Source organism: Nicotiana tabacum, chromosome 17 (assembly GCF_000715075.1).
Source record: "Nicotiana tabacum cultivar K326 chromosome 17, ASM71507v2, whole genome shotgun sequence".
Classification (NCBI taxonomy): domain Eukaryota; kingdom Viridiplantae; phylum Streptophyta; class Magnoliopsida; order Solanales; family Solanaceae; genus Nicotiana; species Nicotiana tabacum.
The window spans coordinates 39,078,993-39,151,081 of NC_134096.1; the positions used below are offsets into that span (position 1 = coordinate 39,078,993).

The 72,089-nt window shown below is 37.6% G+C and overlaps 2 protein-coding genes and 1 long non-coding RNA gene across 10 annotated transcripts; 2 read left to right on the plus strand and 1 right to left on the minus strand.

Annotated features, from left to right (window-relative positions):
• Positions 1-19,154: 19,154 nt before the first annotated feature.
• LOC107808703 (meiosis-specific protein ASY1) lies at positions 19,155-30,364 on the plus strand. Of its 8 annotated transcripts, none has more exons than XM_075234210.1 (11): positions 19,194-19,521; positions 20,762-21,023; positions 21,132-21,215; positions 21,303-21,365; positions 27,117-27,256; positions 27,336-27,466; positions 27,741-27,850; positions 28,222-28,354; positions 28,822-28,912; positions 29,752-29,860; positions 29,964-30,364. In XM_075234210.1, exons 5-10 carry the CDS (start codon positions 27,220-27,222, stop codon positions 29,802-29,804), a joined length of 555 nt encoding a protein of 184 aa, XP_075090311.1. In that variant the 5' UTR covers positions 19,194-19,521; positions 20,762-21,023; positions 21,132-21,215; positions 21,303-21,365; positions 27,117-27,219; the 3' UTR covers positions 29,805-29,860; positions 29,964-30,364. The 8 variants fall into 8 exon arrangements, with proteins under 8 accessions (XP_075090307.1, XP_075090308.1, XP_075090311.1 ...); XM_075234208.1 differs by having other exon boundaries at positions 19,198-19,521; positions 29,953-30,364; XM_075234213.1 differs by having other exon boundaries at positions 19,198-19,521; positions 27,117-27,248; positions 27,335-27,466; positions 29,953-30,364.
• On the plus strand, positions 24,621-25,681 carry LOC142171789 (uncharacterized). The gene is made up of 2 exons (XM_075235493.1): positions 24,621-25,451; positions 25,544-25,681. Exons 1-2 carry the CDS (start codon positions 24,621-24,623, stop codon positions 25,679-25,681), a joined length of 969 nt encoding a protein of 322 aa, XP_075091594.1.
• A 12,690-nt stretch (positions 30,365-43,054) lies between the features above and the next one.
• Positions 43,055-45,015, minus strand: LOC107808693 (uncharacterized). Its single transcript, XR_012700956.1, has 2 exons — positions 44,887-45,015; positions 43,055-43,479 (listed from the first exon to the last, which is right to left on the minus strand). It is a non-coding gene; the product is annotated as an uncharacterized LOC107808693 (long non-coding RNA).
• Positions 45,016-72,089: the final 27,074 nt, after the last annotated feature.

The window sequence follows — 72,089 nt, forward strand, 5'->3', positions numbered from 1 at the left end:
TAATCACTTTGTTCGTTGATTCCACTTGACCATTTGCGCTCGGGTGATAGGTTGAAGATGTGATTCTCTTGATTTTCAAATCTTCAAGGAACTTTATGATCTTTGCGCCTATAAATTGTGGTCCGTTATCGCAGGCTATCTCTTTTGGTATTCCCGATCTATAAATTATGTTCTCCCACAAGAAATCCACCACTTCACGTTCGCCGATCTTCTGATAAGGACCTGCTTCAACCCACTTAGAAAAATAGTCAGTTAAAATTTACAAAAACCTTACCTTACCAGGGGCCGGCGGTAGTGGTCCGACGATATCCATTCCCCACTTCATGAACGGCCATGGAGATAGAAATAAATGTAATGGTTCTGCTGGTTGATGTACCAGTGGTGCGTAGCATTGGCACTTATCACATTTTTGCACGAAAGCTTTGGCATCTTGTTCCATTCGGGGCCAATAATATCCTACCCTTACTAGTTTTAGTACTAAGGAATCTGCGCCCGAATGATTTCCACATATCCCTTCGTGGACTTCTTGCATAACATAATTAGCTTCGAACGCTCCCAAGCATCGGTCCAGCAGGACTTGGAAAGATTTCCTATACAGTTGGCCTCCTTTGAAGCTATATCGTGCTGCTTTGGCGCTCAACACCCGTGACGCTTTGGGGTCTTCGGAAAACTTCCCATGTTTGAGATAATCGATGATCTCATTCCTCTAGTCCCTGACCATATTAGTCGTATTTATATTATAGTAGATATCTGCGTCCAGAACCGAGTGCATGAGTTGTACTACCATCCCGGAATCTGATCCCTTAATTTTCGTTAATGAACCAAGGTTATCTAATGCATCTGCTTCTGCAATTTCTTCCCTCGGGATGTGAGTAATCGACCACTCCCTAAATCGAGCTAGCAGGTCCTGGACCTTCACTACGTATTATTGCATGCGCTTCTCTTTGGTTTCGAAGATCCTGTAGACCTAATTTACCACCCGCTGGGAGTCGCATTTGATTTCTATGACCTCAGAATCTAGTCACCGGGCCAGTTCGAGTCTTACAATCAAAGCTTCATACTGTGCTTCGTTGTTAGTGAAAGGGACCGTTCTTATGGACTGCCTTAGGGTTTCTCCCGAAGGCGTAGTTAATATTATGCCAAGCCCGGACCCCTTTACATTGGAATCTCCGTCCGTAAATAAGGTCCAAACTCCTGATGTCGATTTTGACACCATCACTGCTTCTTTGGTTGCCAAAGGCAGCAATCCAGGACTGAAATCGGCCACAAAGTCGGTTAAAACTTTTGACTTAATCGCAGTCCCTTGTTTATACTATATATCGAATTCACTCATTTCGACAACCCATTTGGTTAATCTATTTGTGAGCTCGGGTCTGTGAAGGATGTTCCGCAGGGGAAAGGTGGTCACCACAACTATCGGGTGACATTGAAAGTAAGGCCTCAGCTTCCGAGCGGCGACTACGAGAGCTAAGGCTAGCTTCTCCAAATACGGGTAGCAAGTTTCTGCTCCCGTTAAAATTCTACTAACATAACAAATGGGAGATTGCGTACCTTCGTCCTCACGGACTAAAACGGCACTTACTGCTACCTCCGTGACTACGAGGTACGCTAACAGTTTTCCACTTTCCTTCGGTTTTGATAGTAACGGAGGGCTTGACAAGTACCTTTTCAAATCTCTCAAAGCCTGTTGGCATTCCGGGGTCCATTCGATGCGAAGAAACGGTGGCATTTCTGATGACCGGGAAATAAACCTGCTCAAAGCGGCCAATCTCCCTGTGAGCCTTTGAACTTCTTTCACGCTTGATAGCTGGTCCTGGATGTCTTCAATGGCTTTGATCTTATCGGGGTTTACCTCAATCCCCCATTATGATACTAGAAATCCTAGGAACTTGCCGGAGCTGACCCCGAACACGCACTTCTCAGGTTTAAGCTTCATGTTTTGCTTCCTTAAGATGTCAAATATTTCTTGCAAATGCTTAAGATAATCAATTGCGTTCAAAGACTTAACGAGCATATCGTCTATATAAACTTCCATAGTCTTCCCTATTTGTTTTTCAAATATCTTGTTTACGAGTCGTTGATAAGTGGTTCCGACATTCTTTAGCCTGAAGGGAATCACATTATAACAATATGTGCCGAAATTCGTTATGAACGAAGTCTTTTCCTGATCCTTCGGGTTCATCTTAATTTGGTTGTACCCGGAATAAGCATCGAGGAAACTTATTAACAACGAGTCTTTTAGGCACGCCTTATTCAAGTCCTTATAATCTACACAAATGCAAAATTTATTGTTCTTCTTAGGAACTACTACTACATTAGCTAGCCAGTCTGTATACTTTACCTCTCGGATCGAATCGATATCAAGTAGGTGAATTACCTCTTCTTTGACAAATTTATTCCTGGCCTCCGCAATAGGGTATTTCTTTTATCTTACCAGAGGGCTGTCGGGATCCAAGCTTAGCTTATGTACGACCACTTGCATTGGGATACCTGTCATATCTGCATGCGACCACGCAAAACAATCGGCATTATATTTAAGAAATCCAATAAATCTAGATCTGAGCTCGGGGTACAGTCTTGTCCCCAAGTGAAATTTCCTCTCCAAGAACTTTTCAAACATTGCAACTTGCTCGAGCTCTTCTGTTGTGGATTTTGTTGCGTCCGTCTCTTCTGGTACTTGGACATATCTCGGTACCTGATATGATTCCGACGCCTCTCCCCTGTCTAACTTCACTCGATTCGGGAGCAGGCGTCGGTTCCTATAATTGCTATGCCGCATGCTCCTTCCCTTTGCTACTGGAGACCGAAATCGCATTCATCTCCCTTGCCTCCGGTGGGTCGCCTTTTATCTATTTGATTCCTTCGGGTGTTCGTAATTTCATCAACTGATTATATGTTGATGGTACAACTCTCATCTCGTGCAACCATAGTCTTCCCAGAATAATGTTATAACCCATATCACCATCCACAACTTCGAAAAGAGTCGTCTTCATCACACCTTCGACGTTCGTGGGTAGTAGGATCTCTCCCTGGGTTGTCATGCTTGCGAGGTTGAATCCGGCGAGGAGTTTTGTAGCCATAATGATGCTTCCAGTGAGTTTGGCTTTCTCCAATACCCTCTATTATATGATATTAGTCGAACTTCCTAGATCCACGAGAATACGTTTGATTTTAAAATCTAGTATATTTAAACAAATTACCAAAGCGTCGTTTTGTGGTAGCAACAATCCGTCTGCCTCCTCCTCCGTGAAAGTGATGTCGTCTTCAACGACTCCCCGGAGTCTCTTGCTCTAGGTTATTGATACCTTCATCTTTTTTGCTTCCGAGAAAGTGACCCCGTTGATCTCGTTCCCCCCGAAGATCATGTTGATCGTCTGGCGCGGAGGGTCTTCTCCTATTTTCGAGTTCTTCACGTTATCACGGTTGCGACCGTAGTTGTTCTTGGCCCGGTAACTTAAGAATTCTCTGAGATGTCCATTTTTTAGCAGTGTCGCCACCTCTTCATGCAGATGTCGGCAGTCCCCAGTCCGGTGGCCATTCGTCCCGTGGAATTCGTGCCACAAATTGGGATCCCTCTGGCTGGAATCGGACCTCATCGGCTTCAAGAACCTTGCTTCTTTAATGTTCCTTATAGATGATACCAACTCTACTACACAGACATTGAAGTTGTATTCTGATAGCGAAGGGTAAGTAGGATCCCGTGTACCTGACGCTTCTTTGTCTTGTAATGATCTGTTATTCCATCCGCAATCAGTTTTTCTATCGGTAACGAACCTGTATGCCGATCAGAAACCTCTGCCGCGTCCTTCGGCCCGTTCGTAGGGCAAAAACCGGCCCCCTCGAAGACCGTATATCTATGTTGAAATCGTCTTTTGATTTTTCTTTATTCTTCTCCCGACCTTTTGCCGACGCCGGGAAGCCAATCTGATCATCTTCAATCCTTATCTTAGACTAGTACCAGTTGTAAACATCCATCCAAGTCGTCTCTTGGAACCCAAGCAAGCTTTTCTTCAATTTTCGGGAAGCATCAGAACTTCTCAGATTCAGACCCTTGGTGAATGCTTCAGCCACCTATTCATCTGGAACAGCCGGGAGCAACATCCTCTCCTTTTGGAACCGGATGATGAATTCCCGTAACAACTCAGACTCTCCTTGTGCAATTCTTAATATGTCGGCCTTTCGGGCATGTACCTTTCTAGCCCCGGCATGGGCCTTAATAAAAAAATCGTGGGGAGCAAAATCGTTCCCCTTCACCACCATTGTATAGGTGGTAATATGCTCCTGAGGGTTTGAAGTTCCATACTTCGGCACGTCGGGCATTTTAAACCGCTTCGGGATTAGTTCTGGTGCCGCGCTTGGTTTGTACGGCAACTAAGTATACTTCTTTGAGTTCGGCCTTTTCAGCACTGGTGGTGCACCCGAGATTTGGTCCATGCGGGCATTCACTTCCCATATAAACTGCATGAGCTCGCTTTTGAAGGGATCACTCTCGTTGTTGTGACCGGAACCACTTCCCCCAACCCCATCATAGCCAACCTCGCCCCTCGGGGTGTTGTTGTCGACCCTCTGCATTGTTTGATTCGCGGGAGCATCGGGAGGAACTGGACCTCGTCCATTCGCGTTATTGGAATCCCCCGACAACACCTTCTTTAACTCCGTCATAACCTTATCCTGCCGTGTGAGATGACCTAGAATAACCGCTTGTTTCTCTTGCAGGACCCTTACCGCTTCAATAACATGCGCCTCTTCAGCATCATCGAGAGTCACCTCTCGAATATTTCACAGGTATCGCCTGTCGTGGACCGATGTAGCATCGTTCCCCTCATTGCAGGTGTCACTGACTGAATCATCGTGATGAGGCTAGTCTCTTCGGGCCTCAAGATTGTGCGTGTTAACACAATTATCTGCCATTTTTGTGATCTCTTGCTAAGACAATTAATGAAAACACGTTAGTAAAAGAGGCAAGGATCAACATAATTACACGAATGTCTAGGCCTCATGGTGGGAGCCAAACTGTTTACCCGTAAAACAGTATAGTTGAATTTATGCGTGGTTTTCTAGACAAGTGAATTAATTCAATAATGAAATAATAAAAAAATTGAAGAAATATGTAATACTTAGCCTTGATATGAATATGAAATAGCATAAACAGTAATTCTGGGAGCGAGGCTTCCGGGCACAACAATAATGAAATCAAAAAGTAAGAAGATAAAATTGTATTGAGCTTTGAATAGGTTATAGCGTAAGTTTGCCAGAAAATTTGTGTCCTTTACAATGATAACAGAACTCACTATTTATAGCTGCTCCTAGGGAATAAGGTCTTAGGATCATGCCCTTCTTTAATGGCAATTATGAGGGCTATTAAAGAATGTATAACGGTGAGCATAAATAATAAATTCTTTGTAACAGGCAGTGTACTAAATGTTGTGGAATATTCTCTATTGAATGCTACCGGGTGGCAGGTATTTATTGCATCTTTGTCACGACCCCAAATTCCCTCCGTAGAATGTTGTGACGGCACATAGTCTCTATGACTAGGTAATCCTAACAATATGAGGAAACATTAAATAAAACTTAGAATCTCAAAACTCCAACAATTTCATAAATAGAATGTATAAACACAATGCGTACAACTCCCCAAGACCTGGTGAAATATAAGTCACAAGCTCTAGATATAGTGTTGGACAACCCTATACATCACTGTCTATAAAAGTATAAAGAAATAGAGAAGAACATGATAGAAGGGGACTCTGAGGAATGCGGATGCGGACATGTATACCTTGAAGTCTCCAATAGCAAGCTCAGCGTGCTAGTGCTGGGACTGATAAGATGTACATGGATCTGCACAAAAACATATGCAGAAGCGTAGTATGAGTATACCACAACGGTACCCAGTAAGTTCCAAGCCTAACCTCGGTAGAGTAGTGATGAGGTTAGGTCAAGGCCCTACTGGAGATAATAAGAAAACAATATAAGGAAGTGAAACAATAAAGAATCTACGGAAAGTTAACACCACAGAATCAAGACAGTTAATACAATACGAAAGGGAAACAAGGATTTTACATGTTAAGGAAATAACAACCAAAACAAATACAACAACTAGAGAAAGATCAACAAGGGCCCCTACTGAGGTACCGCCTCGTAGTCCCAAATCATAAAAGTAACTCACAGTCTTTCCTTATATCACCATGCGTTTTAGCCCACCTTATCACACCGTATGGCTTCTAGTAGTTCCCTTACTAGCCACGCATATCAAGCCCACCTTATCTCACCGCATGCGATTCAACACCCAGACCTTATACCACCGCATGCGTATCAATAGAAACAACGGCATGACAGAAACCATAGTAACAACAACACGACATAAACCTCGTGCAAACAACCAAACAATCATCTCAACAATAACACAAATGCCAGAACATAACAACTCAAAAAAATGATGTTTCACAACTTACACTTTGCCTCAATAGAAACCACAACCTTAGCAACTCAACACCAAACTCAACAGCAAGATATTTCAAGGATAGGAAATTTCAAGTAAAGAGTCCCACAGTTAAATAATGACTACGGAATTAAGAAAGCAAGTAACTCAACTAAACATGTAGTACAAGTTGCCAATAAGAGATAAGACAAGTAGACATGTGAAGTTAGACTAAACATAGTGACTATAACATGCTAAAGTAACTCAATTAAAGCATGAAAAGGAAACTACGAAGCTACAATCAGAATCTCAATATTTAGCCCGTGTACGCATTTGTCACCTCGCGTACACGACCTCCACATATCATAATTATCACAACCATACCAAATCCTAAGGGGAATTCCCCCCCCCCCTACAAAGTTAGATAAGTCACTTACCTCAAACCACGCTAAATCAATCAACTAAAAGGCCTTTTCCTCAATTTTCCAACTCCGAATGACTCGAATCAAGCCAAAATAATTTTATACTATAAATATAACTAAAGGAAACTAATTCAAATAATGAAATTATGATCTTAGCAAAGAAATGAAAAATCGCCCCAAAAAGTCTACCCGGGCCAGTGTCTCGGAACACGACCAAAATCATTAAATCCGAATACCCATTCAATATCGAGTCCAACTATGCAAGAATTATTCAAATCCGACCTCATTTCGCCTTTCAAAAGTCAAAAATTTAGCCTAAGAAGTTTTATCACTTTCCCCCAATTTTCCAACCCAAATCCCTAATTACATGATAAAATCAATGATAGATTAGTGAAATTTAATCAAAATCGAGTTAAGAACTCTTACCCCAAAAATCCCTCGAAATATCACCTCAAACCGATCTCTCTAAGTCCAAATTGTGAAATATGACATAAATCCTCGATTTCAAACTTAAGTTCTACTGCCTAGTTAATTACACATCGCGATCGCGGAATATCCTTCACGATCGTGAAGAAGAAAACAAGGCTGCCCCCAAAATGGCCTTCGCAAACGCGGTTGACTCCATGCGAATGCAGATAAATGATACACAAACCTACGCGATCGCGGACATTCTCACGCAATCGCGAAGCACAACTTCGCGTGACCCTGCTGCCTTACTTCCTTGTACGCGATCCGCTCTATGCATTCGTGAAGCACATGCTTCACCACTGCCACGATCACCACCCTCTCTCTGTAAACGCAAAGAGTAAAAACCAACAGTCCACAAAAATCCCTTCACGATCGCGGACGAAACCTCACGATCGAATTAAAGGAAACCAGACATGAGAAAACCAGCAACTTCAGCTATTAATGATTCGAAATGCGTCGAACATGGTCCAAATTACACTCGAGGCCCCCGGGACCTCAAACAAACATGCCAAAAATTTCTAAAACATCATACGAACATGCTCGAAGTGTCAAATCCATCAAACAATACTAGAATCACGAATCGCGCATCCATTCACGCCTAAGAACTTATGAACTTCTGAATTTCGAAACCAACGTCGATTCATACCAAAACAACTCTGATTGACACCACATTTTGAACACAAGTCATATATGACATTACAGACCTATTTCAACTTCCGGAATTGAAATCCGACCCCGATATCAAAAAGTCCACTCCTAGTCAAACTTTTCAAAATCTTCCAACTTTCCAACTTTCGCCAATTAATGCCGAAATGACCTACGGACCTCCAAATCAATATCTGGACACGCTCCTAAGACTAAAATCACCCTACGAAGCTATTGGAACTGTCAAAATTCCATTTTAGAGTTATATTCACACAAGTCAAACTACGGTCAACTCTTACGACTTAATCTTCCAACTTAGGAACTATGTATCCCATATCACTCTGAAACTCTCCCGAATCGGATACCAAGAACCCCGACAAGTCACTTAACCACAATATAACATAGACGGAGAATAAATTAGGGTATCGGGGCTAAAATACTCAAAACAACCAGCCGGGTCATTACATCCTCCCCCTCTTAAATCAAACGTTCATCCTCTAACGAGTGTAGAGACATACCTGAAGTGGTGAAAAGATGAGGATAATGGCTACGCATATCATTCTCGGTCTCCCAAGTCACCTCATCGACTGGCTGGACCCTCCACTAAACCTTCACTGAAGCAATGTTCTTCGACCTCAACTTTCAAACCTGCCTGTCCAAAATGGCCACTAGCTCCTCAACATAAGACAAATCCCTATCCAACTGGACTGAGCAGAAGTCTAATACATTAACGGATCGTCGTGATACTTCCAAAGCATAGAAATATGGAACAATGGATGAACTACAACTAGATTAGGTGGTAGTGCAAGTCTGTAGGCCACCTCTCTAATCCTCTAAGGAATATCAAAAGGTCCGATATACTTAGGGCTCAGCTTGCCCTTCTTCTCGAACCACATAACACCCTTCATGGGCGAAACCCGGAGCAAGACCCGCTCCCTGACCATGAATGAAACATCGCGAACCTTCCGATATGCCTAACTCTTCTGTTTGGATTGGGCTATACGAAGTCGATCCTGAATCAATTTAACCTTTTCCAAAGCATCCTGAACCAAGTCTGTACCCAATATCCTAGCCTCGCCCGGCTCAAACCAACCCACCGAAGACCAGCACCGCTGATGGTAGGATAGAAACTTGTGTTTTAGCCATAGTATTGTACTCTAATTACTGCATTTTATGTGTGTTTGATCTTAAACGATAGTGATTTTCACTTATTATCCATTTTATGCCTTGCAGAAAATGATGTTGAGTTAAAAAGATAATTTGGAGCTAAATCAAACAATTTAGAGCTTTAAAATCTTAGTAGAAGCCCAAAGAATTAAACCGGGATCGTGTTCGAATATGGAGGACCAGATACACATGTAAAAGATAGAGAAAAAATTCTTAAAGCCATTTAAATGGCCTATCATGGCATGGTAGCCAAAATGGGAGACAAGGGGACAATTTGTCACCATATTCTATTTAGAAATTTAATTCCCCCAAGACATGGTCTAATAGGACGTTTGACCAACGTGTCCAACAAAGTGATTTTCCTATTGAAGTTTGTTTATGCGGAAATGCAAGTCCTCTACTTTTTTCCATTGGCGCGCTGCATGGGGCATCGCGAGGCACGACACGGTATTGCAAAATGTGCCCGAAAATGATTTTTGGAAATGTTCTAGAATTCCCCACAAGTGCGCCACATGGGGCGGCGCGGGGTGAGGCGTGGTAGCACAAAAATGTTAGAGTGACTTCCCATTTTTGCTAAAAAAAAAGATAGTTTCGTCCGGGGTTTGTTTTGGGGCCGACTTAAATACACCAAAACACCATTTTAGATGGACTTTTGATACAATTTCGACCTAAGGAGGCCAAGGAGGATAAGGAGGAGTTGGAAGAACACAAGCACAAGGATTTCATCATTCCTTCCTCACTCAAGATCCGGGTTTGGATTGAATTTATATTTTCCTATACTTTAGTTACATTTGTGAAGTACTTCTCCATGTCTATGGAGTAGATCCTTTTGGGTTTTGATAGATTTTGTGTATTTATGATTGTTTGTGGATTATAACTCTATTTTTATGTATTTAAATCATTTTTGGAAGATTTAATTGTTACATCTATATTCATTTGTTCCTGTAATCGAAAGAGGCACAACTTGTGATATCATTGCATTATATTGTTGGTTTAATTCATAGATTCTTCTAAATAATCGAAAGAGGCTAGTTGAATTATTGATTAAACCTAGTTAGGAGGATAATCGAGAGAAGTTCTCCTAAAGACCATTCCATTACGCATTCTTGCATATCTTCACAGAGCTTAAATTGATTTCATATTGAGAGGTTGCGACTTAATCGAGAGAGGAGTTTTCTACTAAATAATTGTACTGATAATTAAGTGAATTCGAGAGACTCACTTGAACATTAGAAGTGAATTATCTAGAGTTAGATCCCGAACAATTATCTTGCACTTATTCCGTCAAAACCCTATCCTCTCCCACTGATAACCTCAATTGCTTATTCCTTGTCTCGATAGTCACTAGTCAATAGCTTTAGATTCTTAGTTAATTTCAATTCTTAGTCATATAAATCTCAAATGTTGATCCTCCTGGATAGCAATCAAGCTAGAAACTATGAGAATACTAATTAAATCCAATCGTTGTGGATACGATATTATAGTATACTATCTTTGACTAGCGAGCACAATTTAAGTGTATATTTTACGCTCGTCAAATTTTGGCGTCGTTGCCGAGGATTGGCAATCAATAGTATTTAAAATACTTTGTAGTGCTAATTCAGGAATTAACTTTTAATTTTTATTTTGTTTATTTTTAGTTTTGTTATGTTAACTTCTCTTCAAGATTTCTTCTGTTGAAGAAATCTTGAAGAGCATATTCTTGATACTGAACTCTAAATGTTGTAAAGATGGAGTACAACCAGCCTAAGAAAACGGTTGAAGAGTTAGCAGCTGAACATTGTCAGCGCTCTGCTATATGTTTTAAATGCGGTGGAAATCATCTATGTGTTGATTGTCAAGCAGGTAGATATTCTTCCTATGGTTCATATTTTAAAAACTCCCACTCTGTTTCTAGTCCATACAGGTATGAGGATTCATATGGGCACAATTCTGACTCTGGTTGGGATGAATACCCTTATTATGACTAGAATGATCCTTAGCTTCCCTAGGTCTAACGTATGTCAAAAATGGTATTTTGGGGTATTTAATCCGGCCCCAAAACAAATCTCGGAAAAAACTACCATTTTCTTAGAGAAATAGGACTTTTCCCGGATAGGACATGCACGGTCGTGCACCTGGAGACCTGCTTGCGCACTTGGTCGTGCATTTTGCACATTGTTCTGCCCCAAGCACGCACTTGGTCGCGCACCTGGGTGATAAGTTGTGAATTTGGAAACACGTAAAACATGAAAGTTGTAGCCCTTTTAAGTAGCTTTCCAATGATATATTGTGTAGCCCAAACGAAATTATGAGTACAAAGTTATGTGCATTTTACTCGACACTGTGCAATATGCCTTCTCGATTCTTCGTTTCATTCCACTATCTTCCGTTGATCCCCGAACTCGATCCCAACTTAATCCTTGGGATTTTACTCAGACTTCAAAGCTCCAGAATAACTTGAATTCATTCCATAACATCTACATAGATCGAAATCACTCCTACAAGGCATAAAACACACAATTAGTGCAAAACACTAGCGATTAAAGCTCCAACTCAATTAAAGTGCAGTAAATTAGAGTGCGATAAGTGACTAAAACATAAGATTATAGCCTTCCATAAGTATTGATGCATGATGGCAGGGTGATTGTATACGCGTCGCGACAATTGAAGGTTCATGAGAAGAATTACCCTAATCACGACTTAGAGTTGACAACCATTGTTCAAGCATTAAATATATAGAGGCATTACCTCTATAGCGTGTCGTGTGAGGTATTCATGGATCATCGGAGTCTACAGTATTTGTTCAAGCAAAATGATCTCAACTTGAGGCAGCGGAGGTGGTTGGAGCTATTGAAAGACTATGATATTACCATCTTGTATCATCCCGGGAAGGCCAATATGGTGGCTGATGCCTTGAGTAGAAAGACTATGAGTATGGATAGCCTTGCATATGTTCCAGTTGATGAGATACCGCTAGCATCATATGTTCAGGCCTTGGCCAATCAATTCGTGAGGTTAGATGTTTCGGAGCCTAGACGGATTCTAGCTTGCACGGTTGCTTGGTCTTCTTTGTATGAGTGCATCAGAGAGCGTCAGTGTGACGACCCCTATTTACTTGTCCTTAAGGACACAGTGCGGCATGGTGGTGCCAAGCAATTTACTGTTGGAAATGATGGGGTGTTATAGATGCAGGGTCAGATTTGTGTGCCCAATATGGATGGGCTTTGTGAGTTGATTCTTAAGGAGGCCCATAGTTCGCGGTATTCCATTCATCCGGGTGCCTCCAAGATGTATCAGGATTTGAGGCAGCTTTATTGGTAGAGAAGAATGAAGAAAGATATAGTTGCATATGTGGCTCGGTGTTTGAATTGTCAGTAGGTAAATGTATAAGCATTACAGGCCTAACAGTTTGCTTCAGAGACTTAATATTCCCGAGTGGAAGTGGGAGCGTATTACTATGGATTTCGTTGTTGGACTCCCACGGACTTTGAAGAAATTCGACGCAGTATGGGTCATTGTAGACAGGTTGACCAAGTTAGCACATTTTATTCCAGTAGTAGTTTCCTATTCTTCAGAGTGGTTGGTTGAGATCTATATCCGCGAGATTGTTCGTCTTCACGATGTGCCAATGTCCATCATTTCTGATCGGGGTACGCAGTTCACATCGCACTTTTGGAGGGCCGTACAATGTGAGTTAGTCACACAGGTTGAGTTGAGTACAACATTTCACCCTCATACGGACGGGTAGTCCGAGCGCACCATTCAGATATTGCAGGATATCCTTCACGCATGTGTTACGGATTTCGAGGATTCTTGGGATCAGTTCTTGTCGCTTGCGTAGTTTGCCTACAACAATAACTACCAATCATTTATTCAGATGACTCCCTATGAGGCATTATATAGGAGGCCGTGTCGTTCTCCAGTTGGTTGGTTTGAGCCGGGAGAGGCTCAGTTGTTGGGTACCGATTTGGTTCAGGATGCCTTGGAAAATGTCAAGATGATTCGGGATCAACTTCGCACAACTCAGTATAGGCAGAAAAGTTATGCCGATCGTAGAGTTTGTAATGTTGCATTCATGGTTGGATCGAGGGTTTTGCCCTGGGTTTCACCCATGAAGGGTGTGATGAGGTTCGGAAATAAGGTCAAATTGAGCCCTAGGTATATCGGACCCTTCGAAATTCTTAAGGGAGTTGGTGAGGTGGCCTACAAGCTTGCATTACCACCTAGCTTATCATCAGTACACCCGGTGTTCCATGTCTCCATGCTCCGAAAGTATCATGGTGATCTGTCCCATGTATTAGATTTCACCTCAGTTCAATTGGACAAGGATTTGACATACAAGGAGGAACAAGTGGCCATTCTAGCATGACATATCTGAAAGTTGAGGTCTAAGAGTTATCCTTCTGTTAGATTGTAGTGGAAAGGTCAGTCGATCGACGCAGCTATGTGGGAGATCGAGTCTGACATGCGAAGTAGATACCCACACTTTTTCACTAGTCCATGTACCTTTCTATTTCCATTTGAGGACGAACGTTTGTTTTAGAGGTGGAGATATGATGATCCGATAGGTCATTTTGAGTTTTAGCTTTTATTCCTGTGTTTTGAGACCTCGATTATATCCGTTTAGTATTTCTCTATTTACGTGCACAGTCCGTGTCTTATTCCGAAGAATTTTTATGTGAAAAACTGAAGAAAATATGAATGTTAGCGTTACAAATGATTTGGGTTGACTATGGTCAATATTTTGTGTAAACGGACCTAGATCGGTATTTTGACGGTCCTGATGGATCCGGACCATGATTTTGGACTTGGGCATATGCCTGAAATTGAATTCGGAAGTCCTTAACTTGTTTTGACGTGATTTGTTGAAAACTACTAAATTGAAGGTTTAAAGAATTCTGAAGTTTGACTGTAGATTGACTTTATAGCTATCTGGTTCAGATTTCTATTCTGAAACTTAGTATAGGTTCATTTCACTATTTAAGACTTGTCTGCAAATTTTGGTGCAAAACAGAGTTGATTTGATATGATTCGGACACTCGGTTGTGAATTTGAAAGTTCTTGAGTTTCTTTGAAAATTTCATGCATTTTGATGTCCGATTCGTAATTCTAGTTGTTAGTTTGGTGTTTTGATCGCACGAGTGAGTTCGTATGATATTATCCACTTGTGTGTATATTTGGTTTGGAGCCCGAGGGGCTCGGGTGAGTTTCGGATAAGCAACGGATTAATTTTGAACTTAGAGGATCTGCTGGTTCAGTTGTTGCTGATGTCTAATGTTTTGTGCTTCGCGACCACGAAGGGGAACTTGGGGCTGTGGTGGTTTTCTTCTACGCGAACGCGGATAAGCGGTCGCGAACTCAAAGTATCGGAGGGATTACCCTTCGCGAACGCGACTCTTCACTCGCGAACGCGATGGATTAAGTGAGATTATGGGGGAGGCAAGAGTTGTTATACGTGAATGCGAGCCCAGGCTCGCGAACGCGAAGGCCGGGGGGACAGGCCATCGCGAATGCATGCAACATCTCGCGAACACGAAGACCATTAGGGACGATGTTCTTCGCGAATGCGTCAGGCCCTTTTCGAACGCGAAAAAGGCCCGACGCCCGGTGATTAAAAGGTCCCAAAATCGGGAATCATCCCATTTTCCACCATTTTCAAGTTTGAGCTCGGCCTCGAGGCGATTTTCAAGAGGTTTTCCATCCCAACTTCATAGGTTAGTAGATTCTAACCCCTTTTCTTACATTTTCATAAACACCCATTGATTTTAACCTTTAATCTATGCTTTTTCATGGTAGAAACTAGGGATTTAGGTAGAAATTGGGAATTTAAAAAAATTGAGATTTAGACCTCAAATTAAAGTTGAATTTCGAAACTAATCACATAACCGGGATCGGGGGTGAATGGATAATCGGATTTTGGTCTGAATCTCAGGTTTTGACCAAGCAAGCCCGTGGTTGACTTTTTCCAAAAATATTAAAGACTGAATCTTTTCCACACGTGGGTAGTTTTAAAGCTTATTGCAAATTATTTAAATTATATTTGGTTAGATTTTATTGGTTTGGAGGCTAATTCTGGAGGAAAAGCCGCGGTTGAGCATTGATTTAGTTGCGGAGTAAGGTAAGTGTCGTGGTTAACATTGACTTGAGGGATTAAGACTTGTTAGTCTATTTGCTATGTATTTTATGTGTGGGAAAAATGTATATGTGAGGTAACGAGTACTTATGCGTTGTCATTGGGTTAAAGCATGCGGGTGAAACTTGTTTCTTTGTATTTTATTATTTTGTTAATTATGATATCCATGCTTAGGTTAAATTATTACTTCTTTGATTATTCGTGTCGTAATTATTACTTATTTTGAAGTTGTTGAATATTTTTGGAAGTCGAAGTTTGATATCATGGCACCATATTTGAAGTTAAATTTATTCTCAGCATTGTTTATTAGCCGAATTCATATTATCATTATTATATGGTGAGGAAGAGAGTAAAAGAACGAAGGGTGATGCCGTGCCATTATATTCATATTATTGCATGGTGAGGACGAGAGTAAAAGCACGAAGGGTGATGCCGTGCCATTTTTATATCTTTGGTTTGACTGATTTTCCCAATTTTGGTGATTTGTTTGGTTATTTCGCGATTTCATACCCGTGGTAGTTGTTATATCTTTCTCTTTTCGCATGTCCCCTCCAAATTTGTACGTTATCATTCTCTGTTATTATTGCTGCTTTATATACACTTGTACAGGTTTATTTACATAGGTGTATTGTCATAGCCTCGTCACTATCTTGTCGGGGTTAGGCTCGACACTTACGGAGTACATTGGGCCGGTTGTACTCATACTACACTTCTGCACTTCTTGTGCAGATACTGGTATTGGTCCTAGCGCGCTCAATAGCTTTTTGCTCAGATTCAGTCGGAGACTTGAGGTATAACTTTACAATGTTCGCAGCCTTGAAGTCCCCTTTCCAACTATCTTTATTGTTTTATTGAATTTCAAAACAGTTGTATTTTGATCAGACCTTATTTGTAGCGCTCTAGATGCTCATGTATTCGTGACTCTAGGTTCTGGGATATGTTTAGATTTCATAGTTCGGTATTATTTTACTCTACTTCAGACTTACATTGTTATCATAGTTAATATTTGGTTTTTAACTCTCAAAATCGGTTAATTTATCTGTTTCACGTCGGTTTGCCTAGCAAGTGGATGTTATGCGCCATCATGATCCCAACGTTGGATTTCTGGTTGTGACAGATCATTTTTAGTCGGAAAAGCTCAATTTTCCATTTTGACGGTTAGAATTTAGTCATTTTCTAGTAGTGACCCGCCATTCAACGTGGCGTCTACTTCGTTGATACAACCAAAGTAATTGATGTTTCAATGTAGTTTTGGTTTTTGACAGCAAATTTTGAGTTATATAGCATTGATATTGTTTTGTAGACCCCCAATAATTTAAAGGATGAGGACACTTCTTAGTTAACTTGAGATCAGAACTCCTCGCATACACTCAAAATATGCATTATGCGATTAATATAAATGCAGGCCAACTGCCCCTTTTTAACTATAACAATTCTTTCTACCCTTTGAATACGTAATTTTATTCTTATAATTACCAAAAATTTGGAGTTAAAGTAATAATATGTCACGATAAGCATAAACATAATGATACATACATAAATTAGAAAAGTGTAGTATTTTCTACTGCAGTTCAACATTATTTTCTTTTCCTAAACACAAAGTTTAGAATGAATTTTTTTTTCAGTTGGTTATTCTTTGAATGTGAGCAAAAGTGAAGAAGAATCCCTCTCTAGTTTTCGATCCCTTCTTCTCCCAACTAAGTATTCTTATAAAATCTCTCCAAATGACTAATCCTTGAGCGAATCTTCAGTAAAGACAACATGGTTTCATGTTGTACATACATTTTTTCATTTTTGTGTTTCTTTGACAAAAAGAGAAGTATTCTCTTTTTTATAGTAATTGCTTACACATACAAGTAGGTTCAACATCTCGATCACAATTCAAAACCAGTCAAAAGATATCCAAGAACATTATGGAGATATCATTATGTTTGGTGTTTGAATAAATTATTAAGATCCAAGAATTTAGCCTAGTTTATCTATGAAGGTTCTCTGTTGGAGTAATTGACCCTTCACTTTGAAAGCTTAGGGAAAAAGAAAGAAAAATTTAAGAATACTTCTCATTTCAAATCTTTGAACAAGTGGCTTTTTGCTTATTTGACCTACCTAAAATTATTGAAGGGAAGATACGATATACGCTGACAATCAAATTATAGTGTCACTAAGTTGGTCAAATACACCAACAACATTGTTGTGAAGTGATAAACACTTATTCATTCTTAACAAATATTTTGTGTTTGAGCCCTAAGTATGACATCGCCTTTGTTAGAGGGCACTATACCTTGTGAGACTTCTCACGCGAATCCCAGTTAAATCGAACCTCAATATGGGTACCAAACATAGGACGGAAAACCAAATAAAATTGGTCAAACACATTAATAACATTAGGTGCCTTGCCTTCTTCCTTTTTATTCATCTATTTTTTATTTTTTTATTCCTTGGTTTGGGGCGGGGGGAAATTATTTTATAGGGTGGGTAAAGGGACTTGATGATTATTTTTTACTCAATAAGTTCTTATAACTAGGCAAAGACTGATTAATGTTTTTTAAGATTCGAGACAGGTAAAAAGACCCATCCAATTTAAGATTGTCCAATCGAAACGTCTCAACTCCATCTAATTACATAGATAGCTTAAAAGCCTACAATGACCAAAAGTAAAATATGTGCGTATATATAATGTCATTTATTTATTCATGAATGACAAATCATCTGATAAACACCCAACTTAGACCAAGATTTAGGAAAGAGAAGAGAATCTTCCAAGTGAAATGATTCCAACAAGAATAAAATAAGGGATCAAATCACATCTCATATGAGAATAAAACATTTTCAATTAATTGCTCTATCCTGAGTTAAAAGTAATTATTTTTAAGTATTTGGTTGGTTAAAACGTCACATGCAATAAGCATCCAACCTTAGCTAATAGTGAGGTTGGCAATCTTCCACTTGAAGATCATGAAGTAATTAACATATATATAAAATGCAGACATAAAATATTACAATAGTTGTTATAAAATATTGCAAGTTCTAATTAGTGTGTTAGTACCTTTCATGACAACATATTTTGGCATATTATGCCAAGAACATTTTACTTATAAGGGCTTGCAATGTACTATCCGTTTATTTATTAGTATTCTGCCTTTCTTTCTACTAAAACAATTTCACATGCATCCCTTACAACTTATCCTAATTGTAAACAACTCCACTCAGAATTTTGATTTATAAAGAAACCCCATATTTTGAAGTTTCTAATCTTACTAAACTCCCCATTGACCAAGTTAAAAAATTTACATTGGCTTATTAGTTATATCATCTAAGAAAAATATAGAACAAACTTTCTTGTCAAACTTTCCATCAAAATTTAGCGTGTGAAATAAATATGCCAAGACTTCTAAGACAAAGGGCCAAAAAGAAAGAAAAGTACTATAAATAGGTCAATTTTGTTAGCAAGAAGTGTTTCTGTAATTGGAAACAATTGAGACAGATTCATACTGGACCATTTGTTCTTTTTGCCATTGTGGGGAAGCACTATAACTTCTTCTTTTTTTGGTGAAGAAAAAAGTCTTATTAATCACCAAGAACAAATAAATACAATTTGGTCTCCACTGTAGCTTCCCAATATCTTTTTATTAGTTCACTTACTTTTGGCTATTTTTCCTCACTTAATTATTGAAGATTACCCTACATGCTTAAGCAAAATAATTGAAAAAATCTTTTTAGGAATTCTTTTTCCAATTACAATTCAGGACTTCCTAGCTAGAAATGTGCAAGACAGATAATTATTGGAGCTTCTCCATTGAATTTTAAATGATGACTAAATCAAAATATATCAAATAGGGAGTAAAATAAGTTAAATATTAAGAAAAAGAAAAAGGGAGAACAAAAGAAAGGAAGGAAAGAATCTCTAAGATCATGCTTACAAAGAGAATATATCCTCTGAAATGAATTGTCTTTCCGTTCGTGTTCACTTATATTTCCCTATAACATCATTACTATTATATATAAGAGAGGATAAGCAGGCATGTCATGGTCTGTTGTCTGCTTCATCATAGGGGCATTTTTGACATTTCATGTGCTGCTGACAGTTCACCCTAATTTGCCACGTAGAAAGCACCGCTTGCAATTTTGTTACATCTCAATTTTATCTCCGCTGCTTTGCTTTGCTCTGCTTCTGTTTCTTCTTCTCCAGATTTAGTGGTTTCACTTTATGCACTACTTGTTCTTCTTCTGCAAAAAGATCAGATCTTTGGGGTTTTCGTTTGATATTCAATCTTTTAACTGAGGTAGGGTTCTAATTTGTTCTCTGTTTTTATTAATTCGTTTCATAGATTTTATTTCTCTGAGCCAGAGTAGCACAGATTTTTTAGAATATCCATAGGCAAAATAGGGGTATCTTATTTGAGAATTAGTAGTAAAGAGATGACCATTGAGGGATGATGAATGGAAAAGGCCGAAATCCGTTAAACAACATCGACATGCGCAGGATCGAAAAGAATAAAAGAGAAGTTAGCGAGGAAACAGATAAATTCCACATTAAAAAGTGAAAAAGAAATAGAACCACAAAAAAGTAGAGTAATTGACCAGAGAGATGAGAGTTCAAACTGTGAAGAAGAAAGGGAATTGCAAAGAGTTCAAACTTTGACAAAATTTATCACTTTTTAGATACACGTATTGTTATTTTTAACTATTCTTACTTTGAATTTATAAATTAGACGATTTTAGCATCCGAATGATAGGCTCTACCTAATTGCCTTTACCTCAGGTAAAACAAATTAACTTTGGGTTTAGCACTTTGCAAATGGCGATACATAGATGCAAAAGCTGACTCAAAAAGAAAAGTTGCAATTAATTATGCCAGGATGCAATGCATGTATTTATATTCTGTTTCAAATAATCTTAATCTTAGCAGAGTTACTTAGATATTTCCTGATTTAACATGTTATACGCATATGTGAGGAAAGATTTCCATTTTTTACATTCTGCATTTGTGACTGAGTTGTAACCAATCATCAGAGACTCCTATACTTCTAAATTGTGTTGTTGAATTGAATGGAAGTTGAAGTACATTGCAGCACATACTTGCATTTTTGCTTCTCTACGATATGCATATATTTTCTTGTTGTTTCATATCAAATTACTTTCTTCAGAAAAATGTTTCATGTGAAGTTGTTTTTACTCATCCTAGGAAGTTTTGTGAATCATAGAGTTAATACAATTTTGTCTATTATGTATTTCACTGGAAAATACCTGAAGCATATCATTTGGTTTCAGTCCTCTATTCAGAAGTAAGGAATACATATTTGTTTTGTGTTTTTGAGAAAACATTAGGTTAATACATATTTTAAGAACAAAAAGTTGTATTTTTGACCATCTGGTACAATTCTTCTTCTACGTATTACTTAGAAATGAAAAAAGGCAAAGGTATTTGAGCCTCGTTAGTTCTTTTATTAATCTGACATTATTCGCTCGTGCTGGCACCTTTGCAGCAAGGTATTTTTGCTTATTCCCTGTGTGCTTTTGTAGGACTAATGACTTCTGAACAAAAGAACAAACATGCTTGCTCGGCAAAATCGGAAGTTGAGATGAAACTTAGGCGACATGAAACATATAGACTAATATCTGCAGAAAAAAAGGAGGCATTGTTACTACAACGATGAACAAAAAGACGAGTAAAAAACGAGTAGTTTTTCTGGCAATGTTGCTTCTCATGCCGCTACTGAAGCTGCAACTGAGTTTCAGCAACAGAATGTTCCTGTGAGGAGCTCTTCTTCTGTTTCAACAACAGGTTAGAACACATCCTTTGTTGTTTTACTCTTTGTAGATGTGTCTCATCACGCTCTTTCCATGTGAGCATAATTAAATGATGCTATATGTGTGTTGTTTTGCCTATTAGCCAACGAGCCTCACGTTGATGCTTCGCCAATTACATTTGACAAGCAAAATAATAGAACTAATCCCTTCTACTCCTTTGAAGTAGGCAAATATCAAGGATCCAACATTGACTTTTATGTCTACGATACATAACATCTTTATTTATTGCTAATTTATTACTTTTTGGCGTTAGGCTCAACGTCACGTGCATCTAATGAAAACAATAGTATGAGCTCGAGAATGATTGGAAAAAAAGGTTTGCACCAATTTTTTATTATGATAGTGTTGTATATTACCTAATTGCAAATATTATACTAATAATACCTAAATATACAGGTTATAACTCACAAAAAAAGGGTTGTCCATACGTAGGTCAATTACAATCTGATTATGTTGCCTTGAAGACTGTTCCTAACTGTAAATTTTGTGGTGCAAAAAGAATTGAATATGAACCACCTGGATTCTGCTGTAACAATGGTTCGATCAAGTTAGTTTCACATGAAATGCCTGCTGAACTGCAACATTTATATTTAGGAACTACCGAAGAATGTAAACATTTTCGAACATATATTAGAACATACAATAATATGTTTGCATTTACATCACTTGGTGTAAATTATGACAGAGAATTAGCAAAAAGAAATCGTGGTATTTATACATTTAGAGTTCAAGGGAAGATGTACCATTTTATAAATGATTTAGTCCCCCCGAGTGGAATAGCAAGAAATCTACAACTATACTTCTACGACAACGATAACGAATTGGCTAACAGAATGGCTTGCTCAGAAAAAATTCATGAATCAATAGTAAAAAAACTAATGAATATTCTGAGAATTAATCCATACTCTATTTTCTTAAAATCCCTAATAGATGTTCCAAATCTATCGAACTACAATATTGCACTTAAATCTGATTCAGGCTTAGATCAACGTGTATACAATCTTCCTACTACATCAGAAGTTGCAGGAATATGGGTTGAAAAAGAAATCACTGAGCTCAGTTTTGCACCTCATATCCGAATCTACACTCATAGCAACAGATCTCAAGTAGTGAACTACTATTACGGATGTTATGACCTTTTACAATATCCATTATTATTTCCATATGGTCAAAGTGGATGGCATTGTGGCATTAAAAAAATTATACAACCAAAGGTTACTTCTAAACGTCGAGCCTATTGTGAACATGAAGAATTACCAAGTATTAGAAATATGTGTTCTGTTGATGGATACCTTCACATGGAAGCTCAAAATCTTGAAAAAGGAAAAAGAAAAAGAGATAATATTTCTATTCGTGAATATTACTGTTATAAGTTCCAAATGAGAGAAGATGAAACAAATGAACCTTTGTATTCTGGAAGATTATTTCAGCAATATTCAGTAGCTGAACACATAAAACTTGAAACACAAAGATTGGACTTCTTTTCATTCAACCCAGATCTCTTTAGAATCGAAATGCTACAAGGACTCATTGATGTTTTAAGACTTGGAGAAAGAGACGCTTCAAATATAGGAAAGCAAACATTCCTTCCTGTTAGCTTTATAGGAGGACCAAGGGACATGCGTCGGCGTTACATGGATGCTATTTCTTTAGTACAACAATTTGGAAAACCTGATCTGTTCATAACGATTACTTGTAATCCATCTTGGCCCGAGGTAAAAGAGCACTTGCTATTAACTGACGAAGCACAAAACAGGCCTGATTTAATTAGTCGAGTTTTTAGAGCAAAGATAGAAGAACTAAAAACAGATATATTAAAAAGAAATATCTTTGGAAAAGTTGCAGTTTTTATGTATACTATAGAATTCCAAAAGCGTGGTTTACCGCATGCTCATTTCCTTATTATACTTACTAATGAATACAAACTACTTACTCCAGAATCTTATGATAATATTGTTCGTGCTGAGCTACCTGATTCTAACACTGAAGAAACCCTATATAAACTTGTTCTCCAACATATGATACATGGACCTGTGGCAAGTTAAATCCTACAAATTCATGTATGCAAAAGAAAAAAGGTTGTTGCAAATTCAAATATCCAAGAAGCTTTGCTGATCAAACTTCAAAAGGAAAAAAATTCTTACCCAATTTATAAAAGGCGAAACACGGGACTTGTGAAAGTCAAAGATCACTATTTTGATAACTCATGGGTTGTTCCTTATAATCCATTCTTACTTGGGAAATTCAACTATCATATAAATGTTGAAATTTGTTCAGATATTAAAGATGTTAAATATATTTATAAATACATCTGCAAAGGACATGATAAAATCGCATTTCACATACATGACAATGATGCAAATGTTGAAGTAGATGAAATAAAAGAATACCAATCTGCTCGATGGGTATCACCACCTGAAGCTACATGGCGTTTATTTGATTTCCCTATTAATGAAATGACACCAGTTGTTTATCATCTTCAGTTACATCTTGAAGGACAACAATTTGTTTCTTTTAGGAGTGCGTCAAGTATAAACTCAATTATGAATAATCCTCTGATTAGAAAAACAATGTTAACAACATTTTTTACTATGAACAAAACAAATAAAGATGCAATAAAGCTCAATCTACTGTACAAAGAATTTCCACAATATTTTGTATGGTCAGTACAGTATAAAATGTGGACCCGTCGAATAAAGGGTAATGTCATTGGACGTGTTGTAACATGTCATCCGACGGAAGGTGAAAGATATTATCTGAGATTATTATTAATGAATATAAGAGGACCAAAATCCTATGAAGACCTACTAACTGTAAATGAAGTATGTTGCAATACATTTAGAGAATCTGCTCAAAAGAGAGAATTACTTCATTGTGACAATAATTTAGCTGAATGTATGGTAGAAGCCGAGGGTTATCAAATGCCATGCAGCTTGAGATGCTTGTTTGCTACATTATTAGTATATTATGATCCTGCTAATCCAAGAGAATTATGGGAGAAATTCGAGGACTCTATGTCTGAAAACTTCAAAACTTTACCAGACATTGAAACAAAAAGTATTCGATATAAAGTTTTAGACTGTCTCAATGACATTTTACATTCAATGGGACATAACATTAATGAGTATAAACTTATCCCTGAAAATTTCAACGCTTCAAAGGCTGCCAAAGAAGCCAAAGAAATATTCTTTGAAAGAAACATAACCGTTACTGAAGAAGAGCTATTATTGCAACAAAAGTTGAACCATGAACAACAAATATCATACAATGTGATTATAGACAGAATATCTTTGAACAGAGCAGGAGCTTTTTTTGTTGAGGTCCAGGAGGAACAGGTAAAACATTTTTATATCGTGCCTTATTAGCTACCGTACGATCTAAAGGATTTATTGCTCTAGCAACAGCAACCTCTGGAGTTGCGGCCTCGATTCTTCCAGGTGGCCGTACAGCTCATTCGCGTTTTAAAATTTCCATTGACATTGATGAAAACTTTAGTTGCAATATTAGCAAACAAAGTTCGCTTGCCTGTTTGATTCGAGATACAAAATTAATTGTATGGGATGAAGTATCGATGGCAAAAAAGAAAATGATTGAAACTTTTGATTTACTTTTGAAAGATCTTTTGAATACTAATGTGCTTTTTGGTGGTAAAGTTGTTGTCTTTGGTGGTGATTTTAGACAAACTCTACCAGTGGTTCGAAACGGAAAAAAGGAAGATTTTATTCATGAAAGTTTATTATATTCTGAGATTTGGCCCCGACTTGAAAAATTGCTACTATCAGAAAACATGCGTGCAAAAACTGATCCTGTCTATTGTGAATATTTGATGAGAATAGGAAACGGAAAAGAACCTCTTACTTCTGAAAACAAAATTAAAATTTCAAATTCATTTATTGTTCCTTGTACTACTGAAGAGGAATCTTTGAATGTGTTATTTGAAACAACATTTCCTAATATGCATGATTTCTTCTGTGATGCATCTTCTGTGACTTCTCGTGTTATTTTGACGACGAAAAATGATTTTGTGAATGAAATAAATGATATGCTTATAGGCAAATTTCCAAAAGAAGCTAAAACATTTGTTGCAATTGATGAAACATGTGAATCGAATGATCAAAGTCAGTATGAAGATTTTTTGCATTCTTTAAATCCTGCCGGTTTACCTCCTTACAGATTGACTTTGAAAGAAAATTGTCCAATTATATTACTACGAAATTTGAATCCTTGCGAAGGTTTATGCAATGGCACAAGATTGACATGTTGTGATTTTAAAACTCATGTTATAAGTGCAAAAATTGCAAGCGGTGACTTTAAAAGTACACATGTGTTCATTCCGAGAATACCATTGATGTCATCACAAGATGAAAAATTACCTGTACAATTTAAAAGAACACAGTTTCCAGTAAGACTCTGTTTTGCTATGACTATAAATAAAGCACACGGTCAAATATTAGATTTTGTTGGAATATATTTACGATGTTTTCACATGGTCAGCTTTATGTTGCATTGTCGAGAGCAAAAGCTTCCAATTGTGTCAAGTTATTAATTCGACCCCCAAACCCAGATAGTGATGACGATCATTCTACATACAACATAGTTTATGATGAAATCATTCAAAAGGCTTTCTTGTGAATCCTTAACATGTTATTTTGTAGCGTTTGCTGAACTAAACAGAGTTGAACATACATTTTTAGCACAGGAACATCCACCTTGTTTATGGCACATGCACTTCGAAATTCCCAGAATAAATTTGATGCACACAGTTAAAGTGTATTTTGTCAACTTCTACATCTGATGATAAAAGATAATTTGTTGCTATACATAAATTTGTCAAATAGGCTGTACAACAATGTTTTTTCCCTCATATATTCACTGCTTTCGAATTGCTTCTAATCAGGTTGCTTGGATCAATGAGCTTGCTTGCCAAGATTTATTTATGCTGTTTTGTTTGGTTTTTGAATGTAACTATAAGTTATTACCTTAAATATATAGTGCATAATATAAATTTATTCTCCCAAATACTCGCGTGATGTGCATCATTTATCGAAGTCGCAAAATCAAGTCTTAACACTCAAACCGATCAGATGCAAATGGCTCAGCTTGAAGAAGCAAGAGTTTCATTTTTCTTTGTATAGAAAGGTGATTCTTATTTTGCTGTATAATTATTTTGAATTGTCATTTTGCATATAGAAACTATATTTAAAGGTGACATGTTTGTTGAAGAAGCAAGTTCGTTTTACTGTTCTCTGTTGACCAGTATTATAAAGTGCATCATGTTCTATTCTCTTTGGATTGTAACCTATGTTAATCAATTTAATAACATCTCAAATGGAGCAGTATCATCATTACAACAAATAAATTACCTGTCTCTGTTCATAGATTAGTGTTTAATTTTTATCTTTTTCAGAAGTTATTATATATACACACGTTAATCAGTTTTTGTGTAGAAAAAAGACATATTTCCTTTTGTCATTTATATAGCAGTTTTCTTGACAAAAGTAGTGATAAAGATAACCAACTTTCCGAATATACATAAACCCAAAGAGAAGAAAAAAGAAGAGGGGGATGGAAATGATTAATTATCAGCTTGGAATAAGTTCTTACCAAGATTCTTTAAAAGTTCTTGAGACTAATATTCAGCATACCAATGCTCTATAAATTTCGCTTTTCATCTTTGCTTTCTAAAGACTTAAATTTTTTCGCTTTCTGGGCATCAACTTACCATTACTGCCTTATATTGATATGCTTCCTATTTTCGATAGCTGCTTTGATAATAAAGACCACGATTCTGCTTTTACGTAATTGGAAGGAGATAACAGTTAGTTAATTTGTTAGGACTTTGTATTATCCTTTTTTAGCTATTGATGCTTTAACGTGGCTCTACCACTGCCAAACCAATAATTTGCTGACTTTGGTGTTGGAGGCAAGAGAGCCTATTTTTAGCTTCAGAAATGGTTTAATTTTTTGTTATTTCTTTAGAAAAAGGTACAGCCCAATTGCTTATTTTTATGGTTCTGTTGAAAAGATAAGATTGTTTTCACTTTGCTTTTTGCGTCGTATCTTGCAGCTGTAACGTCTGATGAAAATTGGGATTTAGAGGCTTTTTCTCCACCATATTCGTGCTTGAACCTTTTGGCATTTGAAAAATCGTCATCAGTATCAAATCTTTTATGCTGTTTTTCTTTCATGTCTTGGACATTGGACATGGTAAGGATTTTGCGGCTGATAGATTTTAATTCTTGTTTGTGTCAAATGAAGGTTGGTAACAGAATGGTTGGTTCTGCAGCCTCTGTTGATTATGAGCCTGCTTTCTTTAGAAACTGCACTGAAGAGGAGGCTGTTAATCCATGGAGTAAAAGTCCTTTGAAAATGGAGGCTGACAATATTAGTAGCAGGTATTTTGTATTAGCTCTGAAGGTATGCGGCAGTTATTTCAGGAAGGACGATATTGTAGAACGACAGAGAGGAGTTTGCGAATTTGTTGTATTTCTGTAGTTGGGAATATGACTCCACTATGTTATTTTCTTGAGTATGGAATAAATGTACACTGATTAATTATTACTCTCTGATTTATTTTATATGACTTCTTTTTCTCTTTTTACTTTATTAAAAAATAACATTTATAAATTGAAGAAATCTACAACTATACTTCTAATTGCTCATGAATTCACATTATTTGGTTTCTGCACAGCTTAAGAGCGTGCTTGATCCCTGTAAGGATAGGAATGACAACAATCAAGATAATAGTTTGGGCTTGGGAGCTGATTTCTTCCAGGTGATGACAGTGATTCTGATAGTGAGGTAGAAACATTATATCTTCAAATCTCAATCATATATAAAACTTGACTGCATTTAGTATGTTCTTAAATTTGTTTGCGCAGACTTAAGTCTGTGAAATGATGATATATTTTAGTTCAGTCGCTATGATGATGACCAAGGCATAGTTGCGCTAATCGGTAATACATGTCTACACTTGACTAATTTATTTATACATTTCCTTACCTAAATACTTCTGAATCACATAAGTTTAAATACCAAATAATCTCTTCACAGAGAAGCAAGATTCTCAGGTTAATGGTAATATGGATGATGAAGGTACTGTTTACTTTCATAAAAAATACTGCCAACGTCCTACTGCACCACGTACCGAATACCTCTAATGTGCTATGTAGTTTTTCAGATGATATTCAGGATCCAGCTGAAGATGAGCAACAATTTGGTAGGCTAAAGGACTGGATCAACTCATACCACCTTCACAAAATTGAAGTGACTGATGTTCTCTCTCATTTCCCTGACATCTCAGTGGTAAAACTCTAAAGTGCCTGTTTGTCTCACAACTTAATGGTCAGTTTACCTAATATGCTATCATTGTTGAAAGTCTTGGCTGAAGGTAATGGAAGGACCTCTTTAACCAAATAAAAAGCATGCTAAACATATGCTTCATAGAGGAGACCATTGATCAAATAATCCAGTTCCTAAAGTTTTGGCCCAAAAACGCCATTAAAACAAAACGAAGATGAATAAAGCCTATTTTGTTAGTGTCAATCTTGAGTGGCTCCCTCTTTCTTTCATTTTGATTTCAGAAATTATGGAACGGCTTCTTAGGGGAGCCATACTTTCAAGTGCTGACACAGACTATTACATCGTTAACAAACAAATGATTTGTTAATATTTCCTTTACTGGTTAATAGTTTCCATATATATATTTTTTCCATTTGATCATAACATATACTTTCTAGAATACCGTTATTTCAACTAATACTCAATTGTAGAAATTCAACTATGAGTTCGACACTGTGAAAGAAGAAAATGACGGCCAACAATACCCAAAGGGTAACCAATCTCCGCATCGCAAGGGTGAAGGTAAGATTTTTCATGGTCGGCATTGGCCTGATGATATCTAAGTGGTTGTACTGTATCCTTTCAGAAATGTGCTCTCATGTTACATCAAGCTGCTTTAATTAATAGTATTTGAGTTTTGAAAGTTTCCACCTACTTTTTGCGCTTCGATTCTTCTTTCTGGAACTGGTCATTCAAATAAAATTGGCAAGTAACAAGCAGATCATTTTTGTACAAAGTCCTGTTTATAGAGTTTATATTTCCCTCTGTTTCTACATGTTGTGTATCTACCTTGTCAAGGTAATGCCATCCCCATCATAACCAAAGTGATGATGAATGCTTCTATTGCTTTTACAAATGGTCACTTTCTAATATTATCATATTAAATGGAAAAAATGCAAGTGATTCCGGGGTGATAAAATGTAAAATGAAGCTTACATTGATGTTCTTAGAAGCTACATGTACAGAAATGTAGTTCAGAGTAGTAGGTAGAAATACTTGGAACTTCACTTTAATGGAGATCAAAGAGCTCAAGAGTGCTTCACCTGATCATTTATCAAGTGCAATTATTGATAATAAAGTTCTGTTGCACTTGAGGTGATGCTGACTTAGTATATATTTATATACGTTAGTTTTTTTTCCGTATACAGTGTACATTTTACATAGAAATTATAAAAGTTTAACAGCTTCAAAACAACAAGTTACCGATATTTTACAGGTATTTCATCACAACCTGTTTGGATGATTGTTATCTATTGTATTTTATCCTATTGCTACTTTAAATATATTATTTATTTTGATTGTTACTTATTATTGTTTTGTATTACTAAATTTGAAATATTTTATGTTATGTAATCAATTAGGTGCGCCCTCTTCCAACCATCTGGATGCCTGCCTGTCAATGACTCAATGCTGATTTACCCATGCATATTGGTCACAACCTCAATCTTGCTCTGTACAACAACCTCAAAGGTGATTGCAGACAAATAAATCTTTAATACAATTATTCAACAAAGTGAAAAATTAATCGAGTTTACACACCAGTAACTCTGATTATGATATAGGTGTTGTATAGGTGTCCAAAGTTGCTACAATCTTCTCCAAAATCTATATAGTAGCTGGGACAACAAGTGACCTTAGAAGATGACACGGAGGACAAAAACAACATAGCAAAATGCCCTGCTTTGTGTGAAATGTTGTCGAGGCATCATGTCTTGACCAAGATAATTGGCAGAGGAGAGGACTTTCTATTTGTACCACCTGTTACCTGTGTGAAAGCTGACAAAGAATCCATAAGCCATTTAAACCTTTTTGATGTTGAATGCGTTATGCCACACAAAGAATTGAAAAATCATTCTTCTATTGTAAAATAAAAATGTATACAAAAGTTACGTTTGTAAAACAGGCAAACCTACCAAAAGCTATATGCTTTATTAAATAACCACATATATCAATTGGTACATGACATTATATGTACATTTCCAATGTGAGCTTGCTTGAAAACATTTATTGTACTTCGTAAATGTAGTCTATCTACTATAAAAGTAGTGATCTGCGTATTGTTAGGTTTGTCCTTCTTGCAATGGAAGAAACACCTCTAAGAATAATTAAGTCCTATTATTATCTCACTCTGTTGATTGGTATAAGATACCAAGCTAGACAAAGGAACATATCATTTTCCCTGGACCATTTAGGCTCCTACAAATTTGATGCAGTAGGAGAAAAAATAATTTTCATAACTATTTATTGGAAATTTCCCACTAGTGTTTGGTATAAAGCATCTTTCGGTATGATGATGATCCAAAATTCTACTAGGACTTTGATATCCCCGAACCGAATCCGCTCGGTACGTCAACAATCTTAAAGAACTAAAACATAGTTAAATATTGGATAAATCACTATTATGATATAGATAAAGTATAATAAAGCCTCACAATAACATCAAAAAAGGAAAAAACGCCACAATAACTTCCAAAACCCGGTAGTACGAAGTTATGAGATACTAAGATAAAAATACAACTGAGTCATAATACAGAAGTGCAAAATACTATCTGAAACATGAAATAACAATATGATAATAGAAGAAGGTGACTTCAAGGGTCTGCAGACGATCAAGCAGCACTATCTCGAGTCTCATATGTCAGCTACTAGGCACCATCCTGAGGTTCGAGTGGTCCACTCGAACCAATGCCAGAATCTATATAAAAGATACATAAGTATAGTAGAGTACAAAAATATCGTGTACCGAACAAGTATCAAGACTTTACCTCGGTGAAGTAGTGACTAGGTTCAAGTCATATGATAATACTAACAAATATACATGTTCATTTCATGCTTATACATAGCAAAGCAATGAAAAGAGATATAGTATCATAGAAAATGCATCATGATATAGCAGTTTAACATGAATCGTTCTATCTCGACTATCAAGTCCTAAGCATGTCACATAGGCATCAAGTATCATGTCAAAAGATAAGTACCAAAGGCTTATAATATGCATAAAGGATTCACCTGAATGGTCAAAGCTTCTACCTTCAGGTCTAACTCATCAACTAATACCATCATAACCTGACACTCATCAGTGTCTCACAAACACCGCGTGTACATCATCAAGAGAGAAACATGGTAGGGCGACCCTAGGGGGATGAATCCGTATTCACACGCTGCACAATAAAAACTTCGTGCCATAACGTTATCAATATCATCATAACCGCACGATAGAAACCTCGTGCCACATCAATATCAATCCACTCAAAATGTCCAAATGTGCCATAATCATAACAATCTGAAGTAAGTTCTTCACCACCGAGCATGAATCTATATGCTCATATAATAACTAATAAAGTGTACATGGACAAAATAAATAAGATGTGCATGTGTGCTCATATCATCAAATATTACTATGATTGAATCAAGTATACCAATATCTCAAGAATATGTCATCATTCCAAATAAGGAGGTTATAAAATGATATCTAGCATGAATAAATAGGCTCACGTAGTCATACAAATAAACAAAGAATAAGTTTAGAAGAACATACAACCAAACAAGGCATAAAGAAAGCTAAAATCTACTCTGAACATGAATAAACCATGGCACTCGCATACACGCTCGTCCCGTCGCATATATGTTTTCCCAACACATAACAATTAGCAAGAAAGGTCGTATCCTAAGGTGGTTTCCCTCAAATTAAGATTAGAAAAGATACTTACCTCTTTCAGAACAAGCTTTAGCCTTCATTCACGCCTTTAACTCTATTCGTGGCCTCTAAATGCTCCGAATCTAGCCAAATAATACTTAATAAGGTTAAATAAAGTCATAGAAACTAACTCCAACTAATAAAGCTTCAATCTTTATTCAAATCTCAAAAAGCCAACAAAAGTCAGTCCGGGTTCACATGGCCAAAACCCGAGTCTAGGACTAGATCCTGTTGACCCATAACCTCATGAGTTTAAATATGTGATTAGTATTCAAATTCGAGTCCAAAACCTCAAAATAACTCACTTAAGTTATAGACAAAACCCCCAAATTTTACTTTATAATTTCTTAATTTGGTGTAGAAATCCATGAAAAATCAAGATAAATGATCAAAATTAAGTAGTAATTATTTACTCTCAAGATTAAGTTAAAGTTTCTCTTCAAAATCTTCTCCTCCCGTTCTCCAAAACTCAAAAATGGTGAAAATAAGCTAAATCTCAGAATTAAGACTTAAAATACCCCTACTAGTGAAACGCCCTTCATATTTGCGATTAAGACTTAAAATACTCCTTCTAGTGAAATGCTCTTCGTATTTGCGACACTTTCCCTGCGATCGCGAAGCACACCCAGAAGACTCCATGCGATCACGACCAAACACCACGCGATCACGATTCAACACTTGCAGAACTTCGCGATCGCGAACTTCCCCTCGCGTTTGCGAAGAACAAACTCCTTTGCCCAAATTTCCTTCTCACTACTAGAAATACAGACTTTTTTCTCGGAAGAATCGGTGGAAAATCTGTGTGAAAATTCAATATTCCCACGACATTCCTAGGAGAGACGCTCAGTGGGAAAATGGCTGGTGGGAAAATAATTTCCCAGGACATTCGTGGGTAATTCCCAGGGAGATCTCCACTAAAGGTTTGACGAGAACTTGGTGGGGTCACTAGTGTAATTTTCCACGAACGTCGTGGGAAAAGTAAGAAAATATAATAATTTAATTTTCCTAAGTTTTCCACCTAATCCGTGGGAATTATTAAAAATAATTTAGATATATTTTTTTTACTCACCAAAGTAGTGGAAAATATTCATAACCTGGAAATAAACACATGAACATTCTTACGAATATCAATGGGAAATGCTGAAATTCTAGAAAAAAATATGCACAAAATTCCCACGGAGTCGGTGGGAAATCCGTGGGAAATCTGGAAAATATTTTCATGGCCAAATTTGTTTTTAGAACTACACCACCTGCCAAGCAGAAAGTACAACAAACAATACAAGACTAAATACAATTAAGCATTCAAATACCTAATTCAATATGCAATCCAATTCATTTCATAAATAACAACTAATCAATCCATATCATAATCAATATCCAACTAATCAGAAAGTAGAACAAAAACTAAAAAAATCCAACATTCAACATCCAGGTACAATCCAAGACAAGCTAATAAAAGAAACTACTCCTTAGTTATCATCAGATGCTGGAGAACGGTGCACAGGAAATGCACCAGATGCTAAGAGGGAGTTTATCTGAGACTTGAGGCTTTCAACATCACTAGTGACAAGTCTTAATATCTCGTCCTTTCGCCTCATTTCTTCCTCCCTTCGTCTTTCCTCTTCCTCTCTTCGCCTATCTTCTTCCTCCCTCCGCCTCGCCTCTTCCTCCTTTGCAGCCCTTTCTTGCATATACAACTCAGTAATGTTCACCACTGTAACACCCCGAAAAATTTCGAAGTACTTAAGCGCTATTAAGAAAGTCGATGTGCGCTAATTATATTATTTTATGTGTAGACAATGACTATAATATGAATAATATCAATTGATCATGATAATATATATATGATGTGCATTAAGAATGGTTTACGGTCTAAGAAGAAACCCATGGCTGAGTCAAGTTGAAATATTTATGATGGAATAAAGTTTAAAGTGAGTTTGCACAAGACCTAACTTCGAATAATCATACCTCTCTTGATAGAAAGGGGTATATGATGTATTACCTATAGAATTAAATCCCTTTGAGTTTAGTTTCCAACGCTTCAAACTGTTCATCATTTGGACATTCCTACAAGAAGTTATGACCAAATTACCAAAGGCTGCGAGAATGCAATTCTGCGACCATTATGCGATCGCAAAGTGGTTATGCGACCGCAAACTGGTTGCAGAATGGACCATAACAGCCCAAATCTGGGCACCAAATTTTGCGAACATTGTGCGACCCGCACACCAATTGTACGGTCCATTGTGAGACTGCATAGTTGAATTCAGAGGGTTAATTTTTCTCTTTTCATAACCCGACCCCATTTTGATAAATAGGCTTTGGGGCTTATTTTGGGGTGTTTTTCTGAGAGTTTTAGAGAGAGGTAAGAGAATTTTAGAGAGAGAAGGGGGGAACCTAACATTATAATCATCCAATCTTGCACTAATCTTCAAGCATCAAGGAAGCTAATCACAAGATCTTCATCTGAGAGGTAAGGTTCCATACAGTTTCCAATTTTGAATTTGGGTAAACGACGATTGATTTGGAGTATGATTCTTGGGTATAAGAGCATTGTTTATACATGCTTGTACTAATAAGGTTTGTGGGAAGATTGTTGAGCAAAAATAAGTAAATATTGGGTTGTGAAGTCAAGGAAATCTTGTAGAAGAACCTTGTAGTTAGATTTACACACCTAGTGTTTGATAAAATGCTCAAATGAGCTGAGATCATGAATATCTTCCTAATAATGGTTCAATTTTGTTATGTCTCAAAATAAATTGGGATTGCTAGAATTTTCGGAACATTATAGTAATTTAAGGAAAGCTCAAAGCAAGGTATGTTGGCTAAACTTTCTCTCTTGGAATTGAATTCCATAATATTTCCGTAAGTTTCAAAGTATGGGCTGCGTATTAAAAGGTTATGGCTTTGAGTCGTATTTCAATAAAAGATAGTATGCCAAATTATGTGAGAAAATCTCAATATTCTTAAGACTCTTAATTGCTCATATGTGTACCTAAAGTCTTGATTTGGAAATGTCTTATTGTTGATAATCTATAAAGATGGTTGGAAGTGAAATAAGTTAATTGGGGATATAGAGTGTGGCCAAAGTGCCAAGAATTTAAGTTATGATTATGGCTAGTAGTGCAAATAATTTGAGAAGATGTGATAAAGAATATGAAATGAGCCTCGACTCAATTATTTAAACAAATGACTTCGAAGATAGAATTGCCTAAAAGCAAAGTACTCAATTCATACCCATTAGTGATTGCTTTAACTAATGCTTTGCTTTATAAATATATCTAGTGTGATTCGAGTTCTATATACTCATGTGTTGAAATTGTACATTGTCAATTCTGGGGAAGAGTGTTGTAAGAGTAAATGGTGTATTGACTGTTTATGATTTTTCATGTGTGTTTCTATTGTTGTTTGGTATGCCTCATTCTTTGGGAATAAACCATTTGTGTTTGAAGTTCCCATTTCAAATGGATTGGAAGTATATGATTTCTGAAATTTTCTATATGTTGATATTTGATGGTGATCTTTGAAATTGAAAGAGGTGAAAGTGTGGAATATGAAATACGGCCATCGTGCCAGGAATAAAGAATCTTGTGAATGGCCTAATGAGCCAAGGAAATATTGTCGTTGTGAATGACTGGAAATACTAATGAGAATTTATACAATGTGAAAGATGTTGAGGTGAGTACAATTGTCTTTATGATATTTTCGTTTGCAAATCAAATCAAAAATATTTTTGGGAGCATCATTAGCAATAACCGAGTAAGGGTGGGTCATAAGGCCTACACCTGAAACTACACGTGCCGGTGTAGGGGTGGGTTGGGATTATTCTCCTTATTTGGTATGAAATTGGAACCTCTAGGAAATTGTGATATTATTCCCCTTAATTGGGATGAAACTGAAACTTTTGTGGATTGAAAAAGTCAACCCGCACGGCATATGTGGGAAGGCGGCCTAGCTGATCGGGTGGAGATCAGACGCTATGTTGCGCACATGATGGTACTACTCTTGGTAACAACTTTCTTACGCATCACCTGTCAAACCACATTGTCCGTGGGGAGATGGCCTAGCCGATCGAGCGTGATCGGACTCCGTGCTAACAAAGACGGTGGTATATCGGTGCTAATGATCTCCCAACCAAAATTATATATGAAGTTCGTATTTTGAAAATTATTATGTTTTAACTGAACATTTGGATATTGTTGATTGTGACTTGCTGTTTCTATGTGTTGCCTTTTCTTATATGGGCATTCTATTTTGAAAGAGGACTTTTAGCTATACATACTAGTGCCATTCGACAGTATTAACGTCCCTTTTGCGGGGGGCGCTGCATCTTTAATGGATACAGGTGGTTTCTCATGTACTGTGTTTTGAGGTATAGCCGGGGGCTTGTTGCCGACATTTCCATATTACTCTTCTATTGTATTTAGAGGCTCCGTAGACAGGTTGTGGGTTGTGGTTGATGTTGGGAAATTGAACTAGAAATGTTGGTATTTGGAAATCATGTTTTTCATTAATTCTATAAACTCGTAATATTTTGGAAATTATGAATGAAGCTGCTAATGGGAATAAAAAGGAAGTTGTTAATAAAATCTTTTCAGTATTTTATTAGTGGCGTACATCTCCTCTTTATTCATGAATGAGTTTGGGTAGAAGGAAATCAAACAGGTTTGCTCAGCCGGGTTCTCTCGGTTGAGCGCCGGTCGCGCTCCTCGAGTTTGGGGCGTGACAAACTTGGTATCAGAGCCTAAAGTTTTAAAGTGTCCTAGGATGTCTCGGAGCCGTGTCTAGTAGAGTCCTTCTTATCGGTGTGTTGTCGACCATATCTATAATGAGGAGGCTACTTGGACATTTAGGAATTTCACACTTCTTTGATACTCCAGTTCGTGCGATAGAGCTCAAGGTAGGAAGCTAAATTCCTCGTCATGTCTTATTTTTCATATGAGTAACCCACGGGTTCGAGGCAGCGAGGAGGTATTGAAAGAACCAGTTGCTAAGGGAAGTGTCCTTGTCCCTATTAATGTTATCGTGCCACCGGATCATGTGGTAAGAGCACCTAAGAAACGAAAGAGGGTTGTTTGTACCAATAAGCCGGAATTTTTGATTTCTAAGAAACGTCATTTGGGGATGTTTTGAAAGACTCTTGAAATATTTTATGGTTGTGGAAAGAGGGGGCACAAGAAGAACAAATGCCCTAGGTTGGGTACACCTAGCCATGTCTGCCCGATATGCAGGTGGGAACATTTTTTCGTCATGTTGTGAGTATGCTCAGGAGTGTGTTAGGGGTGGTAGGATTGGGGAATTCCAAAGATCCATAGAGCAAATTGTTACAGAGATTATTACTCCCGCCGTGAATGTTTGGGGGAAAGATAAGAGGGATTCTTATGACTTATGCAAAAAGGGTAAATATTAGGTCGGTGGGGTGAGTCAGTTTAACGGGCCTAATCCTCGTTGTGTGAAGTGTATGAGATGTCATTTAGGTGTATGTCACTATGGTACTAATGTATATTTTGGATGTGGAGTAGAGGGACATTAATTAAGGTACTGCCCTGTTAATCTAAAGTCATCATGTAAGTCACTCCTTAGTACATCATTATGAATACCGCATTATTTTCCTTGTTGTATATGTACATCTATATTGAAGAGGCCTACATAAATATGGTCTTTACCAAAACGTTGAATCACAAAACATTGCATGTATCTACTCTTTGAACGAGACACATTATTCGTGAATCCACTCTATCACAAATTCTCTTATTTACGACCTCTTGTGGAACTGAGCTCTATAATTATGTCCTTGAATTGAGTAATAACTCTAGGATTAATACTTCCTACTTGCTTCCCTAAATTCTCAATAAGGGACTATACCTGATGAATTTCTTACAGAACGTTTTGATTCAAATGGATAACATCTGCTCACTTGTGCTTATGCATGCACAATCATAAAGTTCACCTATGTGGTATCAAATCCAATGTATAATGGCCTAGTGTTGAGATCCTTCTTGAGCCACTCTTTTTCTCTCCGGTGTATGTGACTCCTATGGTTTGAACAATCACTTTGTTCCTTTGTGAATAATATCATGAATCCTTTTCATTGTCTAGTATCATGAGGGCATATCTCAGCACCTATTATATGTGTACATGTCAATTGAAATGGTCACTTGTTTGTATAAAGTTTCTCGGGAATTTGAGCTTTTCGTGAATTTGTCACAGGAAGATCTTTTTGGTTCACCCATCTCAGTATGACTTTCATATCCACCTAGATCATGTCCCAGTGTGTAACTCACTTTGTTCCTAGAATTGTAGTTACCCATGAAGTGGCCTGGTATTGTAGCTGGAGAATTATTATGGCAGGAACATGTCTAGCTCATAGCAAAGTGTACATTCTCTCTAACCATTACATGATTTCATCCAACCATTAAGATGTCCTATCTACATGATTTCACTCGTGTGTGGTTGAAAGTTAAACAGCTTTATGATGAGCATATTGATTTGAAAGACAAGTTTGTTGTATCTCTAGTCCTCTCATATAGGATCAACTATTGCGAAGGGTTAAGCTGTTAGAATGATAATAATATCACAAGTGCTCAACTTATTTTTCATCCTCTTGGGCTTGGGGCATAGATTCCTTGTGCTAGTTAATGTTACGAGCATAATGCAACTTCATGTATTTTGAAACTCATATCACATTCAGTTGCTAGAATATTCTCATTCCGAGTTAAACAGATTTTTCCTACACTCCAGGAGACGACTGGTGTCATGTGGTTAACTATTTCTCTTTGAGGCCTACTATTGCCGAACAAGGCACATATGAAATGAAACAATTATTGTTGTTCTTTTCATGACTCATTTCTTTTAAATCTCAGAATCATGAACATTTTCCCTACATTATCAATGCCTACTAGGCAACTCTATGCCTCATTTGTCGAATCAATGATGTCATCACAATGATTAACCATGTCAGCGCTATGGGTAGTAACATTCATATCTCTTAGGATATAACCTCCTGAGATGCTTTGCTCAGCACATTGATGGAATCTTGAAAATAATTCTAGCCCAATCTCGAACCTCATTGTTCATATTTATAGTAACCTATGGGGGCTGAAGGGTCAAACATGTCAAAGAAGAAGTGTCATCCAGTGAACAAACATATTGGATAGGAAGTTTTATGGTAATATTAAAGTTAGCATATCTTAGAGTAATTGTTGGAGGTCGCCAAAGGTTTAGTTTGGAAATTCGGCGTAGTGATTTAGAGTTGAAGAAAGTGAACGGGTTATTCTCAAGATTTTCTCTATGAATATATTGGGTGAATTGTTAAGGAAGGTAAGGTATGTGTAGTCACATTAGGCCTTATGAAATTTTGAAAGGAAATAGGCCAAACTATGAGTATGATATTTCCCTATTATTGTTCTTCGTGTACCCGATGTTTCATGTGTCTATGTCTAATAAGGTGAAGTTAATAGATAATTGGATTATGAGGAGCAACTATTTGCTACCCTTGTTAGATAAGTCCGGAAGTTAAGATTGCCTCCGTCAAGTGCTATGGCTAATTCTGTGAGTTTAGGAGATCACCTCGTAGGCCGAAAGTGTTGAGGAAATGAAATATTCTCACTTGTTCGTAGAGCCAAATGGTTGTGGTTCAAAAACGTACCTTCTATGTATTATGGTTTAAATGTGTACATTTCATGTAAAGATACCACTTTTGTTAATGTAATGCCCTAATATTGAGATAGGTGGTGTTGATATATACTGTGATGCGTTGTTGAGTAATGGATATATTGTTAGGATTGATTTTTGAGATTCTCTGACAGGTGGATATGCCCAGTTACAGGAGAAACTGTGTCGAAATTTTTAAGAATTTATAAAGATAGCCAAATCTTAAGGTCCATAAGTAAGTTGAAATTTTGGAAAGGATGTATACGACCGATGTAGTTATAAGTGCCTATGTATAATGGTTGGAGGTAAAATGATGGTAAATCTATTCTTAGAAGGGACTTGTAAAACATTCGAGGACGAATATTCTTAAGTGGGGGAGAATGTAACACCCTGGAAAATTTTGAAGTACTTAAGCGCTATTAAGAAAGTCGATGTGCGCTAATTATATTATTTTATATGTAGACAATTATATGAATGATATCAATTGATCATGATAATATATGTATGAGGTGCATTAAGAATGGTTTATGGTCTAAGAAGAGCCCCATGGCTAAGTCAAGTTGAAATATTTATGATGGAATAAAGTTTCAAGTGAGTTCGCACAAGACCTAACTTCAAACGATCATAACTATTTTGATAGGAAGAGTTATATGGTGTATTACCTATCAAATTAAAGCACTTTGAGTCAAATTTTCCACTCTTTAAACCGTTTATCATTTGGACATTCCCATAAGACGTTATGACCAAATTATCAAAGGCTGCCAGAATGAAATTCTGCGACCATTATGCGATCGCAAAATGATTATGCGACCGCAAACTGGTCGCGGAATGGACCAGAACAGCCCAGTTCTGGGCACCGAATTGTGCGACCATTGTGAGACCCGCACACCAATTGTGCGGTCCATTGTGCGAAGGCATAGTTGAATTCGGAGGGTTAATTTTTCTCTTTTCATAACCCGACACCATTTTGATAAATAGGATTTGGGGCTTATTTTGGGGTGTTTTTCTGAGGGTTTTAGAGAGAGGTAAGAGCATTTTAGATAGATAAGGAGGGAACCTAACATTATAATCATCCAATCTTGCATTAATCTTGAAGCATCAAGGAAGCTAATCACAAGATCTTCATCTAAGAGGTAAGGTTCCATACCCTAATTTCCAATTTTGAATTTGGGTAAAAGATGGTTGATTTGGAGTATGATTCTTGGGTATAAGAGCATTATTTATACATGCTTGTACTAATAAGGTTTGTGGGAAGATTGTTGAGCTCAAATAAGTAAAGACTGGGTTGTGAAGTGAAAGAAATCTTATAGAAGAACCTTGTAGTTAGATTTACACACCTAGTGTTTGATAAAATGCTCAAATGAGCTGAGATCGTGAATATCTTCCTAATAATGGTTCAATTTTGTTATGTCTCAAAATAAATTGGGATTGCTAGAATTTTCGGAACATTATAGTAATTTAAGGAAAGCTCAAAGCAAGGTATGTTGGCTAAACTTTCTCTCTTGGAATTGAATTCCATAATATTTCTGTAAGTTTCAAAGTATGGGATGCGTATTAAAAAGTTATGGCTTTGAGTCGTGTTTCAATGAAAGTTAGTATGCCAAATTTTGTGAGAAAATCTCAATATTCTTAAGACTCTTAATTGCTCATATGTGTACCTAAAGTCTTGATTTGGAAATGTCTTATTGTTGATAATCTATAAAGATGGTTGGAAGTAAAATAAGTTAATTGGGGATATAGAGTGTGACCAATGTGCCAAGAATTTAAGTTATGATTGTGGCTAGTAGTGCAAATGATTTGAGAAGATGCGATAAAGAATATGAAATGAGCCTCGACTCAATTGTTTAAACAAATGACTTCGAAGATAGAATTGCCTAAAAGCAAAGTACTCAATTCATGCCCATTAGTGGTTGCTTTAACTAATGCTTTGTTTTATAAATATATCTAGTGTGATTCGAGTTCTATATACTCATGTGTTGAAATTGTACATTGTCAATTCTGGGGAAGAGTGTTGTAAGAGTAAATGGTGTATTGACTGTTTATGATTTTTCATGTGTGTTTCTATTGTTGTTTGGTATGCCTCATTCTTTGGGAATAAACCATTTGTGTTTGAAATTCCCATTTCAAATGGATTGGAAATATATGATTTCTGAAATTTTCTATATGTTGATATTTGATGGTGATCTTTGAAATTGAAAGAGGTGAAAGTGTGGAATATGAAATACGGAAATCGTGCCAGGAATAAAGAATCTTTTGAATGACCTAAAGTGCCAAGGAAATATTGTCGTTTTGAATGACTGGAAATACTAATGAGAATTTATATAATGTGAAAGATGTTGAGGTGAGTACAATTGTATTTATGATAATTCTGTTTGCAAATCAAATCAAAAATATTTTTGGGAGCATCATTAGCAATACCGAGGAAGGGTGGGTCATAAGGCCTACACCTGAAACTACACGTGTCGGTGTAGGAGTGGATTGAGATTATTCCCCTTATTTGGGATGAAATTGGAACCTCTGGGAAATTGTGATATTATTCCCCACAATTGGGATGAAACTAAAACCTTTGTGGATTGGAAAAGTCAACTTGCATGGCATATGTGGGAAGGCAGCCTAGCTGATCGGGTGGAGATCAGACGCCATGTTGCACACATGGTGGTACTACTCTTGGTAACAACTTTCTTTCGCATCACCTGTCAAATCACATTGTCAGTGAGGAGATGGCCTAGCCGATCGGGTGTGATCGGACTCTGTGCTAACCAAGACGGTGGTATATCGGTGCTAATGATCTCCCAACCAAAATTATATATGATGTTCGTATTTTGAAGATTATTATATTTTAATTGAACATTTGGATATTGTTGATTATGACTTGCTGTTTCTATGTGTTGCCTTTTTTTATATGGGCATTCTATTTTGAAAGAGGACTTTTAGCTATACATACTAGTGCTATTCGACAGTACTAACGCCCCTTTTGCCGAGGGCGCTACATCTTTAATGGATGCAGGTGGTTCTACAACATGCGACATTGATCAGTTATAGCAGTGCACTCTTTTCAGCTAATTTGATGAGCCCCACTTCATTTCGGGGTCATGTATCTTTTGTTTCTCATGTACTGTATTTTGAGATATAGCCGGGGCCTTGTTGCCGGTATTTCCATATTACTCTTCTATTATATTTAGAGGCTCCGTAGACAGGTTGTGGATGTGGTTGGTGTTGGAGAATTGAACTAGAAATGTTGGTATTTGGAAATCATGTTTTTCATTAATTGTATAAACTTGTAATATTTTGGAAATTATGAATGAAGCTGCTAATGGGAATAAAAAGGAAGTTGTTAATAAAATCTTTTCGGTGTTTTATTAATGGAGTACATCTCCTCTTTATTCATGGATGAGTTTGGGTAGAAGGAAGTCTAACAGGCTTGCTCGGCCGGGTTCTCTCGGTTGAGCGCCGGTCGTGCTCCCCGAGTTTGGGGCGTGATAGCCACCTTCCTATTCAATTGCTCAAACTCATCCACATCAAAAGAGCAATGTGAGGAAGAATAAGAACTACACAATCCAGAAGTACGATGACTGAGACTAAACTCTGATCCAAGGACGTAGACTCTCCCCTTATGCACGCCACCAACCGCTTTAATCCACATGTCCATGGGCTCCTCCTGGGTTGGTTGGATTGGCCTACCTTGATCATCAATCGACGGACTTTGAATGAACTCCTCCAAGATTTGATTGAAATTATTCTGTAAAAATATTACAATTATTAGAAAAGTAAATTTTATTAAAGAAAATTATACAAGTAAGTATCTTTATTTCTCAAGCTTTAACGTAAACATGAGAATAAGTGTTATGCTGTATTTAAATAACTAAGCAACATTTAATGCACAGAACAAGTAATTCTTGAGGAAGTTATTAATAATTGTATCACATTACTTATTATTATTGAAATATTTGAGTTGAAATTCAACATATTTAGTTACTTACATGGTGTGAATTTTGGTCAGGATTTTGATAGTAAAGCCTACTTTATACACTTTTCACTAAGGGCAACTGCACAAGCAATAAAGACATAAGGCTTCTGTTTCAATGACAAACCAAACACAAAAAAGTAATCTGACATAACTCCACTTTTCTCCATAGTTTGATCTATGTCTTTTTCTTCCTGCATATAGGGATGTAAATGTGGCAGGGATGTAAAATAATCTGACATAATTCGACTTCACTTTGACTTTGAAAACTTTTGCTCGTTTGCGGACATCAACAAAAAAAAGTTCATATCCAAACATGGCTTAAGAACAGTAATTGGAGATTCCATATCTTATGCTAATTCTTGTAGAGATAGAATCATATTCTCGTTGAGGAATGTGACAATGAATAGTATTGGTCATTCTCCTTTAGTATTAGCAGTGATATATTCTTGAAATCGAAAAAAACAAAGAGGAAAGTAAATAAAAACAATAAGAAGAGGGGAAACCATTTTTAATACAGTATGCCACGATAAGAAAGGGGAGCTTTGCAAGTTGAAAATATTTAATATTTCAGTTGCTTTTCAAGACATTTCAATCAAATATGAACAGATTAGAAGGAGATGTACAGAATTAGCATAAGCCTTAGTCTTTGTACGTTAATTGCTTCCTTTGAATGCGGTTACATTACAAACGTCGCATATGACTTACACTTGAGGGAGTACTATTTTATTGGTCAAATAAAAATTGATTCGCTATTAGAGCACCTCCCAATGTTATGGTCATCGGGTATGTCAATATAATAAGATGACGAAGCAGAATTGTACGAGCAAGTAAATGTATCCAGCAATAGTTACAAGCACATGTATCCAGCAATACTGAAAAACTTCAAATCATAATCCAATATCATTATAGCATCGCTAACCGAAATGGTAAATCTCGTTGATGCATTACTACTAGAAATCCGAATCTCGTTGAAGCACCAGAAATATCGTTGACGCATTACTACTAGAAACCAAACTCTAACATTCAATCCTAAATTTTTTAATTTTTAGGATGCATTAATTTTTTAAACCTAGGGTTTGAAACGGTATAAAATCCCTAAAATTCGAAGTTTTTTGGCGGAAATCAAAAACGAAAAAAGGAGATCGATCGGGTGAGAGAGAGAGAGAGAGGTCGATTTACCTGGGAATGGAATGAAAACTCTCTGTGCATGAAGTAAGAGAGACGACAGAGGGGGCCTAAGGGAAAACCCATTTCTAAATAGACCAAGTGAAAACCTTATGTGAATGAATATATTAAGAGAAACGTTATAAAACGTTAATAATAATAAGTTTCCCACTACTTTCGTGTGAAAGTTCTGTGGGAAATATTTTCCATAATTATTAAAAAAAAAAAATTTAAAAAAATTTATACACACTGAGTCTGTGTGAATATTTTAAAACTTTTTTTTATTTATTGTTTAAGTTCCCACTATCTTCTCTGGGAATTTATTTTTATTTTTATATAATTATTTTTTAATAAATTTTCCCACTGAACCAGAGGGAACTAAAATACGCGCATTTTTACGCCAAAAATTTCCCACGGATAGTCAATGGGAAATGTTATTTATTTTTTCTGGAACGGATATTTTAATTTTCCCATTGCATTTCGATGAGAATTGCCACTAACAATTTTTTCGTGGGAAATTTCGGTGGAAAAATGCTATGGTTACACAGCTTTATAAATAGCTGTAAATACTGTGAACTTAAATGCATGACAAAACTCAAATCTTTAATTACATGACCCACAATATACATGAAACTTCTATGACAATAGATACCTAAATATATAAAATGAACTAGACCCAAACACCCACTAGAACTGTAGAGGGCTTACCATAAGCTGAGTAGTGAAGAAAATCCCTATCAAAGATCCATATCATCCTGTAGAAGTATACCTGCATCCATTAAAAGATGTAGCGCCCCGGACAAAAGGGACGTGAGTATATGTGGAATAGTACTCATATGTAAGGCAGTCAAAACAACATATGAAAATGCGGTAACTCAAACAAAAGGCAAATAAAGTACATCAAGAAACTACGAAACATCTCATAGGATCACATTTCAAGTCTTATTATACTTGCATCATTCTAAACTTCCTTTAGGATCAACTGAGTTATATGAACTATACGTGGAATACATAATATAATGTAATTGTAATAACATGTACAGACAAGGCCAATGGAAGTGGCACCTTCCTCCCTTATTTTACACATATAAATTTCATAGACTGTCCTTAGTGTTCACATATAATATTTTACACCTATGCGTCTCATAGACCGTTCGTAGTATCACCTATATAATACACATGTGTGTTTCGTAGACCGTTCACAATGTTCACTTACACAATACAAATACTCATATTCAAGTGCTTGAAAATACAACATGAATATGATGAATCATGGTAATAGTAAAAGGGCTTAGATAGCCATTAACGTCAAGCAAATTTATTAAAAGCTCACATTCAAATTTATAGATATTAAGTCGGGGATCCTCTATAACCACTTTCACACAAAGCGGCCCTACGGCCTCACCCCAATATATGCGGGTGGAGGTGTATCACGATACCACAATCTCTACAAAAAGCGGCCCTGTCGCCTCACCCCAATATATGCTGGTGGAGGTGTACCACAATACCACAATCCCTACACAAAGAGACCCTGCCGCCTTACCCCAATATATGCGGGTGGAGGTGTATCACAATACCACAATTCCTACACAAAGAGGCCCTACCGCCTCAGCCCAATATATGTGGGTGGAGGTGTATCATAATACCACAATCCCTACACAAAGCGGTCCTGCCGCCTCACCCAATATATGCGGGTGGAGGTGTATCACAATACTACAATCCCTACACAAAGCGTCCTTGCCGTCTCACCCCAATGTATGTGGGTGGAGGTGTAATCCCAATCACAATACCATATATGAACTCAAAACGACATAGTTGTCATTACATTTAAGGTCGTAATTTCTCATATCATTTGAATACTTCATGTTCATGCTCATCATGGAGAAACACAACTCATTACATTAGCACATGCATGGTAAATCAATAAGTCAATTTCAATGGCACATGGGCCCAATTCCTTTTCTTAAGGTTCATCATCACTTAATAAAGGACATCTCCCTTCTATCTCATTATTCACTCACTTGACATCTTGAGGCCATTAGCTAAGTTCATGGCTCTGGGGGACTTAACGTCGAAGTCATTTACATTAATTATTTTAGTAGCATACATACTATGATTGAAACCATATGGACATACAACACCTCATAATTCTCATTTTGGCAAACGAGCACATTTCATGTTCATACCATCATTTACTTGTACTTGCCATGGGTGATCATAGGACATCAAGAACATTTAAAATGTTTAGGAACACCATAGCCTCTCCTCATGAGGACGTAGGAGCTTATAACACATTGGAAACATAAGTACACATACGTTCATCTCATAACCTTTCACACCATATATCACTTCATAATTACTTTCAACTACTTACAATATCATTATTTCAGTGGCTCCCTTGGCCATACATATTATTCTTTATTTATAGCATTATGGTCGTATATCATATTCCGCACTTTTATTTCTTTACTTTCAAGGATTATCATCATAAACATCATCATATAGAATACTCTTGAAATACCTTTCCCCAAAAAGGGCAATACACAATTTCAACTTATGAATATGTAAGAACTCAAAACATATTGGAAATACCTACCAAGCATAGCATTAGTTAGAACAACCACATTTGAACATGACTTGGGTACATAAACTTTTGGATAATTCTATTTTCGGAATTAATTTGGAATAGTTGAATCAAGGCTTATTTCATAATATTTCACAAATCATTTCACATCGTTGTCGCTATTGGCCACAAGTATAACTTTCATTCTTGGCACGGTATTCACACTTTATATCCCCAACTCACTACTTTCACTTTCAAGTATCTATATAGATTATCGACAACAAGGAATCCCTAATCACGACTTTTAGTACACCTATGAGCAATTAAGAGTCTTATTCACATTGAGACTTCTTACACAATTTGGCATAATAGCCTTCACTTGAAACACTACCTGGAATCATAATATTTTTATACCCAACTCATGCTTTGAACACATTCCCGAAGGATAACATCATATGATAAGAGCATCCGAAATACATTTTGAACATATACCTTTCAACACAAAGCTTATTCAGAATAGTTAATTTATAAAGAATAACTCGGGACTCACAAGAACATCATGGGATTCAATTCTAGGAAAGAAGTTTAGCCAACATACCTCGCTTTGAGCTTTTCTTAAATTACTACAACGTTCCGTAAATTCTAGCAATCCCAATCTATTTTGAGACATAACAAAATTGAACCATAATTAGGAAGATATTCACGGTCTCAGCTCATTTGAGCATTTTATCAAACACTAGATGTGCAAATTTAACTACAAGGTTCTTCTACAAGATTTCCTTAACTCCTCAACTCAATCTTTACCCATTTGAGTTCAACAATCTTCCCACAAACCTTAGTTGTACATACATGTGTACATAATATTCTTACACCCAAGAACCATACTCCACGTTATTCATCTTTTACCCCAAACTCGAAATTAAAACTAGGGTATGGAACCTTACCTCTTAGATGAAATCTTGTGATTGGCTTCCTTGATTCTTGAAGATTGGTGCAAGATTGGATGATTAGAATGTTAGGTTTCCTCCTTCTCTCTCTAAAGTGCTCTTACCTCTCTCTAAAACCCTCAGAAAGTCATCCCAAAATAAGCCCCAAATGTTATTTATCAAAATGGGGTCGGGTTATGAAAATAGAAAAATTAACCCTTCGAACGCAGGTCTGCAGTCACACAATGGACCGAACAATGGGTATGCGGGTCGCACAATGGACTGAAAAACCGATGCCCGGAACTAGGATGCACTGGTCAAGTCTACGACCATTTTGCGGTCGCAGAATCAGTTTTACGGTTCACATAATGATTTTGCAGTCGCACATCTGACCGCAGAATCACATTCTTCCAGCCTTTGGTAATTTTGTTACAACTTCTTGTAGGAGTGTCCAAATGACGATCGGTTTAAAGCGTTAGAAACTAGGCTCAAAGGGTTTTAATTTAATAGGTAGATCACCTCCTAAGTAGTTATAGTTTGGTAGCAAAATACATTTGAAGTAGGATCTTGTGCGAATTGAGACATACTTTCCATTTAATGTATCCAATTTGTTCCACACAAATTCTTGTCATTCACAAAACTCCTTAGTATGTTCCAACACACCTTAAAAATATTTTTTCATTTCAAAATAATATGGTTCTATCCCATGGGTCTCCTTTAATACTCAAACATGTTATTCCCAAACACCGTTGGCGCACTTTAAAATCTTAAATCATTAGAAAATTTTAACTAGGCCTTACATTAATATTATTTTTCACATACTCTATGTTTATTTAGCATTCCTGTATTTTATTGTTAGACCATAATAAGTGTCGATGTAGACCCCTCGCCACAACTTCTCAGATCCTACACTTGTTCTTATATTAGTTTACACTTTATTTTATTAAATTTTTCACCTCTTACTTACTTAACAAATAAAAATCAACTATTTCAAAATTGTTAAAAGGAATAAACACATGGCTAGTTCCCCGTTGGCTTGCCTAGCGATGACGTTGGGCGCCATCACGGCCTATAGGTAAAATTGGATCGTGACAGTATCAGTCTAGCTTATTGATAAGTTCGAAAAAAACTCTACTTGAAGCTATTTATTTTTTTTTACCTACAAACATGTGCTCGAAAATCAAAATACTTATATCAATTTAAATTGAAATTGGGAGCCAAATAAAATAAATGAAAAGATAAAGAAATAAAAGGAAGAAGGAGGAAAAAAAGGAGAAGTGTCACGATCCCAAGTTCCCTCTATAGGATATCGTGACTAGGTAAGGCTAACAATATGCCGAAATATTAAATAAGAGATTAAAACTTGAACATCTCAACAATTTCATAAATAGAATCTACCAAACCTCAATATGCACAATCCCAAACCCTAGTGAGTTATAGGTCACAAGCTCTAGATACAATACCGAACAATCCTATACATCATTGTCTATAAAGATGAAAAGAAATAAGGAATGACAAGGTAGAAGGGGACTCTGAGGCATGAAGACGCAGGCATGTGTACCTTGAAGTATCCAAAAGAAAGCAACTTAGCGCGCTAATACCGGGGCTGATAAGATGTACCTGGATCTGCATAAAAATATGTGCAGAAGCGTAGTATGAGCACACCACAATGGTACCAGTAAGTGCCAAGCCTAACCTCGGTAGAGTAGTGACGAGGTCAGGTCAAGACTCTACTAGAGATAATAAGAAATAAGACAGAAGACATAATGATATAGTGATAATGAAAAAGGAAGTGAAACAATAAAGAATTTATGGAAAGTTAACAGAACGGAATCAAGGCAATCAATACAACACGAAAGGAAGACAAGGATTTTACATGTTAAGGAGACAACAACCAAACAAATACAGCAAATAGAGAAAAGATCAACAGGGGCACTCCCGATGTACCGCCTCGTAGTCCCAAATTATAAGAGTAACTCACAATCTTTCTTATATCACCACGGGGGCCTTTACATTTAGTTTTAAAAATTATTTTTCCCGAAATAGCACCCCGTGTTTTAGACCACCTTATCACACTGCATGGTTTATCATAGTTCCCCTACTATTCATGCATATCAAACTCATCTTATCTCACCGCATGCGTTTTAACACCCAGACCTTATACCACCGCATGCGTATCAATAATAACAACGGCACGGAAGAAACCTCATGCAAATAGCAACAACAACATGACAGAAACCTCGTGAAAACAATAACAACAACACAGTAGAAACCTCGTGCAAACAACCAAATAATCACCTCAACAAAAACACAAATGCCATAACATAATAACTAAGTAAAATGACATTTCACAACTCATACCTTGCCTCAATAGAAACCACGACCTTTGTAACTCAACACCAAACTCAACGGCAAGATATTTCAAGGATAATTTCAAGTAAAGAATTCCACAGTTAAATAATGAATACAGAATTTAGAAGAAGCAAGTAATTCAACTAAACATGTAGTACAAATTACAAATAAGAGATAAGACAAGTAGACATGTGAAGTTAGGCTAAACATGATGACTATAACCTGCTAAAGTAACTAAAATAAGGCATGAAAAGGAAATTACGTAGCTAAAACTAGAATTTCAACATTTAGCCTGTGTCCGCACTCGTCAACTTGCGTACACGGACTCCACATATCACAATTATCACAACAATACCAAATCCTAAGGGGAATTTTCCCCACACAAGGTTAGCCAAGTCACTTACCTCAAACCACACTAAATCAATCAACTAGAAGGCCTTCCCTCGATTTTCCAATTCCGAACGGCTCGAATCTAGCCAAAACAATTTCATACTATAAATATAACTATAGGAAACTAATTTAAATAATAAAATTATGATTTTAGCAAAACATCGCCCCAAAAAGTCGACCCGGGCCCGCATCTCAGAACCTGACCAAAACTATAAAATCCGAACACCCATTCGATAACGAGTCCAACCATATAAGAATTATCCAAATCCGACCTTATTTCGTCTCTCAAAACTCAAGAATTTAGTCTAAGGACTTCTACACTTTTTTCCCAATTTTAAGATCCAAAACACTAATTAAAAGATGTAATTAACAGTAGATTCATAGAAATTAATTAAAAATGAGTCAAAAATCCTTACCCCAACAATTCCTCTAAAAATCCCTTAAAAGTTTTCCTCAAACCGAGCTCTCAAAATTCCAAAATGAAAATGAAGCAAAACCCTTGAAAAATCCATTTTACTGCCCCGTTACGACGTACATGCGACCACACTGCCGCATCTGCGAAAAAGCCATCGTAGGTGCGGACTTCACTTAAGCCCAAAGAATCCGCTTCTGCAAAAAAAGGCACGCACCCGCGGTTAATGCGTCGCACCTGCGCTTATGGACGCACCCGCGATCCTCTCTATCCCAGAAGCGAAGCCATTTCTATGGAACTATTTCCGCACCTGCGAGCCCAGACCTAGGCTGCCTTCTCTGCTTGTGCGCTCTCCCACACGCACACGTGAGTCTACACCTGCAGTCATTTCCTCCACAGGTGCGATGACACCAGAAGTTGGAAATTTTCAGTAATTAAATAAGTCCAAAAATGATCCGATATCGATCCGAATCACACACGCCCCGGGACCCTGTCTGAATATACCAACCAGTTCCAAAACACCAAGCAAACCTGAGTGCAAAAACCACATCAAACAACAAGAATTCAATGAATCGCAACCCGAATTCAAGCCTATGAACTATGAACTTCCAAATTCTGAAACCAACGCCGATTCATACCAAAACAACTTCGATTTACATCAAATTTTGCACACAAGTCATATTTTACATTACGGACCTATTCCAACTTCCAGAATCAGAATTCGACCTCGTATCAAAAAGTCCACTCCCGGTCAAACTTTCCTAAATCTTCCAACTTTCCAACTTTCGCCAATTTACGCCGAAATGACCAACGGAGCTCACATACGGACACACTCCTAAGTCCAAAATCACCCTATAGAGCTATTAAACATCAAAACTCCATTTCAGAGTCATCATCACACAAGTCAAACTATGGTCAACTTCTACGACTTAAACATCCAACTTAAGGACTATGTGTCCTATCTCACTCCGAAATTCACCCGAAACCATAATCGAACACTCCGGCGAGTCAGGTAACCACAATATAACATAGAGGAAGCATAAATTAAGGGATCGGGGCTAAAATACTCAAAATGACCGACTGGGTAGTTACATCAACCCCCTCTTAAAACAAACATTCGTCCTCGAACGAGTGTAGAGACATACCTGAAGTGGTGAAAAGATGAGGATAACGGCTACGCATATCATGCTCGATCTCCCAAGTCGCCTCCTCGACTGGCTGTCCCCTCCACTGAACCATTACTGAAGCACTGTTCTTCGACCTCAACTTTCGAATCTACTTGTCCAAAATGGCCACCGGCTCCTCAACATAAGATAATTTCTTATCCAACTAGAATGAGATGAAGTCTAACACATGAGACAGATCACCGTGATACTTCCAGAGCATAGAAACATGGAACACTAGATGAACTACAGCTAGACTAGGTGGTAGTGCAAGTATGTAGGCCACCTTTCCAACCCTATCAAGAATCTCAAAATGTCCGATATACCTAGTGTCACGACCCAAACCGATGGACCGCGATAGGCACTCGGTGCCTTACTCAACCGAGTACCAACGTAACATATCTTTCTTATCGTATTATCATTGGAAAATGAGCAAATCGGGCCGTCATGGGCTAACCAAAATAAACATAAGGGAATACTCCATATAGGATGAACCAACCTGATATAGAAACTCATACTTGTGACATGCGGGCCTATACGGCATGTGATCCATTATATACTTAAAATATAGGCCGACAAGGCCATACAAGTATTCGTATACATGATATCTGTCTACAAGCCTCTAAGAGTACATACTTATCATAAAGGTCGAGACAGGGCCCCGCCATACCAAACAATGCACGTCTAAATCATACTGACCAAACAAGCAACTACAGAGTAAATAGAGTGCACCAACATCTTCCGTTGAGCTGATAGCTTACTTGGAGGACTCTCGGCCTATCTATCGGGACCTGCGGGCATGAAACGCAGCATCCCCAGGCAAAAAGGACGTCAGTACAAATAATGTACCAAGTATGGAAGGAATGCAAATCAGTAAATAATAGACATGGAGTAAAAGACTCAACATGTAAATCTAAAAAACTCTGTGAATCATTGATATTTACAATGTCATGCATATGCGTATAAATGTCATACCATGCTTAGGTATATGCGTTCATAACATCATCAAGCCTCTAAGGGCATCCCATCATATCATCTCAGCCACTGTGGGCAAAATCATCAACGTATACCAGTTGATCAGGTGGTGGTGCGTATATAACGCCATAACCTTTTCCCATATCCCATATACATATAATATACGTGTATATAACGCATTCTAGTCATGGATCAATGTACATGTATAAATGCAAGAGAAGTAAGTCAATAAAATTTCTCGGAATGCCATAAGACCATTATGCCTCTGATTAATATCATGAAATAAACTTTATCAACTTACGTATTTTCTGAAACCCATGAACAGGCGATAGAATAATAAGACATATGGGGAATCAAGAACATAGGAACCTCTGGTATTTCTATAAATCGAGTCATTTATGGAATTTGTGCATTTGCTCGTTTCGTTTGTATCGTATTGATCATGCCAAAAAGAAAGAAGGGATAGCCTTAACATACCAGGACCGATCCTCTTGGTGATCCCTCTAACACATGTCTTTTGCGAAAACACGTAACGGTGGATCAAAGTAGGGAAAAATCCGTATGATGTTATTGAGAAAAATTGTACCGTACTTTCTTAAAATTGCAAATTCCGTTGCTATTACATTACGTAGTCTCGTATGAATTTTGTTGAAGTAATTTGCCATAGCACATCCGTATGATATCTTTCTTAAATGAATTTGATCAAAATCTTTCATCACTTTTTTGAAGTGAATTACGTTGCCATAAACATCTGTAAAGGATTCATTATGATGTCTTGTTTGAGAAATACTTAGCAAGCCAATCTATCTTACTACATAATGTAAGAAAGGCTTTTAAGATTATGGGTTGTGGGCCCCACATTCTTTGTGATGACTAAGCCACCAAGCTCCTTAGATGTGCCACCTTATTTTGTGAATTAAAGAGTCATTTGGATGATTATCTCATGCGGCCACGTTTGGGGTTCAAGCTTATCCAAAATATCTTAATTAATTGCTAATCTTCCCCTAAAAATCCATAATTAACCAAATATCCACATAATTAAGAATTATCTCAACTTACTTAAAATACTACTCACTTTTAATACATTTTATATATCTTACTATCATGGTCATGTGGTATCTTGTATGGCACTAGTCCATAAATATCAGGTATTGTAGCTTGGACCGTATTTTATCTCAAAATGTCAAATTTCGATATTTTCTTCGATTTGCTTACCCTCTCACCTTCATGAATTTACTCTCACTTGTTCAAAGTAGCATAATACTTAAAATCTCAAAATAATCTCATTCCCAAACTTACGTCGATTAACTTACGACGAAACTTTAACATACAGAAATGCGGGATGTAACATCTCATTTTCGAGCTTCCTTCAATTTACTTAAGGCGTACTTTCACGTACGAAAACATGGGGTGTAACACCTAGGGCTCAGCTTGCCCTTCTTCCTGAACCTCATAACACCCTTCATGGGCGAAACCCGGAGCAAGACCCACTCCCCAATCATGAATGCAATGTCGCAAACCTTCAGATCTGCATAACTCTTCTGTCTAGATTGGGTTGTACGAAGTCGATCCTGAATCAATTTAACCTTTTCCAAAGCATCCTGAACCAAGTATGTACCCAATAACCTAGCCTCACCCGGCTCAAACTAATCCACCGGAGACCGGCACTGCCTACCATACAAAGCCTCATATGCGGCAATCTAAATGCTTAATTGGCAACGGTTGTTGTAGGAAAACTCCGCGAGCGGCAAGAACTGATCCAAAGAACCCCCAAACTCCATCACACACGTATGAAGCATATCCTTCAATACTTGAATAGTGCGCTCGGACTGTCCGTTTGTCTTAGAGTGAAATGTTGTACTCAAATCCAGCCGTGTGCCTAACTCATGCTGAATGTACCTACAGAACCACGATGTAAATTGCATACCCCAGTAAGAGATGATAGATACTGGTACGCCATGAAGCTTGACAATCTCACAAATATAAACCTGAGACAGCTGCTCTAAAGAATAAGTAGTCACCACTGGAATAAAATGAGCTGACTTGGTCAGCCTATCCACAATCACCTAAACTGCATCGAACTTCCTCTGAGTCCATGTGAGCCCAACAACAAAATCCATAGTAATCTGCTCCCATTTCCACTCTGGGATCTCTAACATCCGATGCAATCCACCAGGCCGCCGATGTTCATACTTCACCTGCTGATAGTTTAAACACCGGGCTACATATTTCATTATGTCCTTCTTCATATGTCTCCACCAATAGTGTTGTCTCAAGTCCAGATACATCTTCACAGCACCTTGATGGATGGAGTACCGCGAACTCTGAGCCTCCTATAGTACACAGTATAAGACCCCAAACACGAAGGCAAGACCAACACTGGGGCTGTGGTCAAAACTGCCTTGAGCTTTTGAAAGCTCTCCTCACCTCCTCGGTCCACCTGAATGGAGCACCCTTCTGGGTTAGTCTGGTCATAGGTGCTGCAATAAATGAGAAACCCTCTACAAATCGGCGGTAATACCCCGCCAAACCAAGAAAACTTCGAATCTTCATAGCTGAAGACAGTCTGGGCCAACTCTGCACTGCTTCAATCTTCTTTGGATCCACCTTGATCCCCTCACTCGACACTACATGGTGCAAAAATGCCACTGAATCAAGCCATAATTCACACATTGAAAATTTTGCATATAACTTCTTTTCTCTCAAGGTCTGAAGTACGGCCCTCAAGTGCTGCTCATGATCCTCCCGGCTCTGGGAGTACACCAAAATGTCATCAATAAACACAATGATGAATAGGTCAAGATAGGGCCGGAATACATTGTTCATCAAGTGCATGAATGTTGTTGGGGTGTTGGTCAGCCCAAAATACATCACAAGGAACTCGTAATGACCAAACCGAGTCCTAAAGATAGTCTTCGTGTTACACCCCATATTTTCGTACGTAAACGTACGCCATAAGTAAATTGATGAAAGCTCGAAAATGAGTTTCATCGAAGTTTGATATTTTGGGATAAATACGGTCTAAGCTATAATACCCCGTATTTATGGACTAGTGCCATACAAGGTACCACAAGGTGTATAAAGTGTGTTAAAAGTGAGTAGCATTTTAAGTAATTTGAGATAATTCTTAATTATGTGGATATTTGGGGTAATTATGGATTTTTAAGTGGGAGATTAATTTGTTAATTGGATTTTTTGAATAATTATTTAGGTGAAGAGTTTGGATAATTCTAAGGGGATAACCTTCACGTGGTTTTATTAAGACTTGGCAGCAAGTTAAAGACAATTTAATGACTCTTAAATTTATGTGAAAGGTGGAATTTTAAGAGATTTTAAGTTGCTAAAGTAAGCCTTATAAGTGGGGCCCACACCACTATAAAAAGGGACCTTCTAATTCATTTCATTCATTTAAAGAAAGAATGTCATACGGATTTACTTTGGCAAAGAAAACTGCTTCAACAAAATTCAAGCGAAGATTTCTTAGCATCTTAGCAATGTGGGATTTTGTAATTTTAAGGAAGTACGGTGCAATTTTTCTCAAGAACATCAAATGAATTTTTCCCTACTTCGATCCGCCGTTATGTGTTGTCGCAATTGACGTGTGTTAGAGGGATTGTCAAGAGAATCGGCTCAGGTATGTTAAAGCTATCCTTTATTTCTTTTTGGCATGATCCATACGATACAAACGAAACGAGAAAATGCACAACTTTCATAAACGACTCTATTCATAGAATTACTAAGGATGCCTATGTTCTTGATTTTCCATGTGAATTATCATTATATCTTTTGTTCATGGGTCTCAGAAAAATACGTAGTTGATAAAGTTTATTTCATGATATTAATCAGAGGTATAATGGTCTTATGATATTTTGAGAAATCTTATTGACACACTTCTTATGCATTTCATGCATTTATACATGTACATTGACCCATGACCAGATGGCGTTATATACGCATATATTATATGTATATTGGATATGGGAAAAGGTTACAGTGTTATATACGCACCACCACCTGATCAGCTGGTATACGTTGATGATTTGCCCACAGTGGCCGAGATGATATGATGGGATGCCCTCAGAGGCTTGATGATATTATGAACGCATATACCTAAGCATGGTATGACATTGATATGCATGTGCATGACATTGTAAATATCAATGATTCACAGAGTTGTTCAGACTTACATGTTGAGTCTTTTACTCCATGTTTCTCTCATGTCTGTTATTTACTGATTTTCATTCCTTACATACTCGGTACATTATTTGTACTGACGTCCCTTTTGTCTGGGGACGCTGCGTTTCATGCCCGCATGTCCCGATAGATAGGCCGAGTCCTCCAAGAAGGCTATCAGCTCCGCGGAAGATGTTGGTGCGCTCCATTTGCTCCGGAGTTGCTATTGGTCAGTATGATTAGGACATGTGTTCATTGGTATGGCAGGGCTCTGTCCCGACCTTTATGATATTTATGTACTCTTAGAGGCTTGTAGACAGATGTCATGTATACGGATACTGCTATGGCCTTGTCAGCCTATGTTTTAAGTATATAACGGATCACATTTGCCTTATAGTCCCGTATGTCACAGGTATGAGTTTTTATATCCAGTTGGGTCATTCTATGTCGGTTATTCCCTTATGTTTACTCTGTTTATCTCATGACGCCCCTTCTGGCCCACTTACCTATAATGGTGTAATAAGAAAGATACGTTATGTTGGTACTTGGTTGAGTAAGGTACCGGGTGCCCGTAGCGACCCATCAGTTTGGGTCGTGACAAAAGTGGTATCAGAGTAGTTCTGTCCTAGGGAGTCTACAAGCCGTGTCTAGTAGAGTCTTGTTTATGGGTGTATTGTGAACCACACTTATAAAAGCAGGAGGCTACATGGCATTTAGGACTGTCACTCTTTCTTCTTACTCTAGATCGTGTGGTAGAGCTCAGTTGTAAGAACTTAATTTTCTAAACTCTATCTTATTCATAATACGATGATGCCTACATCCAGAAAGACATTTGGTAAGATATTGAATGTGGCTATGGAAGAGTTGAGTCAGAGGAACTCGATTTTTTTATGATGCTTATGATGAGTAAATGTAAGGTCTTCAGTAGATCATGTGTGTACTAAGACGTGTAAGCCTCTTGATATGGAGCCTTAAGGCAAGGATATCTATCCACCCCTATAGTGAAAGGCAATGAGAGATTCAAAAGATAAATACAAGTTTTAACAAGTAAAAGAAGCAAGGTGAGGAATGGTACGAGGCGCCTAGTTAATGAAGGTTATCAATATTTACAATTCAAGCAGAGAAATATAAGCCTTTTGAGTTACCTTCAACAATAGACAAAAGTGGGTTGCTCTTGTGGTGAGCACCCTCCACTTCCAACCAAGAGGTTGTGAGTTCGAGTCACCTCAAGAGCAACGTGGGGAGTTCTTGAAGGGAGGAAGCCGAAGATCTTCGGAAACAGACTCTTTACCCCAGGATAGGGGTAAGGTCTGCGTACACACTACCCTCCCCAGACCCCACTAGTGGAATTATACTGGGTTGTTATTGTTATTGTATTGCTGAGTTACCTTCAACAATAACAAATATATGTACAATCAGCCGCACCAATCTCAGTTATGCCCTATAGGGGCTAACAGAAGTAGTATAAGAGAAGGACGGATATCATGATCCACCTGGGGTTAGAGTGACCCAAAATGATGGATGGATTGTTAGCGGTAACTAACATTTCCGAAGGATATTGCAAATGTGATAATAGATCTCCTTGTGAGACAACCAGACGGTGCACTTCTGAAATAGTACAACTAGATATGAGTACTACAAAGATAGGCACTGAAAGCCTTGAAGGGATAAATATTACCTTAGTATGGCTCCCGTCCCTACTAGAGAAAGAATGTTAGGCAACCCGAAGAGCCAGTAAATGGAGCAAGGGGAGCTAAAAGCAAAATAATGTCTTGTTAAAGTTTTCAGAATAAAGTGATAGATAGAAATATTAGCAAGGAAATAAGAAGAGAGTTAATGAAGCAATATGAGTAAGCTGTGATACATGGATAACAACGGTAGATCAAACAGATGACAGTATTACAGAATCTATAGTCAAGTGAAGGAAAGGACGAGAGGTGATAGGCCTTGAGACAACAAAAGAGTATAGGACATAAAGTCATATCCTCATTTCGAGAAATAAGTTCGTGACTCCAAAGCGACTACCAAAAGGAAATGTTAGACCCCAGAGTAATAAGAAATCAGCATGGACTGATGAACAAGATAAACTAAACATGAACTAGGGACTGAGTAATAGTCGGCATCATGAAAATTTTAGAGATTGCATCCCAGCGATAATATAATGGACGATAGAAGAATACCCTTCAAAGGTCATTTAGGAAGACGCTTCCCTAAAGCAAGCAAGGTGAGCAAAGTTAAGCTTAAGGGACTGTATGTGCCAGTTACACTAAGTGTCACCCTCGCGAGTAAGGAATTTCGTTATCCTTGGTACAGAAGGATTACCGCAAGGCGAGTAAGGATCATTGATGATGTGGAAAGACGCCAAAGATGAAGAGGTAAAACATCTATACGTAGATCATCGTAGCACTAAATCTTAGTACTCCCCTAAAGGGGGGAATATGGAGTGATGTGACATTAAATCAGAATTAAGTAGTTCTAGTAACTATGGAATGGTAAAGGAAGAATGCGATAAAAAATGAGAAAGGGATGAGATTGCACTTATTCAAATCCTACAGATATGCTACGATTCCAGAACACTATGCAAATATGACGTAAAGGAGAGGAAGTAAGGGTTCCTGCCCGAAATGTTATTGATAGATAAAGAGCATGTGCAAGACGTAAGTTAAGATAAAAGAGATAACCCAAGAAGATTACGCGGAATATTGATATGATAATGGGACAACGAGTAGTTAGTAGTTAATCCAGGAAGAGCCTAGTTATGGCTAAACAAGAGGACACCGACAAATCAACAGATTGTGCAAGACGAACATAGTGAACCCCAACATGGGGAATTCAGTCTCGAAGCTATGACATTGTGATCCTTGAGATATATTCATATAGGAGTTGGGGTAGTTAAAGGTAAATAAAAGAGAATGCCACTGGGAAGACAGTCAAAATATTAGTTCATAAGCAACCCAAGCACAAGGGCATGGAAATAAGTAACTACGGATAATTATAGGTGGGGAAGAACATCAAAAATTCTGTCAAGTATATGATGTGATAAGCTTGTAACTTTACAAGAGCCAGAAGGTCTCCCTCAGTACTACAACGAAAGACTAGCTGAGGAAATAAGGAAGAAGACTTCAACCTAAGCACAGTGACCTAAAAAGGAAATGGTCTTGTAACAACAGTCTCACAACAACATTGTATGCACTCCATAAGGAAGTGGCACCTAGCATGGCTAATGAGTGGGAAATGAAACCAAAAGTAATATTCGAGACCATATGAATTGCACAAAATTTCGACATACATGGGGACTAAGATAAGCTAAGTATGCACGCAACAATGGGACAGAAAGACCAGGAAAAGTAATTGTTTACGTTTAAAGAAAGCCGAGATGGAACGAAAGGAATTATTCAATCAATGATCAAGAGTTAGTTACGTTATGAACGCACTTAAAATTTCGGAGTATTATCCACGCAACATATATATTGACATTCATACAGCCGTAGAAGACTCCGGTATTAGTTAAAAGAAAGAATTAGGCCTAGGGCATAAACAAAGGATTGAATTGTCAGAAGATTGTATCATGGATATTCCATAACGCCCATGAAAGTCTAAAGTAATAACTAATACCAGGAGTCGCAGATCGGAAGATAGCTTAAGCCTACAAGAAGATTGATCAGAAGGAAGAGGAAACTAAAGAGTTTAATCAACTAAGTAAATCAGGAGTCTGATTATTGGACCTGAAAAATTTCAGGAATCGTGATTGAGAACATAGTAGAATCACTCTTAATATCAGAGGTAGAAGAGAGATAGTACAACAGCCATATTCTATAATGGCTCTACGATAAAGCCATTTAGAAGAGTACTAGCCTTATAAGAAGTCAGTATGAAGCTCCCACCAGATTGTGTATGCACCAGAGGTGCAAGTATTATAATAGAGCTTCAAGTTGTGGATGTGAATTATACCTATGTTAAAGCGAGGTCATGAAAGAGATAGAAGATGTGATGCGATATTTTAAGGTAAGTAAGGTAAAGGTGAACAATGTACAATATACTCAAATGCAGAAGGTTGCGAATAATCCATACTACAGATAGAAGGTTAGAAGCGCTGGGATTCTGTATCCAGGAATGGTAGCGGTGTCGTCAGTGGCATTACTTCCAACCTATGGTTTCTAGGTATCGAGAAGTCTAATTAAGAGAATAAAGAAGAGTTAGAAATGATGTGATGTCTCGCTTGATGTTTCAGGATTACATAAGGAAATCTATGATGCAAGTAAGTTGAAGGAAGGTTGCGAGTAGTATAAAAAGATATGTGTAGGTCGCAAGCTAAAGTATGGTAAAGTGACAAGGTTTTAGGAAGACAGGAATAAGGATAAGAAAGGGCGAGTGAGAAGGTGACGAGAATGGATAAGTTCTCGGTATTAAGCCCATGAAAACAAGAGAGCTGATGGTTTCTCTAAGTTATAGAGAGCTCGGTATAGCCTGAATGAACTCAAAGGAGTCTAAGACTAGTAGCATTTAGAAGAAATGGAATGCTGCCCTGGTAGTAGAATGAGGGTGTAATTGTGATAGATGAAGGATGACGTTTGGGCCTTCGATTGAGTAATGATTTCATGAATTGTACAGGATTAAAATACCCACGTAAGGTGAATCACATTGGGATGCTATGAAATACGGTTATGGATGTATAGTATCGCCCCCAAGTGGATAAGGAAAATCACTTCAAATATTCCTCGATGCTACGTAAGCCTTAGTGGCAATGTATTACGTAAGAGGTTTCAAGTTATCAGTAGTAGATTGTAGATCAACATTGAGGTGAATCAACAATGGATGGATAAAAATTACAAAGTACAAGATGAGATTAGGCCACTAGTCTTAAGATGAATAGTAATGAAGAAGCGTTAAAGGACTTAGATTTATACATATAGGATAAGCAACGAGAGTAACCTGAAGTTGGTGGCAGACCTCAGTGACAATAAATCGAAGTAAGAGTTATGGTATAGTATGACCTACCTAGATGCAGTAAAGTCATACGGATGGATCCACGGTAGGAGTATTAACACTGACATCCCTCACGAAAGATAGATAAGCATTACACCCCTTCTCAACCATACGATGAGCCTTTAGAAATGAGATAACCCTGCTAGGAACATAATCTAAAGCACCTCTCCACTATATTCGTGGAAATCCTGGCATAGCCAGCGTCACGGTCTTGGCGTGACAATCGAGAATAGAATGATAGGGAGACAACCAGTCTATGACCAAAATAATATCAAAATCTACCATACTGAGCAACAATAGATCGACTCTGGTCTCAAAACCACCAAGAACAACTAAACACGACTGATACACATGGTCAACAACAATAGAATTTCCCACATGTGTGGACACATAGACAGGAGAACTCAAACAATCACGTGATACACCAAAATATGGAGCAAAATAAGATGACACATCGAAATAAGTGGAGCCTGGATCAAATAAGACTGATGTATCTCTATGACATATTGAAATAATACATGTGATGACTGAGTCGAATGCAATTGCCTCCGTCCTAGCGGGAAGAGCATAATATCTGGCTTGGCCTCCCCCTCTAGGGCAACCTCTACCTGTTCGACCTCCACCTCTAGATGGCTATGCAAGTGGAGTGGAAACTGGTGCGGTGACCATGGACTAAAAAGCCTAAGGACCTGGTGGAATACGCGGAGCCTGAGTAGTCACTGGAGGTGTACCCCTCCTGAGTTTGGGGCAATCTCTTACCGTATGACGAGTCTCACCACACTCAAAACAAGCTCTCATATGAAGTGGCTGTTGTGGCTGGCTCGGGCCTGATCGGCTGAACTGACCGCTAATAGCACCCCGTGGAAGAGGTGCACTAGACAATAGTGGTGGATAATAGAGAGTCTGAGTCCTAGGAGTGGCCGAAATACCATTGGAGGCTAGAAGTGCTGAATGAATCGGGCGACTCACATAACCCCTACCATGACGAGCTGCAACTGGGGCACGGGTACCACTATATGTGCCAGAATCTCGAGGCCTCTTGGCCTTCCTCTCCTCTCTCTCCCAGGCCCACATACCCTCCAATCTCCTAGCGATCTCCACTACCTGCTGGTATGCGATATCCATCTCTAACTCTCGGGCCATGCTAAATATGATGTCGGGGTTGAGCCCCTCAATAAATCGATGGACCTGCTCTCTAACAGTAGTTGGAGGGTGGTACTTCCTGTACCTCTCGAGCCTGAGCTGCTCCCCCTCAAAAACTGCGGCCCTAACCTCGGGCTGAACTGGGGCGACCGGATGTATTGGTATGACCTCTAGGACCTGGTCAACCTGGACTCACTGCTCTGGGTTACGGGCGGCAGGAGTCTGTGCTCCTCCCCCAGCCTGAGTTGTGGTAGGAGCAAGTGGGATCAACCCTGCCTGAGCTAAAGTGCTGAACATGCTCAAAACCTGGGCGAGAGTCTCCTGGAGTACTGGTGCGGTAACATGCATCTCGGGTGCCTGCTCTCCAACTGGAGCTACACCACATAGACGTCCTCGGCCTCTACTCCTGGCCCCGACCTCTCGTGGCTCTAGCAGGGTGTGCGGGAGCCTGGTCATCAGATCCGCATGTACGTGTCCTCACCATCTGTGAGAGAATAGAATACAGAAATTTAGAATTTCGAAGTCAACAATTTCGCACGATAAGGAATCAAAGAAGTGAAGATTTTTCCTATCAGTTCCATAGCCTCCCGAAGATAAGTACATACGTCTCCGTACCGATCCGCGAGACTCTATTAAACTTGCTTGTGACTCATAACACATATGAATCTAGAGCTCAAATACCAACTTGTCACGACCCCAAGTTTTCTCCGTAGGATATCATGACGACACCTAATTTCTGAGACTAGGTAAGCCTAACAATATGCGAAAACATTAAATAAGAGATTAAAACTTGAACATCCCAACAATTTCTTAAATAGAATCTACCAAAAACTCAATACGCATAATCCCAAAACCTGGTGAGATTTAAGTCACAAGCTCTAGATACAGTACTGAACAATCCTATACATCACTGTCTATAAAGATGAAAAGAAATAAGGAAGGATAGGGTAAAAGGGGCTCCGAGGCCTGCGGACGCAGGCTTGTGTACCTTGAAGGCTCCAAAAGCAAGCAACTCAGCGCGCTCATACCGGGGATAATAGGATGTACTTGGATCTGCACAAAAATATGTGCAGGAGCATAGTATGAGTACACCACAATGGTACCCAGTAAGTGCCAAGCCTAACCTCGGTAGAGTAGTGACGAGGTCAGGTCCAGGCCCTACTGGAGATAATAAGAAATAAGACAGAAGACATAATGATATAATGATAATGGCAAAGGAAGTGAAACAATAAAGAATTTACGGAAAGTTAACAACACGGAATCAAGGCAATCAATACAACACGAAAGGGAGACAAGGATTTTACATGTTAAGGAAACAACAACCAAACAAATACAACAAATAGAGAAAAGATCAACAGGGGCACTCCGGAGGTACCGTCTCGTAGTCTAAAATCATAAAAGTAACTCACAATCTTTCCTTATATCACCGCGGGGGCCTTTAGATTTAGTTTTAAAAATCATTTTTCCCGAAATAGCACCCCGCGTTTTAGCCCACCTTATCACACCGCATGGCTTCTAGTAGTTACTAGCCAAGCGTATCAAGCCCACCTTATCTCACCGCATGCATTTCAATACCCATACCTTATGCCACCGCATGCGTATCAAAAATAAAAATGGCAGGGCAGAAACCTTGTGCAAATAGCAACAACAGCACGGCAGAAACTTCGTGCAAACAATAACAACAGCACGGCAGAAACCTCGTGCAAACAACCAAACAATCACCTCAACAATAACACGAATGCCAAACATAAAAACTAAGTAAAATGACATTTCACAACTTATATCTTGCCTCAGTAAAAACCACGGCCTTTGCAACTCAACACCAAACTCAACATCAAGATATTTCAAGGATAGCAATTTCAAGTAAAGAATTCCATAGTTAAATAATGAATACGAAATTTAAAAGAAGCAAGTAATTCAACTAAACATGTAGTACAAATTGCAAATAAGAGATAAGACAAGTAGACATGTGAAGTTAGGCTAAACATGATAACTATAACCTGCTAAAGTAACTCAAATAAAGCATGGAAAGGAAACTACGTAGCTAAAACTGTAATTTCAACATTTAGCCAGTGTACGCACTCGTCACCTTGCGTACATAGCCTCCACATATCACAATTATCATAACAATACAAAATTCTAAGGGAATTTCCCACACACAAGGTTAGACAAGTCACTTACCTCAAACAACGCTAAATCAATCAACTAGAAGGTCTTTCCCTCGATTTTCCAACTCTGAACGGCTCAAATCTAGCCAAAACAATTTCATACTATAAATATAACTATAGGAAACTAATTTAAATAATGAAATTATGATCTTAGCAAGGAATTGAAAAATCGCATCAAAACGTCGACCCGGGCCCGCGTCTCGGAACCCGACCAAAATTAATTTGACCTCATTTCGCCTCTCAAAACTCAAGAATTTAGTCTAAGGACTTCTACACTTTTTCCCCAATTTTAAACTCCAAAATACTAATTAAAAGATGTAATTAACAGTAGATTCATGGGAATTAATCAAAAACGAGTCAAGAATCCTTACCCCAACAATTCCTCTATTTCGCCTCAAACCGAGCTCTCAAAATCTCAAAATGAAAATGAGGCAAAACCCTAAAAAAATCACCTTTTCTGCCTAGTTACGTCGCACCTCGACCAGACTGCCACATCTACGGCTCCGCACCTGCAGAAAAATCATTGCAGGTGCGGACTTCACTTAAGCCCAAAGAAACCGCTTCTGCGGTAAAAAGGCACGCACCCGCGCATGCGCACCTATGGCTCACGCGTCGTACCTGTGCTTATGGACGTACCCGCCATCCTTTTCATCGCAATAGCGAAGCCGCTTCTGCGGAACCGTTTCCGCACCTGCGAGCCAAGACCTAGGCTACTTTCTCCACTTCTGCGCTCCCTCACACGCACATGCGAGTCCGCACCTACGGTCATTTCCTCCGCAGGTGCGATGACACAAGAAGCTGGAAATTTTCAGAAATTGCACAAGTCCAAATATTATCCGATATCGATCCGAATCACACATACCAACCAGTACCAAAACACCTAACGGACCTACTCGAGGCTAAAAACCACATCAAACAAAATTCAATGAATCGCAACCCGAATTCAAGCATATGAACTATGAACTTCCAAATTCCAAAACCAACGCTGATTCATACCGAAACAACTCCGATTGACACTAAATTTTGCACACAAGTCATATTTGACATTACAGACCTATTCCAACTTCCAAAATCGGAATCCGACCCCGATATCAAAAAGTCCACTCCTGGTCAAACTTTCCAAAATCTTCCAACTTTCGCCAATTTACGCCGAAACGACCTACGGACCTCCAAAACAATATTCAGACTCGCTCCTAAGTCCAAACTCTCCCTACGGAGCTATTGGAGTCGTCAAAACTCCATTTCGGAGTCATGTTCATATAAGTCAAACTACGATCAACTTCTACGACTTAAACTTCCAACTTAGGGACTATGTGTCCCATTTCACTCTGAAACTCATCCTAAACCAAAATCAAACACCCCGGCGAGTCACGTAACCACAATATAATATAGAGGAAGCATAAATTAAGGGATCGGTGCTACAATACTCAAAACGAACGGACGGGTCATTACAAGTAGAGAATCTCAATAAGATCAAGCACATGACTTATGACTTATAAAGAGAATATATATCCTCTTGAAAATGAGTTATCTTTAACTTATATTGACTAATATTGCTCTTTGACATGTTGGTAGCATATTTTTGCTGCATTATTCCCAAAATGAAAAAATCTACTCGTTCTTTTTGGTTTGGACTAAATCTTTGAATCGGTAGCACTACTTTCCAAAAGGAACAATAAGGTCTTAAATCAATATTCCAGAATACCACGAATAACATGAAAGACACTTTTCATCAATGGGATTACCAATCTTATCGTTCCAAGACATATGTGTTTGCCACTATATTTTGCCTACTCTACTGTATCTTTAAACATTAGATTTGACCCTCCTAAATGTTTAAGGTTTCAAGAAAAAGAAAAAAAAAAGACATGTTTATTATTGATACACTTAAAGTTTATACTACTACCCAATTAAATTAAACAAAAGAGATTACAGTTACACCTTGGCTCAAAGCATACACCTAAAGTTGATTGCTTTTCCTGATAAAGAATAAAGGTCAATCAACAATCAAAAGGAAATTCAACCAAAAAAAGAAAAATACATGAAGGAGACATTGGAAGGATTAACACGTTGGCATGGAAAACTATAAAGAGAAGAAACAAAATAGAACTGTGTAATTGGAATACCTTTGAGTTGAATTCTTACCATTTAAATAAAACACAAGAAACTTACCGCTTGTTTGAGTGGTTGTTACATATCGTTTTGTAATTGTATCGTATTGTATTATGTTATATTGTATCGTTTGATAAATATAAAGTAATTATATTCATAAAATAAAATAATTCATTTTGTTAAGCGTGTCACCCAGGAAACCACAGTTTCTAAATATAATATAAAGAATTTTCCTCCACATGACTACAACCGTGCCAACTTAAAATACTACAAGCTGAAAATGGAACACTTCAAATATCAGATAGTTTAATATTGCAACACACTAAAAGTAAAAGCATTCGTTCTTTTCATCAGTAATTCTTTTACCACAACAATCCAGTTTCTGATAGAAACTTGACTCCCTTCCTTCAAGAACTCCACACCTTGCTCTTGGGGTGACTCGAACTCACAATCTCTTGGTTGTAAGTAAAGGGTGTTCACCACTAGAGCAACTCTCGTTCGTATATCCTTTTGACATATATAAATGTTGAAGATTTTTAAGGGAAATAAAAGAAAATGAAAGAAGAAGACAAATACACGTATATTCTTTATAATCAGATGCTGCGTACTGACACAAAAAGAGAATTTTCGAGATGGGAACCGTGACTCTTCACAAATTCTTTTAGCCAATTCATCTCCAATATTCTTTAGCGTACGTGCTACTATTTTTCTCCATTTTATTTAACTCCTACAAAGTCACCAAGTTGTATGTTAGAGCTGGTTTAGAATAAAAAGGATGTAAAATGAAGTTGAAAATGTAGGTGCAATACATAACTCTACAAAGTTGGATAACAAAGTTTGGAGGAAAACTTATATAGATGACATGACAATGTGTCAAAGTCTAAGCTCCGTTTGGATATAGATATTTTCTACTTTTTTTTCAAAAAACAAAATTGAAAACATTGTTTATTCATAAAATTTGATCAGTTCTAAAAATAAATTGTAGAAAAAATTTCAAGTTCAAAAAACTTGATTTTGGCGAGTTTTTTAATGTATTTTTTTTCCATTCACAAAATTTTAACTTTTTTAATTAAAATGCATGTCGAAACCAGTGGCGGATCCAGGTTGGCATTTATGGGTGCTTAACCATCCATTACTTTTGACCATATGTAGTAAATTTGCATAGGCAATTATAAAAACACATACGTAAATATTGAGTGAGCACCCACAATTAAACTCCCCTTTTCTCTTCTTTTGGAATTTTTATCGATTAGCATCTATAACTTTAAAATCCTGAATCTGCCACTTGTCGAAACACAATTTCAACTTCTAAAAATTATTTTTTAACATAACTTTAAAAATTTATTTTTTGAAGTTTTAACTAAATCTATGTCCACACGCCTAGTGAGTCTGGTAAAACAATCAATACACATGGGCTGCACTACCTTATTTTAGATACCTTGAGAAATGATAAGAAAATATAAGTAAATATTCATATTCAAAATAAAATATCTCAAGTCGAGCCCAGTTATTAACGATTTTATCTATGACATCTCTTTACCTTTTCAAAAACTAATTAAAATTTGTTTCTATATACAATGTATCTTTACATCAACTACCTTATGAGTTCCTTCAGGAGGGCAAAGTACTATATATGTAAAAAATTATTATGTTTATCGGAATATTTGTTCGATACCATTATATGGAAATTCAACAATCAATTGATGACAGATATGTTTAACCAAAAATAGTTTTTGTCATCAAAGTCAATAGCAAAAAAAATCGGGTTTCTAATAACCAAGTTTATTTCACTTTTTCAAAAATAAAAGAACAAAATAAGAGAGTAAAAAAGCAATTGAAATTTATTATTCAATAAACGAGAGAAAGAGAAATCTTATTGATGAACGTTGTTTCCTCCCAAAAATTGTGGACAATATTCTCCAATCAAATAGAGATATAAAGTAAAAGACTGATTGCATATATTCGTGAATATTCTGATGATCGTACAAAATAAAGTAAGGACCTTCATATAAGGATACAAAGATGAAACGGTTTTTCCTCACTTAATTCTTGCATGTTACTACCATTAATTGCTTGTTACTAAAATTACTCGTAACGGTTATGGCAGTAATAGGTGATCGCGCGTAATAAGGGATTATGTTGATTCTCTTTCCATATTCGTAATTGTTCATGAACCTTCCCTTTTTTATCGCCTCCATGCATCTCGTGCCTATTTCTTCTTTCCTAGTTGTTAGATATTGTTCCTTCTTATGTAAATTTTGTGGGTATTTTAACTGTGCCTCATCATTCTTATTTATTAACTTGATATAAATGCCACTTGTCACCATATCATTAATCCACGTGTCATGCATATTTTTCCACCAATATAGATAGTCCTCCCACTTTCTGAATATTCTCAACTGAATATTCGGAAAGTGGTAAGTTTATTTATGTCAGGAATGTCTTGCTGCTTCTTCCCAACATAATTATGTTTTCTTCAGAAGCGAAGAGACGTACGTCCTTTCTATTTAATGCTCGGGTTATGTGTCCTGTTATGATTGGCTCTGTAGTTTATAGCTTCTTTTTAGGGTTTTTTGTGGATGGTTAGTTCGAAGTGACGGTTCCATGATGATGGTTCATAGTGACTGTTCTCCCGTATAAATACCTCATTACCTATCACCCAAAATTTTCTTCTTCTATCTTGCATTCATAACCAAACTTCTTTTGCAATTTTTCTCCTTTCTTCGTGCTTTCACCATTAAAAATGACTTTTCGTTCTTCGAACCCCTCTTCATCTTCAGACCCGCGTAACACAATCATTGTGGATGAGCTTCCCCCTTCTTTTGCCTCAGTTAGGAGTAGGAGAGGTGGTAGACTTCATAGCTTGGGTTCTTTGTCAAGTCGTAGCTCTACTCCTTCCTAGAAGAAAATTTCAAAGCCTTCTTCTTCTAAAGCCAAAACTCCACCAACCCCTAGATCCTCCTCTAGGAGTAAGGACCAAAACGAAGCGTTGCAGGAGCATGTTGTTTCTGAAATTATTCCTCGGGATTTCTCTTTTAAATCGGACAGTAAGGAATTAAAAAACAAGTTTCTTCCATTGCAACACTTAATCTTGCCGATCATTACCCTACTTTAATCACCGATGACCTTCTTCCTCTAGTTCGTCGTGAATGCCATTAGAAATCTAATTTTCCTGTGGTAGTTCCTAGTGTTGATGAACGAATAACCTTTTATCGTGAAGGTTATTCGTTTGTTTATATTTATTCTTTCACCTTAGTATTCAACTCACCTATTGACCCAGTGATCATTGAGTTTTGTCGTTATTTCAATGTGTGTCTTGGTCAGATAGGCCCGATAGTGTCGACGACAGTAGCTTGCCTTCATTATTTATCAAACTTGGTTTCAGCCCCCCTTTACTTTTCAGCACTTACTCCATCTGTATTCTTCAAAGCTATTTCACGAAGGTGTCTTTTCTCTTGTGGCGAGAAGCAAGAGAGTTTTAGTCAGCCCTGAAGATGATCGTGACTGTGGCTGGTACGCCTAGTTCGTGACTGTTCCCACTCGTGATTTGGTGGGAGATGAAAATATATTTTTCCCTAAGAAGAGGAACTTTGCACACGAGTATATCTTGCTATCACTTTCTTTTCTTTTATAATTTCGATTTCCTCATTCATTTCTTCCGTACATCTCAGCAATCATGCAAGTTTTTGTTGAATTTCCCCACTTTCGTGATTGGTAAGAAAAGATGTTGGTTGCTGCCCCTATGGAATAGAGATCGTGAAAATTTCTTTCTAAAATATTTAGGGGGAAAGTAAAAACCCATAGTATTTTACCTTACCGTATTCCCCCCTTTTTTATAACTTTTCTTATTATGAC

What these genes read in the sequence shown, in the direction of transcription:
- LOC107808703 (XM_075234206.1), top strand. Translation starts at nt 21,338, where the DNA reads ATGAGCTCGAGAATGATTGGAAAAAAAG. An exon ending in GAGAATGATTGGAAAAAAAG is followed by an intron (nt 21,366 to 21,445) that starts GTTTGCACCAAT and finishes CTAAATATACAG; the next exon opens with GTTATAACTCACAAAAAAAG.
- LOC142171789 (XM_075235493.1), top strand. Translation starts at nt 24,621, where the DNA reads ATGGCAAAAAAGAAAATGATTGAAACTTTTGATTTACTTTTGAAAGAT. An exon ending in TTAAAAGAACACAGTTTCCA is followed by an intron (nt 25,452 to 25,543) that starts GTAAGACTCTGT and finishes TCACATGGTCAG; the next exon opens with CTTTATGTTGCATTGTCGAG.